We start from the raw sequence: 72089 nt of genomic DNA on the forward strand, positions 1-72089 counted from the left end.
CATCCTGAACAACTTTCCTGTGTGGAGTCATGCAAAATTCGCAAAACCTAGGGAATTACAACTTTTTGGCGCAAAAGTGACGTCATAATTTGACCAAAAATCGTCGATTACCGCCAAAGTAAAACATTGGCGTGGTTCAAATTTGCACCGGCACACTCGGGTGGGGTATCCGCAAGAAGTAATCACGCTAGTTCGGCTTTTCGGGGTGCCATGAAAATTAAAAAGGTTATTCCCCGTGCAGGGAACAGGGAAGAGCGGCCATCTTGTTTTACTAATAGTCAACTCTGGAAATCGCGTTTTGACGGTGCAAATCGACCAAGTTGAGCATCCTGAACAACTTTCCTGTGTGGAGTCATGCAAAATTCGCAAAACCTTGGGAATTACAACTTTTTGGTGCAAAAGTGACGTCATAATTTGACCAAAAATCGTCGATTACCGCCAAAGTAAAACATTGACGGGGTTCACATTTGCACCGGCACACTCGAGTGGGGTATCCGCAAGAAGTAATCACGCTAATTCGGCTTTTCGGGAGCTCGAAAATTAAAAAGTTTATTCCCCGGGCAGGGAAAAGGGAAGAGCGGCCATCTTGTTTTTCTAATAGTCAACTCTAGAAATCGCGTTTTGACGGTGCAAATCGACCAAGTTGAGCATCCTGAACAACTTTCCTGTGTGGAGTCATGCAAAATTCGCAAAACCTTGGGAATTACAACTTTTTGGTGCAAAAGTGACGTCATAATTTGACCAAAAATCGTCGATTACCGCCAAAGTAAAACATTGACGGGGTTCAAATTTGCACCGGCACACTCGAGTGGGGTATCCGCAAGAAGTAATCACGCTAATTCGGCTTTTCGGGAGCTCGAAAATTAAAAAGTTTATTCCCCGGGCAGGGAAAAGGGAAGAGCGGCCATCTTGTTTTTCTAATAGTCAACTCTGGAAATCCCGTTTTGACGGTGCAAATCGACCAAGTTGAGCATCCTGAACAACTTTCCTGTGTGGAGTCATGCAAAATTCGCAAAACCTTGGGAATTACAACTTTTTGGTGCAAAAGTGACGTCATAATTTGACCAAAAATCTTCGATTACCGCCAAAGTAAAACATTGACGGGGTTCAAATTTGCACCGGCACACTCGGGTGGGGTATCCGCAAGAAGTAATCACGCTAATTCGGTTTTTCGGGGTGCCACGAAAATTAAAAAGGTTATTCCCCGGGCAGGAAAAAGGGAAGAGCGGCCATCTTGTTTTTCTAATAGTCAACTCTGGAAATCGCGTTTTGACGGTGCAAATCGACCAAGTTGAGCATCCTGAACAACTTTCCTCTGTGGAGTCATGCAAAATTCGCAAAACCTTGGGAATTACAACTTTTTGGTGCAAAAGTGACGTCATAATTTGACCAAAAATCGTCGATTACCGCCAAAGTAAAACATTGACGGGGTTCAAATTTGCACCGGCACACTCGAGTGGGGTATCCGCAAGAAGTAATCACGCTAATTCGGCTTTTCGGGAGCTCGAAAATTAAAAAGTTTATTCCCCGGGCAGGGAAAAGGGAAGAGCGGCCATCTTGTTTTTCTAATAGTCAACTCTGAAAATCGCGTTTTGACGGTGCAAATCGACCAAGTTGAGCATCCTGAACAACTTTCCTGTGTGGAGTCAAGCAAAATTCGCAAAACCTTGGGAATTACAACTTTTTGGTGCAAAAGTGACGTCATAATTTGACCAAAAATCGTCGATTACCTCCAAAGTAAAACATTGACGGTGTTCAAATTTGCACCGGCACACTCGGGTGTGGTATCCGCAAGAAGTAATCACGCTAATTCGGCTTTTCGGGAGCTCGAAAATTAAAAAGTTTATTCCCCGGGCAGGGAAAAGGGAAGAGCGGCCATCTTGTTTTTCTAATAGTCAACTCTAGAAATCGCGTTTTGACGGTGCAAATCGACCAAGTTGAGCATCCTGAACAACTTTCCTGTGTGGAGTCATGCAAAATTCGCAAAACCTTGGGAATTACAACTTTTTGGTGCAAAAGTGACGTCATAATTTGACCAAAAATCGTCGATTACCGCCAAAGTAAAACATTGACGGGGTTCAAATTTGCACCGGCACACTCGAGTGGGGTATCCGCAAGAAGTAATCACGCTAATTCGGCTTTTCGGGAGCTCGAAAATTAAAAAGTTTATTCCCCGGGCAGGGAAAAGGGAAGAGCGGCCATCTTGTTTTTCTAATAGTCAACTCTGGAAATCCCGTTTTGACGGTGCAAATCGACCAAGTTGAGCATCCTGAACAACTTTCCTGTGTGGAGTCATGCAAAATTCGCAAAACCTTGGGAATTACAACTTTTTGGTGCAAAAGTGACGTCATAATTTGACCAAAAATCTTCGATTACCGCCAAAGTAAAACATTGACGGGGTTCAAATTTGCACCGGCACACTCGGGTGGGGTATCCGCAAGAAGTAATCACGCTAATTCGGTTTTTCGGGGTGCCACGAAAATTAAAAAGGTTATTCCCCGGGCAGGAAAAAGGGAAGAGCGGCCATCTTGTTTTTCTAATAGTCAACTCTGGAAATCGCGTTTTGACGGTGCAAATCGACCAAGTTGAGCATCCTGAACAACTTTCCTCTGTGGAGTCATGCAAAATTCGCAAAACCTTGGGAATTACAACTTTTTGGTGCAAAAGTGACGTCATAATTTGACCAAAAATCGTCGATTACCGCCAAAGTAAAACATTGACGGGGTTCAAATTTGCACCGGCACACTCGAGTGGGGTATCCGCAAGAAGTAATCACGCTAATTCGGCTTTTCGGGAGCTCGAAAATTAAAAAGTTTATTCCCCGGGCAGGGAAAAGGGAAGAGCGGCCATCTTGTTTTTCTAATAGTCAACTCTGAAAATCGCGTTTTGACGGTGCAAATCGACCAAGTTGAGCATCCTGAACAACTTTCCTGTGTGGAGTCAAGCAAAATTCGCAAAACCTTGGGAATTACAACTTTTTGGTGCAAAAGTGACGTCATAATTTGACCAAAAATCGTCGATTACCTCCAAAGTAAAACATTGACGGTGTTCAAATTTGCACCGGCACACTCGGGTGTGGTATCCGCAAGAAGTAATCACGCTAATTCGGCTTTTCGGGAGCTCGAAAATTAAAAAGTTTATTCCCCGGGCAGGGAAAAGGGAAGAGCGGCCATCTTGTTTTTCTAATAGTCAACTCTGGAAATCGCGTTTTGACGGTGCAAATCGACCAAGTTGAGCATCCTGAACAACTTTCCTGTGTGGAGTCATGCAAAATTCGCAAAACCTTGGGAATTACAACTTTTTGGTGCAAAAGTGACGTCATAATTTGACCAAAAATCGTCGATTACCGCCAAAGTAAAACATTGACGGGGTTCAAATTTGCACCGGCACACTCGAGTGGGGTATCCGCAAGAAGTAATCACGCTAATTCGGCTTTTCGGGAGCTCGAAAATTAAAAAGTTTATTCCCCGGGTAGGGAACAGGGAAGAGCGGCCATCTTGTTTTACTAATAGTCAACTCTGGAAATCGCGTTTTGACGGTGCAAATCGACCAAGCTGAGCATCCTGAACAACTTTCCAGTGTGGAGTCATGCAAAATTCGCAAAACCTTGGGAATTACAACTTTTTGGTGCAAAAGTGACGTCATAATTTGACCAAAAATCTTCGATTACCGCCAAAGTAAAACATTGACGGGGTTCAAATTTGCACCGGCACACTCGGGTGGGGTATCCGCAAGAAGTAATCACGCTAATTCAGTTTTTCGGGGTGCCACGAAAATTAAAAAGGTTATTCCCCGGGCAGGAAAAAGGGAAGAGCGGCCATCTTGTTTTTCTAATAGTCAACTCTGGAAATCGCGTTTTGACGGTGCAAATCGACCAAGTTGAGCATCCTGAACAACTTTCCTGTGTGGAGTCACACAAAATTCGCAAAACCTTGGGAATTACAACTTTTTGGTGCAAAAGTGACGTCATAATTTGACCAAAAATCGTCGATTACCGCCAAAGTAAAACATTGACGGGGTTCAAATTTGCACCGGCACACTCGAGTGGGGTATCCGCAAGAAGTAATCACGCTAATTCGGCTTTTCGGGAGCTCGAAAATTAAAAAGTTTATTCCCCGGGTAGGGAAAAGGGAAGAGCGGCCATCTTGTTTTTCTAATAGTCAACTCTGGAAATCGCGTTTTGACGGTGCAAATCGACCAAGTTGAGCATCCTGAACAACTTTCCTGTGTGGAGTCATGCAAAATTCGCAAAACCTAGGGAATTACAACTTTTTGGCGCAAAAGTAACGTCATAATTTGACCAAAAATCGTCGATTACCGCCAAAGTAAAACATTGGCGTGGTTCAAATTTGCACCGGCACACTCGGGTGGGGTATCCGCAAGAAGTAATCACGCTAGTTCGGCTTTTCGGGGTGCCATGAAAATTAAAAAGGTTATTCCCCGTGCAGGGAACAGGGAAGAGCGGCCATCTTGTTTTACTAATAGTCAACTCTGGAAATCGCGTTTTGACGGTGCAAATCGACCAAGTTGAGCATCCTGAACAACTTTCCTGTGTGGAGTCATGCAAAATTCGCAAAACCTTGGGAATTACAACTTTTTGGTGAAAAAGTGACGTCATAATTTGACCAAAAATCGTCGATTACCGCCAAAGTAAAACATTGACGGGGTTCAAATTTGCACCGGCACACTCGAGTGGGGTATCCGCAAGAAGTAATCACGCTAATTCGGCTTTTCGGGAGCTCGAAAATTAAAAAGTTTATTCCCCGGGCAGGGAACAGGGAAGAGCGGCCATCTTGTTTTACTAATAGTCAACTCTGGAAATCGCGTTTTGACGGTGCAAATCGACCAAGCTGAGCATCCTGAACAACTTTCCTGTGTGGAGTCATGCAAAATTCGCAAAACCTTGGGAATTACAACTTTTTGGTGCGAAAGTGACGTCATAATTTGACCAAAAATCTTCGATTACCGCCAAAGTAAAACATTGACGGGGTTCAAATTTGCACCGGCACACTCGAGTGGGGTATCCGCAAAAGTAATCACGCTAATTCGGCTTTTCGGGAGCTCGAAAATTAAAAAGTTTATTCACCGGGCAGGGAAAAGGGAAGATCGGCCATCTTGTTTTTTTAATAGTCAACTCTGGAAATCGCGTTTTGTCGGTGCAAATCGACCAAGTTGAGCATCCTGAACAACTTTCCTGTGTGGAGTCATGCAAAATTCGCAAAACCTTAGGAATTACAACTTTTTGGTGCAAAAGTGACGTCATAATTTGACCAAAAATCTTCGATTACCGCCAAAGTAAAACATTGACGGGGTTCAAATTTGCACTGGCACACTCGGGTGGGGTATCCGCAAGAAGTAATCACGCTAATTCAGTTTTTCGGGGTGCCACGAAAATTAAAAAGGTTATTCCCCGGGCAGGAAAAAGGGAAGAGCGGCCATCTTGTTTTTCTAATAGTCAACTCTGGAAATCGCGTTTTGACGGGTGCAAATCGACCAAGTTGAGCATCCTGAACAACTTTCCTGTGTGGAGTCACGCAAAATTCGCAAAACCTTGGGAATTACAACTTTTTGGTGCAAAAGTGACGTCATAATTTGACCAAAAATCGTCGATTACCGCCAAAGTAAAACATTGACGGGGTTCAAATTTGCAGGGCACACTCGAGTGGGGTATCCGCAAGAAGTAATCACGCTAATTCGGCTTTTCGGGGTGCCAAGAAAATTAAAAAGGTTATTCCCCGGGCAGGAAAAAGGGAAGAGCGGCCATCTTGTTTTTTTAATAGTCAACTCTGGAAATCGCGTTTTGACGGTGCAAATCGACCAAGTTGAGCATCCTGAACAACTTTCCTGTGTGGAGTCATGCAAAATTCGCAAAACCTTGGGAATTACAACTTTTTGGTGCAAAAGTGACTTCATAATTTGACCAAAAATCTTCGATTACCGCCAAAGTAAAACATTGACGGGGTTCAAATTTGCACCGGCACACTCGGGTGGGGTATCCGCAAGAAGTAATCACGCTAATTCGGTTTTTCGGGGTGCCACGAAAATTAAAAAGGTTATTCCCCGGGCAGGAAAAAGGGAAGAGCGGCCACCTATTTTTCCTAATAGTCAACTCTGGAAATCGCGTTTTGACGGTGCAAATCGACCAAGTTGAGCATCCTGAACAACTTTCCTGTGTGGAGTCATGCAAAATTCGCAAAACCTTGGGAATTACAACTTTTTGGTGCAAAAGTGACGTCATAATTTGACCAAAAATCTTCGATTACCGCCAAAGTAAAACATTGACGGGGTTCAAATTTGCACCGGCACACTCGGGTGGGGTATCCGCAAGAAGTAATCACGCTAATTCGGCTTTTCGGGAGCTCGAAAATTAAAAAGTTTATTCCCCGGGCAGGGAAAAGGGAAGAGCGGCCATCTTGTTTTTCTAATAGTCAACTCTAGAAATCGCGTTTTGACGGTGCAAATCGACCAAGTTGAGCATCCTGAACAACTTTCCTGTGTGGAGTCATGCAAAATTCGCAAAACCTTGGGAATTACAACTTTTTGGTGCAAAAGTGACGTCATAATTTGACCAAAAATCGTCGATTACCGCCAAAGTAAAACATTGACGGGGTTCAAATTTGCACCGGCACACTCGAGTGGGGTATCCGCAAGAAGTAATCACGCTAATTCGGCTTTTCGGGAGCTCGAAAATTAAAAAGTTTATTCCCCGGGCAGGGAAAAGGGAAGAGCGGCCATCTTGTTTTTCTAATAGTCAACTCTAGAAATCGCGTTTTGACGGTGCAAATCGACCAAGTTGAGCATCCTGAACAACTTTCCTGTGTGGAGTCATGCAAAATTCGCAAAACCTTGGGAATTACAACTTTTTGGTGCAAAAGTGACGTCATAATTTGACCAAAAATCGTCGATTACCGCCAAAGTAAAACATTGACGGGGTTCAAATTTGCACCGGCACACTCGAGTGGGGTATCCGCAAGAAGTAATCACGCTAATTCGGCTTTTCGGGAGCTCGAAAATTAAAAAGTTTATTCCCCGGGCAGGGAAAAGGGAAGAGCGGCCATCTTGTTTTTCTAATAGTCAACTCTAGAAATCGCGTTTTGACGGTGCAAATCGACCAAGTTGAGCATCCTGAACAACTTTCCTGTGTGGAGTCATGCAAAATTCGCAAAACCTTGGGAATTACAACTTTTTGGTGCAAAAGTGACGTCATCATTTGACCAAAAATCGTCGATTACCGCCAAAGTAAAACATTGACGGGGTTCAAATTTGCACCGGCACACTCGAGTGGGGTATCCGCAAGAAGTAATCACGCTAATTCGGCTTTTCGGGAGCTCGAAAATTAAAAAGTTTATTCCCCGGGCAGGGAAAAGGGAAGAGCGGCCATCTTGTTTTTCTAATAGTCAACTCTGGAAATCCCGTTTTGACGGTGCAAATCGACCAAGTTGAGCATCCTGAACAACTTTCCTGTGTGGAGTCATGCAAAATTCGCAAAACTTGGGAATTACAACTTTTTGGTGCAAAAGTGACGTCATAATTTGACCAAAAATCTTCGATTACCGCCAAAGTAAAACATTGACGGGGTTCAAATTTGCACCGTCACACTCGGGTGGGGTATCCGCAAGAAGTAATCACGCTAATTCGGTTTTTCGGGGTGCCACGAAAATTAAAAAGGTTATTCCCCGGGCAGGAAAAAGGGAAGAGCGGCCATCTTGTTTTTCTAATAGTCAACTCTGGAAATCGCGTTTTGACGGTGCAAATCGACCAAGTTGAGCATCCTGAACAACTTTCCTCAATGGAGTCATGCAAAATTCGCAAAACCTTGGGAATTACAACTTTTTGGTGCAAAAGTGACGTCATAATTTGACCAAAAATCGTCGATTACCGCCAAAGTAAAACATTGACGGGGTTCAAATTTGCACCGGCACACTCGAGTGGGGTATCCGCAAGAAGTAATCACGCTAATTCGGCTTTTCGGGAGCTCGAAAATTAAAAAGTTTATTCCCCGGGCAGGGAAAAGGGAAGAGCGGCCATCTTGTTTTTCTAATAGTCAATTCTGGAAATCGCGTTTTGACGGTGCAAATCGACCAAGTTGAGCATCCTGAACAACTTTCCTGTGTGGAGTCATGCAAAATTCGCAAATCCTTGGGAATTACAACTTTTTGGTGCAAAAGTGACGTCATAATTTGACCAAAAATCGTCGATTACCGCCAAAGTAAAACATTGACGGGGTTCAAATTTGCACCTGCACACTCGGGTGGGGTATCCGCAAGAAGTAATCACGCTAATTCGGTTTTTCGGGGTGCCACGAAAATTAAAAAGGTTATTCCCCGGGCAGGAAAAAGGGAAGAGCGGCCATCTTGTTTTTTTAATAGTCAACTCTGGAAATCGCGTTTTGACGGTGCAAATCGACCAAGTTGAGCATCCTGAACAACTTTCCTGTGTGGAGTCATGCAAAATTCGCAAAACCTTCGGAATTACAACTTTTTGGTGCAAAAGTGACGTCATAATTTGACCAAAAATCGTCGATTACCGCCAAAGTAAAACATTGACGGGGTTCAAATTCGCACCGGCACACTCGGGTGGGGTATCCGCAAGAAGTAATCACGCTAATTCGGTTTTTCGGGGTGCCACGAAAATTAAAAAGGTTATTCCCCGGGCAGGAAAAAGGGAAGAGCGGCCATCTTGTTTTTCTAATAGTCAACTCTGGAAATCGCGTTTTGACGGTGCAAATCGACCAAGTTGAGCATCCTGAACAACTTTCCTCAATGGAGTCATGCAAAATTCGCAAAACCTTGGGAATTACAACTTTTTGGTGCAAAAGTGACGTCATAATTTGACCAAAAATCGTCGATTACCGCCAAAGTAAAACATTGACGGGGTTCAAATTTGCACCGGCACACTCGAGTGGGGTATCCGCAAGAAGTAATCACGCTAATTCGGCTTTTCGGGAGCTCGAAAATTAAAAAGTTTATTCCCCGGGCAGGGAAAAGGGAAGAGCGGCCATCTTGTTTTTCTAATAGTCAATTCTGGAAATCGCGTTTTGACGGTGCAAATCGACCAAGTTGAGCATCCTGAACAACTTTCCTGTGTGGAGTCATGCAAAATTCGCAAATCCTTGGGAATTACAACTTTTTGGTGCAAAAGTGACGTCATAATTTGACCAAAAATCGTCGATTACCGCCAAAGTAAAACATTGACGGGGTTCAACTTTGCACCTGCACACTCGGGTGGGGTATCCGCAAGAAGTAATCACGCTAATTCGGTTTTTCGGGGTGCCACGAAAATTAAAAAGGTTATTCCCCGGGCAGGAAAAAGGGAAGAGCGGCCATCTTGTTTTTTTAATAGTCAACTCTGGAAATCGCGTTTTGACGGTGCAAATCGACCAAGTTGAGCATCCTGAACAACTTTCCTGTGTGGAGTCATGCAAAATTCGCAAAACCTTCGGAATTACAACTTTTTGGTGCAAAAGTGACGTCATAATTTGACCAAAAATCGTCGATTACCGCCAAAGTAAAACATTGACGGGGTTCAAATTCGCACCGGCACACTCGGGTGGGGTATCCGCAAGAAGTAATCACGCTAATTCGGTTTTTCGGGGTGCCACGAAAATTAAAAAGGTTATTCCCCGGGCAGGAAAAAGGGAAGAGCGGCCATCTTGTTTTTCTAATAGTCAACTCTGGAAATCGCGTTTTGACGGTGCAAATCGACCAAGTTGAGCATCCTGAACAACTTTCCTGTGTGGAGTCATGCAAAATTCGCAAAACCTTGGGAATTACAACTTTTTGGTGCAAAAGTGACGTCATAATTTGACCAAAAATCGTCGATTACCGCCAAAGTAAAACATTGACGGGGTTCAAATTTGCACCTGCACACTCGGGTGGGGTATCCGCAAGAAGTAATCACGCTAATTCGGTTTTTCGGGGTGCCACGAAAATTAAAAAGGTTATTCCCCGGGCAGGAAAAAGGGAAGAGCGGCCATCTTGTTTTTTTAATAGTCAACTCTGGAAATCGCGTTTTGACGGTGCAAATCGACCAAGTTGAGCATCCTGAACAGCTTTCCTGTGTGGAGTCATGCAAAATTCGCAAAACCTTGGGAATTACAACTTTTTGGTGCAAAAGTGACGTCATAATTTGACCAAAAATCTTCGATTACCGCCAAAGTAAAACATTGACGGGGTTCAAATTCGCACCGGCACACTCGGGTGGGGTATCCGCAAGAAGTAATCACGCTAATTCGGTTTTTCGGGGTGCCACGAAAATTAAAAAGGTTATTCCCCGGGCAGGAAAAAGGGAAGAGCGGCCATCTTGTTTTTCTAATAGTCAACTCTGGAAATCGCGTTTTGACGGTGCAAATCGACCAAGTTGAGCATCCTGAACAACTTTCCTGTGTGGAGTCATGCAAAATTCGCAAAACCTTGGGAATTACAACTTTTTGGTGCAAAAGTGACGTCATAATTTGACCAAAAATCGTCGATTACCGCCAAAGTAAAACTTTGGCGTGGTTCAAATTTGCACCGGCACTCTCGGGTGGGGTATCCGCAAGAAGTAATCACGCTAGTTCGGCTTTTCGGGGTGCCACGAAAATTAAAAAGGTTATTCCCCGGGCAGGAAAAAGGGAAGAGCGGCCATCTTGTTTTTCTAATAGTCAACTCTGGAAATCGCGTTTTGACGGTGCAAATCGACCAAGTTGAGCATCCTGAACAACTTTCCTGTGTGGAGTCATGCAAAATTCGCAAAACCTTCGGAATTACAACTTTTTGGTGCAAAAGTGACGTCATAATTTGACCAAAAATCGTCGATTACCGCCAAAGTAAAACATTGACGGGGTTCAAATTTGCACCGGCACACTCGAGTGGGGTATCCGCAAGAAGTAATCACGCTAATTCGGCTTTTCGGGAGCTCGAAAATTAAAAAGTTTATTCCCCGGGCAGGGAAAAGGGAAGAGCGGCCATCTTGTTTTTCTAATAGTCAACTCTGAAAATCGCGTTTTGACGGTGCAAATCGACCAAGTTGAGCATCCTGAACAACTTTCCTGTGTGGAGTCAAGCAAAATTCGCAAAACCTTGGGAATTACAACTTTTTGGTGCAAAAGTGACGTCATAATTTGACCAAAAATCGTCGATTACCTCCAAAGTAAAACATTGACGGGGTTCAAATTTGCACCGGCACACTCGGGTGGGGTATCCGCAAGAAGTAATCACGCTAATTCGGCTTTTCGGGAGCTCGAAAATTAAAAAGTTTATTCCCCGGGCAGGGAAAAGGGAAGAGCGGCCATCTTGTTTTTCTAATAGTCAACTCTGGAAATCGCGTTTTGACGGTGCAAATCGACCAAGTTGAGCATCCTGAACAACTTTCCTGTGTGGAGTCATGCAAAATTCGCAAAACCTTGGGAATTACAACTTTTTGGTGCAAAAGTGACGTCATAATTTGACCAAAAATCGTCGATTACCGCCAAAGTAAAACATTGACGGGGTTCAAATTTGCACCGGCACACTCGAGTGGGGTATCCGCAAGAAGTAATCACGCTAATTCGGCTTTTCGGGAGCTCGAAAATTAAAAAGTTTATTCCCCGGGCAGGAAAAAGGGAAGAGCGGCCATCTTGTTTTACTAATAGTCAACTCTGGAAATCGCGTTTTGACGGTGCAAATCGACCAAGCTGAGCATCCTGAACAACTTTCCAGTGTGGAGTCATGCAAAATTCGCAAAACCTTGGGAATTACAACTTTTTGGTGCAAAAGTGACGTCATAATTTGACCAAAAATCTTCGATTACCGCCAAAGTAAAACATTGACGGGGTTCAAATTTGCACCGGCACACTCGGGTTGGGTATCCGCAAGAAGTAATCACGCTAATTCAGTTTTTCGGGATGCCACGAAAATTAAAAAGGTTATTCCCCGGGCAGGAAAAAGGGAAGAGCGGCCATCTTGTTTTTCTAATAGTCAACTCTGGAAATCGCGTTTTGACGGTGCAAATCGACCAAGTTGAGCATCCTGAACAACTTTCCTGTGTGGAGTCACACAAAATTCGCAAAACCTTGGGAATTACAACTTTTTGGTGCAAAAGTGACGTCATAATTTGACCAAAAATCGTCGATTACCGCCAAAGTAAAACATTGACGGAGTTCAAATTTGCACCGGCACACTCGAGTGGGGTATCCGCAAGAAGTAATCACGCTAATTCGGCTTTTCGGGAGCTCGAAAATTAAAAAGTTTATTCCCCGGGTAGGGAAAAGGGAAGAGCGGCCATCTTGTTTTTCTAATAGTCAACTCTGGAAATCGCGTTTTGACGGTGCAAATCGACCAAGTTGAGCATCCTGAACAACTTTCCTGTGTGGAGTCATGCAAAATTCGCAAAACCTAGGGAATTACAACTTTTTGGTGCAAAAGTGACGTCATAATTTGACCAAAAATCGTCGATTACCGCCAAAGTAAAACATTGGCGTGGTTCAAATTTGCACCGGCACACTCGGGTGGGGTATCCGCAAGAAGTAATCACGCTCGTTCGGCTTTTCGGGGTGCCACGAAAATTAAAAAGGTTGTTCCCCGTGCAGGGAACAGGGAAGAGCGGCCATCTTGTTTTACTAATAGTCAACTCTGGAAATCGCGTTTTGACGGTGCAAATCGACCAAGTTGAGCATCCTGAACAACTTTCCTGTGTGGAGTCATGCAAAATTCGCAAAACCTTGGGAATTACAACTTTTTGGTGCAAAAGTGACGTCATAATTTGACCAAAAATCGTCGATTACCGCCAAAGTAAAACATTGACGGGGTTCAAATTTGCACCGGCACACTCGAGTGGGGTATCCGCAAGAAGTAATCACGCTAATTCGGCTTTTCGGGAGCTCGAAAATTAAAAAGTTTATTCCCCGGGCAGGGAACAGGGAAGAGCGGCCATCTTGTTTTACTATAGTCAACTCTGGAAATCGCGTTTTGACGGTGCAAATCGACCAAGCTGAGCATCCTGAACAACTTTCCAGTGTGGAGTCATGCAAAATTCGCAAAACCTTGGGAATTACAACTTTTTGGTGCAAAAGTGACGTCATAATTTGACCAAAAATCTTCGATTACCGCCAAAGTAAAACATTGACGGGGTTCAAATTTGCACCGGCACACTCGGGTGGGGTATCCGCAAGAAGTAATCACACTAATTCAGTTTTTCGGGGTGCCACGAAAATTAAAAAGGTTATTCCCCGGGCAGGAAAAAGGGAAGAGCGGCCATCTTGTTTTTCTAATAGTCAACTCTGGAAATCGCGTTTTGATGGTGCAAATCGACCAAGTTGAGCATCCTGAACAACTTTCCTGTGTGGAGTCACACAAAATTCGCAAAACCTTGGGAATTACAACTTTTTGGTGCAAAAGTGACGTCATAATTTGACCAAAAATCGTCGATTACCGCCAAAGTAAAACATTGACGTGGTTCAAATTTGCACCGGCACACTCGAGTGGGGTATCCGCAAGAAGTAATCACGCTAATTCGGCTTTTCGGGAGCTCGAAAATTAAAAAGTTTATTCCCCTTTAGGGAAAAGGGAAGAGCGGCCATCTTGTTTTTCTAATAGTCAACTCTGGAAATCGCGTTTTGACGGTGCAAATCGACCAAGTTGAGCATCCTGAACAACTTTCCTGTGTGGAGTCATGCAAAATTCGCAAAACCTAGGGAATTACAACTTTTTGGTGCAAAAGTGACGTCATAATTTGACCAAAAATCGTCGATTACCGCCAAAGTAAAACATTGGCGTGGTTCAAATTTGCACCGGCACACTCGGGTGGGGTATCCGCAAGAAGTAATCACGCTAGTTCGGCTTTTCGGGGTGCCACGAAAATTAAAAAGGTTATTCCCCGTGCAGGGAACAGGGAAGAGCGGCCATCTTGTTTTACTAATAGTCAACTCTGGAAATCGCGTTTTGACGGTGCAAATCGACCAAGTTGAGCATCCTGAACAACTTTCCTGTGTGGAGTCATGCAAAATTCGCAAAACCTTGGGAATTACAACTTTTTGGTGCAAAAGTGACGTCATAATTTGACCAAAAATCGTCGATTACCGCCAAAGTAAAACATTGACGGGGTTCAAATTTGCACCGGCACACTCGAGTGGGGTATCCTCAAGAAGTAATCACGCTAATTCGGCTTTTCGGGATCTCGAAAATTAAAAAGTTTATTCCCCGGGCAGGGAACAGGGAAGAGCGGCCATCTTGTTTTTCTAATAGTCAACTCTGGAAATCGCGTTTTGACGGTGCAAATCGACCAAGTTGAGCATCCTGAACAACTTTCCTGTGTGGAGTCACACAAAATTCGCAAAACCTTGGGAATTACAACTTTTTGGTGCAAAAGTGACGTCATAATTTGACCAAAAATCGTCGATTACCGCCAAAGTAAAACATTGACGGAGTTCAAATTTGCACCGGCACACTCGAGTGGAGTATCCGCAAGAAGTAATCACGCTAATTCGGCTTTTCGGGAGCTCGAAAATTAAAAAGTTTATTCCCCGGGTAGGGAAAAGGGAAGAGCGGCCATCTTGTTTTTCTAATAGTCAACTCTGGAAATCGCGTTTTGACGGTGCAAATCGACCAAGTTGAGCATCCTGAACAACTTTCCTGTGTGGAGTCATGCAAAATTCGCAAAACCTAGGGAATTACAACTTTTTGGTGCAAAAGTGACGTCATAATTTGACCAAAAATCGTCGATTACCGCCAAAGTAAAACATTGGCGTGGTTCAAATTTGCACCGGCACACTCGGGTGGGGTATCCGCAAGAAGTAATCACGCTCGTTCGGCTTTTCGGGGTGCCACGAAAATTAAAAAGGTTGTTCCCCGTGCAGGGAACAGGGAAGAGCGGCCATCTTGTTTTACTAATAGTCAACTCTGGAAATCGCGTTTTGACGGTGCAAATCGACCAAGTTGAGCATCCTGAACAACTTTCCTGTGTGGAGTCATGCAAAATTCGCAAAACCTTGGGAATTACAACTTTTTGGTGCAAAAGTGACGTCATAATTTGACCAAAAATCGTCGATTACCGCCAAAGTAAAACATTGACGGGGTTCAAATTTGCACCGGCACACTCGAGTGGGGTATCCGCAAGAAGTAATCACGCTAATTCGGCTTTTCGGGAGCTCGAAAATTAAAAAGTTTATTCCCCGGGCAGGGAACAGGGAAGAGCGGCCATCTTGTTTTACTAATAGTCAACTCTGGAAATCGCGTTTTGACGGTGCAAATCGACCAAGCTGAGCATCCTTAACAACTTTCCAGTGTGGAGTCATGCAAAATTCGCAAAACCTTGGGAATTACAACTTTTTGGTGCAAAAGTGACGTCATAATTTGACCAAAAATCTTCGATTACCGCCAAAGTAAAACATTGACGGGGTTCAAATTTGCACCGGCACACTCGGGTGGGGTATCCGCAAGAAGTAATCACACTAATTCAGTTTTTCGGGGTGCCACGAAAATTAAAAAGGTTATTCCCCGGGCAGGAAAAAGGGAAGAGCGGCCATCTTGTTTTTCTAATAGTCAACTCTGGAAATCGCGTTTTGATGGTGCAAATCGACCAAGTTGAGCATCCTGAACAACTTTCCTGTGTGGAGTCACACAAAATTCGCAAAACCTTGGGAATTACAACTTTTTGGTGCAAAAGTGACGTCATAATTTGACCAAAAATCGTCGATTACCGCCAAAGTAAAACATTGACGTGGTTCAAATTTGCACCGGCACACTCGAGTGGGGTATCCGCAAGAAGTAATCACGCTAATTCGGCTTTTCGGGAGCTCGAAAATTAAAAAGTTTATTCCCCGGGTAGGGAAAAGGGAAGAGCGGCCATCTTGTTTTTCTAATAGTCAACTCTGGAAATCGTGTTTTGACGGTGCAAATCGACCAAGTTGAGCATCCTGAACAACTTTCCTGTGTGGAGTCATGCAAAATTCGCAAAACCTAGGGAATTACAACTTTTTGGTGCAAAAGTGACGTCATAATTTGACCAAAAATCGTCGATTACCGCCAAAGTAAAACATTGGCGTGGTTCAAATTTGCACCGGCACACTCGGGTGGGGTATCCGCAAGAAGTAATCACGCTAGTTCGGCTTTTCGGGGTGCCACGAAAATTAAAAAGGTTATTCCCCGTGCAGGGAACAGGGAAGAGCGGCCATCTTGTTTTACTAATAGTCAACTCTGGAAATCGCGTTTTGACGGTGCAAATCGACCAAGTTGAGCATCCTGAACAACTTTCCTGTGTGGAGTCATGCAAAATTCGCAAAACCTTGGGAATTACAACTTTTTGGTGCAAAAGTGACGTCATAATTTGACCAAAAATCGTCGATTACCGCCAAAGTAAAACATTGACGGGGTTCAAATTTGCACCGGCACACTCGAGTGGGGTATCCGCAAGAAGTAATCACGCTAATTCGGCTTTTCGGGATCTCGAAAATTAAAAAGTTTATTCCCCGGGCAGGGAACAGGGAAGAGCGGCCATCTTGTTTTTCTAATAGTCAACTCTGGAAATCGCGTTTTGACGGTGCAAATCGACCAAGTTGAGCATCCTGAACAACTTTCCTGTGTGGAGTCACACAAAATTCGCAAAACCTTGGGAATTACAACTTTTTGGTGCAAAAGTGACGTCATAATTTGACCAAAAATCGTCGATTACCGCCAAAGTAAAACATTGACGGAGTTCAAATTTGCACCGGCACACTCGAGTGGAGTATCCGCAAGAAGTAATCACGCTAATTCGGCTTTTCGGGAGCTCGAAAATTAAAAAGTTTATTCCCCGGGTAGGGAAAAGGGAAGAGCGGCCATCTTGTTTTTCTAATAGTCAACTCTGGAAATCGCGTTTTGACGGTGCAAATCGACCAAGTTGAGCATCCTGAACAACTTTCCTGTGTGGAGTCATGCAAAATTCGCAAAACCTAGGGAATTACAACTTTTTGGTGCAAAAGTGACGTCATAATTTGACCAAAAATCGTCGATTACCGCCAAAGTAAAACATTGGCGTGGTTCAAATTTGCACCGGCACACTCGGGTGGGGTATCCGCAAGAAGTAATCACGCTAGTTCGGCTTTTCGGGGTGCCACGAAAATTAAAAAGGTTATTCCCCGTGCAGGGAACAGGGAAGAGCGGCCATCTTGTTTTACTAATAGTCAACTCTGGAAATCGCGTTTTGACGGTGCAAATCGACCAAGTTGAGCATCCTGAACAACTTTCCTGTGTGGAGTCATGCAAAATTCGCAAAACCTTGGGAATTACAACTTTTTGGTGCAAAAGTGACGTCATAATTTGACCAAAAATCGTCGATTACCGCCAAAGTAAAACATTGACGGGGTTCAAATTTGCACCGGCACACTCGAGTGGGGTATCCGCAAGAAGTAATCACGCTAATTCGGCTTTTCGGGGTGCCATGAAAATTAAAAAGGTTATTCCCCGGGCAGGGAAAAGGGAAGAGCGGCCATCTTGTTTTTCTAATAGTCAACTCTGGAAATCGCGTTTTGACGGTGCAAATCGACCAAGTTGAGCATCCTGAACAACTTTCCTGTGTGGAGTCAAGCAAAATTCGCAAAACCTTGGGAATTACAACTTTTTGGTGCAAAAGTGACGTCATAATTTGACCAAAAATCGTCGATTACCTCCAAAGTAAAACATTGACGGGGTTCAAATTTGCACCGGCACACTCGGGTGGGGTATCCGCAAGAAGTAATCACGCTAATTCGGCTTTTCGGGAGCTCGAAAATTAAAAAGTTTATTCCCCGGGTAGGGAAGAGCGGCCATCTTGTTTTTCTAATAGTCAACTCTGGAAATCGCGTTTTGACGGTGCAAATCGACCAAGTTGAGCATCCTGAACAACTTTCCTGTGTGGAGTCATGCAAAATTCGCAAAACCTTGGGAATTACAACTTTTTGGTGCAAAAGTGACGTCATAATTTGACCAAAAATCGTCGATTACCGCCAAAGTAAAACATTGACGGGGTTCAAATTTGCACCGGCACACTCGAGTGGGGTATCCGCAAGAAGTAATCACGCTAATTCGGCTTTTCGGGAGCTCGAAAATTAAAAAGTTTATTCCCCGGGCAGGGAACAGGGAAGAGCGGCCATCTTGTTTTACTAATAGTCAACTCTGGAAATCGCGTTTTGACGGTGCAAATCGACCAAGCTGAGCATCCTGAACAACTTTCCAGTGTGGAGTAATGCAAAATTCGCAAAACCTTGGGAATTACAACTTTTTGGTGCAAAAGTGACGTCATAGTTTGACCAAAAATCTTCGATTACCGCCAAAGTAAAACATTGACGGGGTTCAAATTTGCACCGGCACACTCGGGTGGGGTATCCGCAAGAAGTAATCACGCTAATTCAGTTTTTCGGGGTGCCACGAAAATTAAAAAGGTTATTCCCCGGGCAGGAAAAAGGGAAGAGCGGCCATCTTGTTTTTCTAATAGTCAACTCTGGAAATCGCGTTTTGACGGTGCAAATCGACCAAGTTGAGCATCCTGAACAACTTTCCTGTGTGGAGTCACACAAAATTCGCAAAACCTTGGGAATTACAACTTTTTGGTGCAAAAGTGACGTCATAATTTGACCAAAAATCGTCGATTACCGCCAAAGTAAAACATTGACGGGGTTCAAATTTGCACCGGCACACTCGAGTGGGGTATCCGCAAGAAGTAATCACGCTAATTCGGCTTTTCGGGAGCTCGAAAATTAAAAAGTTTATTCCCCGGGCAGGGAAAAGGGAAGAGCGGCCATCTTGTTTTACTAATAGTCAACTCTGGAAATCGCGTTTTGACGGTGCAAATCGACCAAGTTGAGCATCCTAAACAACTTTCCTGTGTGGAGTCATGCAAAATTCGCAAAACCTTGGGAATTACAACTTTTTGGTGCAAAAGTGACGTCATAATTTGACCAAAAATCGTCGATTACCGCCAAAGTAAAACATTGACGGGGTTCAAATTTGCACCGGCACACTCGAGTGGGGTATCCGCAAGAAGTAATCACGCTAACTCGGCTTTTCGGGAGCTCGAAAATTAAAAAGTTTATTCCCCGGGCAGGGAACAGGGAAGAGCGGCCATCTTGTTTTACTAATAGTCAACTCTGGAAATCGCGTTTTGACGGTGCAAATCGACCAAGCTGAGCATCCTGAACAACTTTCCTGTGTGGAGTCATGCAAAATTCGCAAAACCTTGGGAATTACAACTTTTTGGTGCAAAAGTGACGTCATAATTTGACCAAAAATCGTCGATTACCGCCAAAGTAAAACATTGACGGGGTTCAAATTTGCACCGGCACACTCGAGTGGGGTATCCGCAAAAGTAATCACGCTAATTCGGCTTTTCGGGAGCTCGAAAATTAAAAAGTTTATTCCCCGGGCAGGGAAAAGGGAAGATCGGCCATCTTGTTTTTCTAATAGTCAACTCTGGAAATCGCGTTTTGTCGGTGCAAATCGACCAAGTTGAGCATCCTGAACAACTTTCCTGTGTGGAGTCATGCAAAATTCGCAAAACCTTGGGAATTACAACTTTTTGGTGCAAAAGTGACGTCATAATTTGACCAAAAATCTTCGATTACCGCCAAAGTAAAACATTGACGGGGTTCAAATTTGCACTGGCACACTCGGGTGGGGTATCCGCAAGAAGTAATCACGCTAATTCGGCTTTTCGGGGTGCCACGAAAATTAAAAAGGTTATTCCCCGGGCAGGAAAAAGGGAAGAGCGGCCATCTTGTTTTTTTAATAGTCAACTCTGGAAATCGCGTTTTGACGGTGCAAATCGACCAAGTTGAGCATCCTGAACAACTTTCCTGTGTGGAGTCATGCAAAATTCGCAAAACCTTGGGAATTACAACTTTTTGGTGCAAAAGTGACGTCATAATTTGACCAAAAATCTTCGATTACCGCCAAAGTAAAACATTGACGGGGTTCAAATTTGCACCGGCACACTCGGGTGGGGTATCCGCAAGAAGTAATCACGCTAATTCGGCTTTTCGGGAGCTCGAAAATTAAAAAGTTTATTCCCCGGGCAGGGAAAAGGGAAGAGCGGCCATCTTGTTTTTCTAATAGCCAACTCTAGAAATCGCGTTTTGACGGTGCAAATCGACCAAGTTGAGCATCCTGAACAACTTTCCTGTGTGGAGTCATGCAAAATTCGCAAAACCTTGGGAATTACAACTTTTTGGTGCAAAAGTGACGTCATAATTTGACCAAAAATCGTCGATTACCGCCAAAGTAAAACATTGACGGGGTTCAAATTTGCACCGGCACACTCGAGTGGGGTATCCGCAAGAAGTAATCACGCTAATTCGGCTTTTCGGGAGCTCGAAAATTAAAAAGTTTATTCCCCGGGCAGGGAAAAGGGAAGAGCGGCCATCTTGTTTTTCTAATAGTCAACTCTAGAAATCGCGTTTTGACGGTGCAAATCGACCAAGTTGAGCATCCTGAACAACTTTCCTGTGTGGAGTCATGCAAAATTCGCAAAACCTTGGGAATTACAACTTTTTGGTGCAAAAGTGACGTCATAATTTGACCAAAAATCGTCGATTACCGCCAAAGTAAAACATTGACGGGGTTCAAATTTGCACCGGCACACTCGAGTGGGGTATCCGCAAGAAGTAATCACGCTAATTCGGCTTTTCGGGAGCTCGAAAATTAAAAAGTTTATTCCCCGGGCAGGGAAAAGGGAAGAGCGGCCATCTTGTTTTTCTAATAGTCAACTCTAGAAATCGCGTTTTGACGGTGCAAATCGACCAAGTTGAGCATCCTGAACAACTTTCCTGTGTGGAGTCATGCAAAATTCGCAAAACCTTGGGAATTACAACTTTTTGGTGCAAAAGTGACGTCATAATTTGACCAAAAATCGTCGATTACCGCCAAAGTAAAACATTGACGGGGTTCAAATTTGCACCGGCACACTCGAGTGGGGTATCCGCAAGAAGTAATCACGCTAATTCGGCTTTTCGGGAGCTCGAAAATTAAAAAGTTTATTCCCCGGGCAGGGAAAAGGGAAGAGCGGCCATCTTGTTTTTCTAATAGTCAACTCTAGAAATCGCGTTTTGACGGTGCAAATCGACCAAGTTGAGCATCCTGAACAACTTTTCTGTGTGGAGTCATACAAAATTCGCAAAACCTTGGGAATTACAACTTTTTGGTGCAAAAGTGACGTCATAATTTGACCAAAAATCGTCGATTACCGCCAAAGTAAAACATTGACGGGGTTCAAATTTGCACCGGCACACTCGAGTGGGGTATCCGCAAGAAGTAATCACGCTAATTCGGCTTTTCGGGAGCTCGAAAATTAAAAATTTTATTCCCCGAGCAGGGAAAAGGAAAGAGCGGCCATCTTGTTTTTCTAATAGTCAACTCTGGAAATCCCGTTTTGACGGTGCAAATCGACCAAGTTGAGCATCCTGAACAACTTTCCTGTGTGGAGTCATGCAAAATTCGCAATACTTGGGAATTACAACTTTTTGGTGCAAAAGTGACGTCATAATTTGACCAAAAATCGTCGATTACCGCCAAAGTAAAACATTGACGGGGTTCAAATTTGCACCGGCACACTCGAGTGGGGTATCCGCAAGAAGTAATCACGCTAATTCGGCTTTTCGGGAGCTCGAAAATTAAAAAGTTTATTCCCCGGGCAGGGAAAAGGGAAGAGCGGCCATCTTGTTTTTCTAATAGTCAACTCTAGAAATCGCGTTTTGACGGTGCAAATCGACCAAGTTGAGCATCCTGAACAACTTTCCTGTGTGGAGTCATGCAAAATTCGCAAAACCTTGGGAATTACAACTTTTTGGTGCAAAAGTGACGTCATAATTTGACCAAAAATCGTCGATTACCGCCAAAGTAAAACATTGACGGGGTTCAAATTTGCACCGGCACACTCGAGTGGGGTATCCGCAAGAAGTAATCACGCTAATTCGGCTTTTCGGGAGCTCGAAAATTAAAAAGTTTATTCCCCGGGCAGGGAAAAGGGAAGAGCGGCCATCTTGTTTTTCTAATAGTCAACTCTAGAAATCGCGTTTTGACGGTGCAAATCGACCAAGTTGAGCATCCTGAACAACTTTCCTGTGTGGAGTCATGCAAAATTCGCAAAACCTTGGGAATTACAACTTTTTGGTGCAAAAGTGACGTCATAATTTGACCAAAAATCGTCGATTACCGCCAAAGTAAAACATTGACGGGGTTCAAATTTGCACCGGCACACTCGAGTGGGGTATCCGCAAGAAGTAATCACGCTAATTCGGCTTTTCGGGAGCTCGAAAATTAAAAAGTTTATTCCCCGGGCAGGGAAAAGGGAAGAGCGGCCATCTTGTTTTTCTAATAGTCAACTCTAGAAATCGCGTTTTGACGGTGCAAATCGACCAAGTTGAGCATCCTGAACAACTTTTCTGTGTGGAGTCATACAAAATTCGCAAAACCTTGGGAATTACAACTTTTTGGTGCAAAAGTGACGTCATAATTTGACCAAAAATCGTCGATTACCGCCAAAGTAAAACATTGACGGGGTTCAAATTTGCACCGGCACACTCGAGTGGGGTATCCGCAAGAAGTAATCACGCTAATTCGGCTTTTCGGGAGCTCGAAAATTAAAAATTTTATTCCCCGAGCAGGGAAAAGGAAAGAGCGGCCATCTTGTTTTTCTAATAGTCAACTCTGGAAATCCCGTTTTGACGGTGCAAATCGACCAAGTTGAGCATCCTGAACAACTTTCCTGTGTGGAGTCATGCAAAATTCGCAATACTTGGGAATTACAACTTTTTGGTGCAAAAGTGACGTCATAATTTGACCAAAAATCGTCGATTACCGCCAAAGTAAAACATTGACGGGGTTCAAATTTGCACCGGCACACTCGAGTGGGGTATCCGCAAGAAGTAATCACGCTAATTCGGCTTTTCGGGGTGCCACGAAAATTAAAAAGGTTATTCCCCGGGCAGGAAAAAGGGAAGAGCGGCCATCTTGTTTTTTTAATAGTCAACTCTGGAAATCGCGTTTTGACGGTGCAAATCGACCAAGTTGAGCATCCTGAACAACTTTCCTGTGTGGAGTCATGCAAAATTCGCAAAACCTTGGGAATTACAACTTTTTGGTGCAAAAGTGACGTCATAATTTGACCAAAAATCTTCGATTACCGCCAAAGTAAAACATTGACGGGGTTCAAATTTGCACCGGCACACTTGGGTGGGGTATCCGCAAGAAGTAATCACGCTAATTCGGTTTTTCGGGGTGCCACGAAAATTAAAAAGGTTATTCCCCGGGCAGGAAAAAGGGAAGAGCGGCCATCTTGTTTTCCTAATAGTCAACTCTGGAAATCGCGTTTTGACGGTGAAAATCGACCAAGTTGAGCATCCTGAACAACTTTCCTGTGTGGAGTCATGCAAAATTCGCAAAACCTTGGGAATTACAACTTTTTGGTGCAAAAGTGACGTCATAATTTGACCAAAAATCTTCGATTACCGCCAAAGTAAAACATTGACGGGGTTCAAATTTGCACCGGCACACTCGGGTGGGGTATCCGCAAGAAGTAATCACGCTAATTCGGCTTTTCGGGAGCTCGAAAATTAAAAAGTTTATTCCCCGGGCAGGGAAAAGGGAAGAGCGGCCATCTTGTTTTTCTAATAGTCAACTCTAGAAATCGCGTTTTGACGGTGCAAATCGACCAAGTTGAGCATCCTGAACAACTTTCCTGTGTGGAGTCATGCAAAATTCGCAAAACCTTGGGAATTACAACTTTTTGGTGCAAAAGTGACGTCATAATTTGACCAAAAATCGTCGATTACCGCCAAAGTAAAACATTGACGGGGTTCAAATTTGCACCGGCACAGTCGAGTGGGGTATCCGCAAGAAGTAATCACGCTAATTCGGCTTTTCGGGAGCTCGAAAATTAAAAAGTTTATTCCCCGGGCAGGGAAAAGGGAAGAGCGGCCATCTTGTTTTTCTAATAGTCAACTCTAGAAATCGCGTTTTGACGGTGCAAATCGACCAAGTTGAGCATCCTGAACAACTTTCCTGTGTGGAGTCATGCAAAATTCGCAAAACCTTGGGAATTACAACTTTTTGGTGCAAAAGTGACGTCATAATTTGACCAAAAATCGTCGATTACCGCCAAAGTAAAACATTGACGGGGTTCAAATTTGCACCGGCACACTCGAGTGGGGTATCCGCAAGAAGTAATCACGCTAATTCGGCTTTTCGGGAGCTCGAAAATTAAAAAGTTTATTCCCCGGGCAGGGAAAAGGGAAGAGCGGCCATCTTGTTTTTCTAATAGTCAACTCTAGAAATCGCGTTTTGACGGTGCAAATCGACCAAGTTGAGCATCCTGAACAACTTTCCTGTGTGGAGTCATACAAAATTCGCAAAACCTTGGGAATTACAACTTTTTGGTGCAAAAGTGACGTCATAATTTGACCAAAAATCGTCGATTACCGCCAAAGTAAAACATTGACGGGGTTCAAATTTGCACCGGCACACTCGAGTGGGGTATCCGCAAGAAGTAATCACGCTAATTCGGCTTTTCGGGAGCTCGAAAATTAAAAATTTTATTCCCCGAGCAGGGAAAAGGGAAGAGCGGCCATCTTGTTTTTCTAATAGTCAACTCTGGAAATCCCGTTTTGACGGTGCAAATCGACCAAGTTGAGCATCCTGAACAACTTTCCTGTGTGGAGTCATGCAAAATTCGCAATACTTGGGAATTACAACTTTTTGGTGCAAAAGTGACGTCATAATTTGACCAAAAATCTTCGATTACCGCCAAAGTAAAACATTGACGGGGTTCAAATTTGCACCGGCACACTCGGGTGGGGTATCCGCAAGAAGTAATCACGCTAATTCGGCTTTTCGGGAGCTCGAAAATTAAAAAGTTTATTCCCCGGGCAGGGAAAAGGGAAGAGCGGCCATCTTGTTTTTCTAATAGTCAACTCTGGAAATCGCGTTTTGACGGTGCAAATCGACCAAGTTGAGCATCCTGAACAACTTTCCTGTGTGGAGTCATGCAAAATTCGCAAAACCTTGGGAATTACAACTTTTTGGTGCAAAAGTGACGTCATAATTTGACCAAAAATCGTCGATTACCGCCAAAGTAAAACATTGACGGGGTTCAAATTTGCACCGGCACACTCGAGTGGGGTATCCGCAAGAAGTAATCACGCTAATTCGGCTTTTCGGGAGCTCGAAAATTAAAAAGTTTATTCCCCGGGCAGGGAACAGGGAAGAGCGGCCATCTTGTTTTACTAATAGTCAACTCTGGAAATCGCGTTTTGACGGTGCAAATCGACCAAGCTGAGCATCCTGAACAACTTTCCTGTGTGGAGTCATGCAAAATTCGCAAAACCTTGGGAATTACAACTTTTTGGTGCAAAAGTGACGTCATAATTTGACCAAAAATCGTCGATTACCGCCAAAGTAAAACATTGACGGGGTTCAAATTTGCACCGGCACACTCGAGTGGGGTATCCGCAAAAGTAATCACGCTAATTCGGCTTTTCGGGAGCTCGAAAATTAAAAAGTTTATTCCCCGGGCAGGGAAAAGGGAAGATCGGCCATCTTGTTTTTCTAATAGTCAACTCTGGAAATCGCGTTTTGTCGATGCAAATCGACCAAGTTGAGCATCCTGAACAACTTTCCTGTGTGGAGTCATGCAAAATTCGCAAAACCTTGGGAATTACAACTTTTTGGTGCAAAAGTGACGTCATAATTTGACCAAAAATCTTCGATTACCGCCAAAGTAAAACATTGACGGGGTTCAAATTTGCACTGGCACACTCGGGTGGGGTATCCGCAAGAAGTAATCACGCTAATTCAGTTTTTCGGGGTGCCACGAAAATTAAAAAGGTTATTCCCCGGGCAGGAAAAAGGGAAGAGCGGCCATCTTGTTTTTCTAATAGTCAACTCTGGAAATCGCGTTTTGACGGTGCAAATCGACTAAGTTGAGCATCCTGAACAACTTTCCTGTGTGGAGTCATGCAAAATTCGCAAAACCTTGGGAATTACAACTTTTTGGTGCAAAAGTGACGTCATAATTTGACCAAAAATCTTCGATTACCGCCAAAGTAAAACATTGACGGGGTTCAAATTTGCACTGGCACACTCGGGTGGGGTATCCGCAAGAAGTAATCACGCTAATTCAGTTTTTCGGGGTGCCACGAAAATTAAAAAGGTTATTCCCCGGGCAGGAAAAAGGGAAGAGCGGCCATCTTGTTTTTCTAATAGTCAACTCTGGAAATCGCGTTTTGACGGTGCAAATCGACCAAGTTGAGCATCCTGAACAACTTTCCTGTGTGGAGTCACGCAAAATTCGCAAAACCTTGGGAATTACAACTTTTTGGTGCAAAAGTGACGTCATAATTTGACCAAAAATCGTCGATTACCGCCAAAGTAAAACATTGACGGGGTTCAAATTTGCACCGGCACACTCGAGTGGGGTATCCGCAAGAAGTAATCACGCTAATTCGGCTTTTCGGGGTGCCACGAAAATTAAAAAGGTTATTCCCCGGGCAGGAAAAAGGGAAGAGCGGCCATCTTGTTTTTTTAATAGTCAACTCTGGAAATCGCGTTTTGACGGTGCAAATCGACCAAGTTGAGCATCCTGAACAACTTTCCTGTGTGGAGTCATGCAAAATTCGCAAAACCTTGGGAATTACAACTTTTTGGTGCAAAAGTGACGTCATAATTTGACCAAAAATCTTCGATTACCGCCAAAGTAAAACATTGACGGGGTTCAAATTTGCACCGGCACACTCGGGTGGGGTATCCGCAAGAAGTAATCACGCTAATTCGGTTTTTCGGGGTGCCACGAAAATTAAAAAGGTTATTCCCCGGGCAGGAAAAAGGGAAGAGCGGCCATCTTGTTTTCCTAATAGTCAACTCTGGAAATCGCGTTTTGACGGTGCAAATCGACCAAGTTGAGCATCCTGAACAACTTTCCTGTGTGGAGTCATGCAAAATTCGCAAAACCTTGGGAATTACAACTTTTTGGTGCAAAAGTGACGTCATAATTTGACCAAAAATCTTCGATTACCGCCAAAGTAAAACATTGACGGGGTTCAAATTTGCACCGGCACACTCGGGTGGGGTATCCGCAAGAAGTAATCACGCTAATTCGGCTTTTCGGGAGCTCGAAAATTAAAAAGTTTATTCCCCGGGCAGGGAAAAGGGAAGAGCGGCCATCTTGTTTTTCTAATAGTCAACTCTAGAAATCGCGTTTTGACGGTGCAAATCGACCAAGTTGAGCATCCTGAACAACTTTCCTGTGTGGAGTCATGCAAAATTCGCAAAACCTTGGGAATTACAACTTTTTGGTGCAAAAGTGACGTCATAATTTGACCAAAAATCGTCGATTACCGCCAAAGTAAAACATTGACGGGGTTCAAATTTGCACCGGCACACTCGAGTGGGGTATCCGCAAGAAGTAATCACGCTAATTCGGCTTTTCGGGAGCTCGAAAATTAAAAAGTTTATTCCCCGGGCAGGGAAAAGGGAAGAGCGGCCATCTTGTTTTTCTAATAGTCAACTCTAGAAATCGCGTTTTGACGGTGCAAATCGACCAAGTTGAGCATCCTGAACAACTTTCCTGTGTGGAGTCATGCAAAATTCGCAAAACCTTGGGAATTACAACTTTTTGGTGCAAAAGTGACGTCATAATTTGACCAAAAATCGTCGATTACCGCCAAAGTAAAACATTGACGGGGTTCAAATTTGCACCGGCACACTCGAGTGGGGTATCCGCAAGAAGTAATCACGCTAATTCGGCTTTTCGGGAGCTCGAAAATTAAAAAGTTTATTCCCCGGGCAGGGAAAAGGGAAGAGCGGCCATCTTGTTTTTCTAATAGTCAACTCTAGAAATCGCGTTTTGACGGTGCAAATCGACCAAGTTGAGCATCCTGAACAACTTTCCTGTGTGGAGTCATACAAAATTCGCAAAACCTTGGGAATTACAACTTTTTGGTGCAAAAGTGACGTCATAATTTGACCAAAAATCGTCGATTACCGCCAAAGTAAAACATTGACGGGGTTCAAATTTGCACCGGCACACTCGAGTGGGGTATCCGCAAGAAGTAATCACGCTAATTCGGCTTTTCGGGAGCTCGAAAATTAAAAAGTTTATTCCCCGGGCAGGGAAAAGGGAAGAGCGGCCATCTTGTTTTTCTAATAGTCAACTCTGGAAATCCCGTTTTGACGGTGCAAATCGACCAAGTTGAGCATCCTGAACAACTTTCCTGTGTGGAGTCATGCAAAATTCGCAATACTTGGGAATTACAACTTTTTGGTGCAAAAGTGACGTCATAATTTGACCAAAAATCTTCGATTACCGCCAAAGTAAAACATTGACGGGGTTCAAATTTGCACCGGCACACTCGGGTGGGGTATCCGCAAGAAGTAATCACGCTAATTCGGCTTTTCGGGAGCTCGAAAATTAAAAAGTTTATTCCCCGGGGAGGGAAAAGGGAAGAGCGGCCATCTTGTTTTTCTAATAGTCAACTCTGGAAATCGCGTTTTGACGGTGCAAATCGACCAAGTTGAGCATCCTGAACAACTTTCCTGTGTGGAGTCATGCAAAATTCGCAAAACCTTGGGAATTACAACTTTTTGGTGCAAAAGTGACGTCATAATTTGACCAAAAATCGTCGATTACCGCCAAAGTAAAACATTGACGGGGTTCAAATTTGCACCGGCACACTCGAGTGGGGTATCCGCAAGAAGTAATCACGCTAATTCGGCTTTTCGGGAGCTCGAAAATTAAAAAGTTTATTCCCCGGGCAGGGAAAAGGGAAGAGCGGCCATCTTGTTTTTCTAATAGTCAATTCTGGAAATCGCGTTTTGACGGTGCAAATCGACCAAGTTGAGCATCCTGAACAACTTTCCTGTGTGGAGTCATGCAAAATTCGCAAAACCTTGGGAATTACAACTTTTTGGTGCAAAAGTGACGTCATAATTTGACCAAAAATCTTCGATTACCGCCGAAGTAAAACAATGACGGGGTTCAAATTTGCACCGGCACACTCGGGTGGGGTATCCGCAAGAAGTAATCACGCTAATTCGGTTTTTCGGGGTGCCACGAAAATTAAAAAGGTTATTCCCCGGGCAGGAAAAAGGGAAGAGAAGCCATCTTGTTTTTTTAATAGTCAACTCTGGAAATCGCGTTTTGACGGTGCAAATCGACCAAGTTGAGCATCCTGAACAACTTTCCTGTGTGGAGTCATGCAAAATTCGCAAAACCTTGGGAATTACAACTTTTTGGTGCAAAAGTGACGTCATAATTTGACCAAAAATCTTCGATTACCGCCAAAGTAAAACATTGACGGGGTTCAAATTTGCACCGGCACACTCGGGTGGGGTATCCGCAAGAAGTAATCACGCTAATTCGGTTTTTCGGGGTGCCACGAAAATTAAAAAGGTTATTCCCCGGGCAGGAAAAAGGGAAGAGCGGCCATCTTGTTTTTCTAATAGTCAACTCTGGAAATCGCGTTTTGACGGTGCAAATCGACCAAGTTGAGCATCCTGAACAACGTCCCTGTGTGGAGTCATGCAAAATTCGCAAAACCTTCGGAATTACAACTTTTTGGTGCAAAAGTGACGTCATAATTTGACCAAAAATCGTCGATTACCGCCAAAGTAAAACTTTGGCGTGGTTCAAATTTGCACCGGCACTCTCGGGTGGGGTATCCGCAAGAAGTAATCACGCTAGTTCGGCTTTTCGGGGTGCCACGAAAATTTAAAAGGTTATTCCCCGGGCAGGGAAAAGGGAAGATCGGCCATCTTGTTTTTCTAATAGTCAACTCTGGAAATCGCGTTTTGTCGGTGCAAATCGACCAAGTTGAGCATCCTGAACAACTTTCCTGTGTGGAGTCATGCAAAATTCGCAAAACCTTGGGAATTACAACTTTTTGGTGCAAAAGTGACGTCATAATTTGACCAAAAATCGTCGATTACCGCCAAAGTAAAACATTGACGGGGTTCAAATTTGCACCGGCACACTCGAGTGGGGTATCCGCAAGAAGTAATCACGCTAATTCGGCTTTTCGGGAGCTCGAAAACTAAAAATTTTATTCCCCGAGCAGGGAAAAGGGAAGAGCGGCCATCTTGTTTTTCTAATAGTCAACTCTGGAAATCCCGTTTTGACGGTGCAAATCGACCAAGTTGAGCATCCTGAACAACTTTCCTGTGTGGAGTCATGCAAAATTCGCAATACTTGGGAATTACAACTTTTTGGTGCAAAAGTGACGTCATAATTTGACCAAAAAACTTCGATTACCGCCAAAGTAAAACATTGACGGGGTTCAAATTTGCACCGGCACACTCGGGTGGGGTATCCGCAAGAAGTAATCACGCTAATTCGGCTTTTCGGGAGCTCGAAAATTAAAAAGTTTATTCCCCGGGCAGGGAAAAGGGAAGAGCGGCCATCTTGTTTTTCTAATAGTCAACTCTGGAAATCGCGTTTTGACGGTGCAAATCGACCAAGTTGAGCATCCTGAACAACTTTCCTGTGTGGAGTCATGCAAAATTCGCAAAACCTTGGGAATTACAACTTTTTGGTGCAAAAGTGACGTCATAATTTGACCAAAAATCGTCGATTACCGCCAAAGTAAAACATTGACGGGGTTCAAATTTGCACCGGCACACTCGAGTGGGGTATCCGCAAGAAGTAATCACGCTAATTCGGCTTTTCGGGAGCTCGAAAATTAAAAAGTTTATTCCCCGGGCAGGGAAAAGGGAAGAGCGGCCATCTTGTTTTTCTAATAGTCAATTCTGGAAATCGCGTTTTGACGGTGCAAATCGACCAAGTTGAGCATCCTGAACAACTTTCCTGTGTGGAGTCATGCAAAATTCGCAAAACCTTGGGAATTACAACTTTTTGGTGCAAAAGTGACGTCATAATTTGACCAAAAATCTTCGATTACCGCCAAAGTAAAACAATGACGGGGTTCAAATTTGCACCGGCACACTCGGGTGGGGTATCCGCAAGAAGTAATCACGCTAATTCGGTTTTTCGGGGTGCCACGAAAATTAAAAAGGTTATTCCCCGGGCAGGAAAAAGGGAAGAGCGGCCATCTTGTTTTTTTAATAGTCAACTCTGGAAATCGCGTTTTGACGGTGCAAATCGACCAAGTTGAGCATCCTGAACAACTTTCCTGTGTGGAGTCATGCAAAATTCGCAAAACCTTGGGAATTACAACTTTTTGGTGCAAAAGTGACGTCATAATTTGACCAAAAATCTTCGATTACCGCCAAAGTAAAACATTGACGGGGTTCAAATTTGCACCGGCACACTCGGGTGGGGTATCCGCAAGAAGTAATCACGCTAATTCGGTTTTTCGGGGTGCCACGAAAATTAAAAAGGTTATTCCCCGGGCAGGAAAAAGGGAAGAGCGGCCATCTTGTTTTTCTAATAGTCAACTCTGGAAATCGCGTTTTGACGGTGCAAATCGACCAAGTTGAGCATCCTGAACAACGTCCCTGTGTGGAGTCATGCAAAATTCGCAAAACCTTCGGAATTACAACTTTTTGGTGCAAAAGTGACGTCATAATTGGACCAAAAATCGTCGATTACCTCCAAAGTAAAACATTGACGGGGTTCAAATTTGCACCGGCACACTCGGGTGGGGTATCCGCAAGAAGTAATCACGCTAATTCGGCTTTTCGGGAGCTCGAAAATTAAAAAGGTTATTCCCCGGGCAGGGAAAAGGGAAGAGCGGCCATCTTGTTTTTCTAATAGTCAACTCTGGAAATCGCGTTTTGACGGTGCAAATCGACCAAGTTGAGCATTCTGAACAACTTTCCTGTGTGGAGTCATGCAAAATTCGCAAAACCTTGGGAATTACAACTTTTTGGTGCAAAAGTGACGTCATAATTTGACCAAAAATCGTCGATTACCGCCAAAGTAAAACATTGACGGGGTTCAAATTTGTACCGGCATACTCGAGTGGGGTATCCGCAAGAAGTAATCACGCTAATTCGGCTTTTCGGGAGCTCGAAAATTAAAAAGTTTATTCCCCGGGCAGGGAACAGGGAAGAGCGGCCATCTTGTTTTACTAATAGTCAACTCTGGAAATCGCGTTTTGACGGTGCAAATCGACCAAGCTGAGCATCCTGAACAACTTTCCAGTGTGGAGTCATGCAAAATTCGCAAAACCTTGGGAATTACAACTTTTTGGTGCAAAAGTGACGTCATAATTTGACCAAAAATCTTCGATTACCGCCAAAGTAAAACATTGACGGGGTTCAAATTTGCACCGGCACACTCGGGTGGGGTATCCGCAAGAAGTAATCACGCTAATTCAGTTTTTCGGGGTGCCACGAAAATTAAAAAGGTTATTCCCCGGGCAGGAAAAAGGGAAGAGCTGCCATCTTGTTTTTCTAATAGTCAACTCTGGAAATCGCGTTTTGACGGTGCAAATCGACCAAGTTGAGCATCCTGAACAACTTTCCTGTGTGGAGTCACGCAAAATTCGCAAAATCTTGGGAATTACAACTTTTTGGTGCAAAAGTGACGTCATAATTTGACCAAAAATCGTCGATTGCCGCCAAAGTAAAACATTGACGGGGTTCAAATTTGCACCGGCACACTCGAGTGGGGTATCCGCAAGAAGTAATCACGCTAATTCGGCTTTTCGGGGTGCCACGAAAATTAAAAAGGTTATTCCCCGGGCAGGAAAAAGGGAAGAGCGGCCATCTTGTTTTTTTAATAGTCAACTCTGGAAATCGCGTTTTGACGGTGCAAATCGACCAAGTTGAGCATCCTGAACAACTTTCCTGTGTGGAGTCATGCAAAATTCGCAAAACCTTGGGAATTACAACTTTTTGGTGCAAAAGTGACGTCATAATTTGACCAAAAATCTTCGATTACCGCCAAAGTAAAACATTGACGGGGTTCAAATTTGCACCGGCACACTCGGGTGGGGTATCCGCAAGAAGTAATCACGCTAATTCGGTTTTTCGGGGTGCCACGAAAATTAAAAAGGTTATTCCCCGGGCAGGAAAAAGGGAAGAGCGGCCATCTTGTTTTCCTAATAGTCAACTCTGGAAATCGCGTTTTGACGGTGCAAATCGACCAAGTTGAGCATCCTGAACAACTTTCCTGTGTGGAGTCATGCAAAATTCGCAAAACCTTGGGAATTACAACTTTTTGGTGCAAAAGTGACGTCATAATTTGACCAAAAATCTTCGATTACCGCCAAAGTAAAACATTGACGGGGTTCAAATTTGCACCGGCACACTCGGGTGGGGTATCCGCAAGAAGTAATCACGCTAATTCGGCTTTTCGGGAGCTCGAAAATTAAAAAGTTTATTCCCCGGGCAGGAAAAAGGGAAGAGCGGCCATCTTGTTTTTCTAATAGTCAACTCTAGAAATCGCGTTTTGACGGTGCAAATCGACCAAGTTGAGCATCCTGAACAACTTTCCTGTGTGGAGTCATGCAAAATTCGCAAAACCTTGGGAATTACAACTTTTTGGTGCAAAAGTGACGTCATAATTTGACCAAAAATCGTCGATTACCGCCAAAGTAAAACATTGACGGGGTTCAAATTTGCACCGGCACACTCGAGTGGGGTATCCGCAAGAAGTAATCACGCTAATTCGGCTTTTCGGGAGCTCGAAAATTAAAAAGTTTATTCCCCGGGCAGGGAAAAGGGAAGAGCGGCCATCTTGTTTTTCTAATAGTCAACTCTAGAAATCGCGTTTTGACGGTGCAAATCGACCAAGTTGAGCATCCTGAACAACTTTCCTGTGTGGAGTCATGCAAAATTCGCAAAACCTTGGGAATTACAACTTTTTGGTGCAAAAGTGACGTCATAATTTGACCAAAAATCGTCGATTACCGCCAAAGTAAAACATTGACGGGGTTCAAATTTGCACCGGCACACTCGAGTGGGGTATCCGCAAGAAGTAATCACGCTAATTCGGCTTTTCGGGAGCTCGAAAATTAAAAAGTTTATTCCCCGGGCAGGGAAAAGGGAAGAGCGGCCATCTTGTTTTTCTAATAGTCAACTCTAGAAATCGCGTTTTGACGGTGCAAATCGACCAAGTTGAGCATCCTGAACAACTTTCCTGTGTGGAGTCATGCAAAATTCGCAAAACCTTGGGAATTACAACTTTTTGGTGCAAAAGTGACGTCATCATTTGACCAAAAATCGTCGATTACCGCCAAAGTAAAACATTGACGGGGTTCAAATTTGCACCGGCACACTCGAGTGGGGTATCCGCAAGAAGTAATCACGCTAATTCGGCTTTTCGGGAGCTCGAAAATTAAAAAGTTTATTCCCCGGGCAGGGAAAAGGGAAGAGCGGCCATCTTGTTTTACTAATAGTCAACTCTGGAAATCCCGTTTTGACGGTGCAAATCGACCAAGTTGAGCATCCTGAACAACTTTCCTGTGTGGAGTCATGCAAAATTCGCAAAACTTGGGAATTACAACTTTTTGGTGCAAAAGTGACGTCATAATTTGACCAAAAATCTTCGATTACCGCCAAAGTAAAACATTGACGGGGTTCAAATTTGCACCGGCACACTCGGGTGGGGTATCCGCAAGAAGTAATCACGCTAATTCGGTTTTTCGGGGTGCCACGAAAATTAAAAAGGTTATTCCCCGGGCAGGAAAAAGGGAAGAGCGGCCATCTTGTTTTTCTAATAGTCAACTCTGGAGATCGCGTTTTGACGGTGCAAATCGACCAAGTTGAGCATCCTGAACAACTTTCCTCTGTGGAGTCATGCAAAATTCGCAAAACCTTGGGAATTACAACTTTTTGGTGCAAAAGTGACGTCATAATTTGACCAAAAATCGTCGATTACCGCCAAAGTAAAACATTGACGGGGTTCAAATTTGCACCGGCACACTCGAGTGGGGTATCCGCAAGAAGTAATCACGCTAATTCGGCTTTTCGGGAGCTCGAAAATTAAAAAGTTTATTCCCCGGGCAGGGAAAAGGGAAGAGCGGCCATCTTGTTTTTCTAATAGTCAATTCTGGAAATCGCGTTTTGACGGTGCAAATCGACCAAGTTGAGCATCCTGAACAACTTTCCTGTGTGGAGTCATGCAAAATTCGCAAAACCTTGGGAATTACAACTTTTTGGTGCAAAAGTGACGTCATAATTTGACCAAAAATCGTCGATTACCGCCAAAGTAAAACATTGACGGGGTTCAAATTTGCACCGGCACACTCGAGTGGGGTATCCGCAAGAAGTAATCACGCTAATTCGGTTTTTCGGGGTGCCACGAAAATTAAAAAGGTTATTCCCCGGGCAGGAAAAAGGGAAGAGCGGCCATCTTGTTTTTCTAATAGTCAATTCTGGAAATCGCGTTTTGACGGTGAAAATCGACCAAGCTGAGCATCCTGAACAACTTTCCAGTGTGGAGTCATGCAAAATTCGCAAAACCTTGGGAATTACAACTTTTTGGTGCAAAAGTGACGTCATAATTTGACCAAAAATCGTCGATTACCGCCAAAGTAAAACATTGACGGGGTTCAAATTTGCACCGGCACACTCGGGTGGGGTATCCGCAAGAAGTAATCACGCTAATTCGGTTTTTCGGGGTGCCACGAAAATTAAAAAGGTTATTCCCCGGGCAGGAAAAAGGGAAGAGCGGCCATCTTGTTTTTCTAATAGTCAACTCTGGAAATCGCGTTTTGACGGTGCAAATCGACCAAGTTGAGCGTCCTGAACAACGTCCCTGTGTGGAGTCATGCAAAATTCGCAAAACCTTCGGAATTACAACTTTTTGGTGCAAAAGTGACGTCATAATTTGACCAAAAATCGTCGATTACCGCCAAAGTAAAACTTTGGCGTGGTTCAAATTTGCACCGGCACTCTCGGGTGGGGTATCCGCAAGAAGTAATCACGCTAGTTCGGCTTTTCGGGGTGCCACGAAAATTAAAAAGGTTATTCCCCGGGCAGGAAAAAGGGAAGAGCGGCCATCTTGTTTTTCTAATAGTCAACTCTGGAAATCGCGTTTTGACGGTGCAAATCGACCAAGTTGAGCATCCTGAACAACTTTCCTGTGTGGAGTCATGCAAAATTCGCAAAACCTTGGGAATTACAACTTTTTGGTGCAAAAGTGACGTCATAATTTGACCAAAAATCGTCGATTACCGCCAAAGTAAAACATTGACGGGGTTCAAATTTGCACCGGCACACTCGGGTGGGGTATCCGCAAGAAGTAATCACGCTAATTCGGTTTTTCGGGGTGCCACGAAAATTAAAAAGGTTATTCCCCGGGCAGGAAAAAGGGAAGAGCGGCCATCTTGTTTTTCTAATAGTCAACTCTGGAAATCGCGTTTTGACGGTGCAAATCGACCAAGTTGAGCGTCCTGAACAACGTCCCTGTGTGGAGTCATGCAAAATTCGCAAAACCTTCGGAATTACAACTTTTTGGTGCAAAAGTGACGTCATAATTTGACCAAAAATCGTCGATTACCGCCAAAGTAAAACTTTGGCGTGGTTCAAATTTGCACCGGCACTCTCGGGTGGGGTATCCGCAAGAAGTAATCACGCTAGTTCGGCTTTTCGGGGTGCCACGAAAATTAAAAAGGTTATTCCCCGGGCAGGAAAAAGGGAAGAGCGGCCATCTTGTTTTTCTAATAGTCAACTCTGGAAATCGCGTTTTGACGGTGCAAATCGACCAAGTTGAGCGTCCTGAACAACGTCCCTGTGTGGAGTCATGCAAAATTCGCAAAACCTTCGGAATTACAACTTTTTGGTGCAAAAGTGACGTCATAATTTGACCAAAAATCGTCGATTACCGCCAAAGTAAAACTTTGGCGTGGTTCAAATTTGCACCGGCACTCTCGGGTGGGGTATCCGCAAGAAGTAATCACGCTAGTTCGGCTTTTCGGGGTGCCACGAAAATTAAAAAGGTTATTCCCCGGGCAGGAAAAAGGGAAGAGCGGCCATCTTGTTTTTCTAATAGTCAACTCTGGAAATCGCGTTTTGACGGTGCAAATCGACCAAGTTGAGCATCCTGAACAACTTTCCTGTGTGGAGTCATGCAAAATTCGCAAAACCTTGGGAATTACAACTTTTTGGTGCAAAAGTGACGTCATAATTTGACCAAAAATCGTCGATTACCGCCAAAGTAAAACATTGACGGGGTTCAAATTTGCACCGGCACACTCGGGTGGGGTATCCGCAAGAAGTAATCACGCTAATTCGGCTTTTCGGGGTGCCACGAAAATTAAAAAGGTTATTCCCCGGGCAGGAAAAAGGGAAGAGCGGCCATCTTGTTTTTCTAATAGTCAACTCTGGAAATCGCGTTTTGACGGTGCAAATCGACCAAGTTGAGCGTCCTGAACAACGTCCCTGTGTGGAGTCATGCAAAATTCGCAAAACCTTCGGAATTACAACTTTTTGGTGCAAAAGTGACGTCATAATTTGACCAAAAATCGTCGATTACCGCCAAAGTAAAACTTTGGCGTGGTTCAAATTTGCACCGGCACTCTCGGGTGGGGTATCCGCAAGAAGTAATCACGCTAGTTCGGCTTTTCGGGGTGCCACGAAAATTAAAAAGGTTATTCCCCGGGCAGGAAAAAGGGAAGAGCGGCCATCTTGTTTTTCTAATAGTCAACTCTGGAAATCGCGTTTTGACGGTGCAAATCGACCAAGTTGAGCATCCTGAACAACTTTCCTGTGTGGAGTCATGCAAAATTCGCAAAACCTTGGGAATTACAACTTTTTGGTGCAAAAGTGACGTCATCATTTGACCAAAAATCGTCGATTACCGCCAAAGTAAAACATTGACGGGGTTCAAATTTGCACCGGCACACTCGAGTGGGGTATCCGCAAGAAGTAATCACGCTAATTCGGCTTTTCGGGAGCACGAAAATTAAAAAGTTTATTCCCCGGGCAGGGAAAAGGGAAGAGCGGCCATCTTGTTTTTCTAATAGTCAATTCTGGAAATCGCGTTTTGACGGTGCAAATCGACCAAGTTGAGCATCCTGAACAACTTTCCTGTGTGGAGTCATGCAAAATTCGCAAAACCTTGGGAATTACAACTTTTTGGTGCAAAAGTGACGTCATAATTTGACCAAAAATCGTCGATTACCGCCAAAGTAAAACATTGACGGGGTTCAAATTTGCACCGGCACACTCGAGTGGGGTATCCGCAAGAAGTAATCACGCTAATTCGGCTTTTCGGGAGCTCGAAAATTAAAAAGTTTATTCCCCGGGCAGGGAAAAGGGAAGAGCGGCCATCTTGTTTTTCTAATAGTCAACTCTAGAAATCGCGTTTTGACGGTGCAAATCGACCAAGTTGAGCATCCTGAACAACTTTCCTGTGTGGAGTCATGCAAAATTCGCAAAACCTTGGGAATTACAACTTTTTGGTGCAAAAGTGACGTCATCATTTGACCAAAAATCGTCGATTACCGCCAAAGTAAAACATTGACGGGGTTCAAATTTGCACCGGCACACTCGAGTGGGGTATCCGCAAGAAGTAATCACGCTAATTCGGCTTTTCGGGAGCTCGAAAATTAAAAAGTTTATTCCCCGGGCAGGGAAAAGGGAAGAGCGGCCATCTTGTTTTTCTAATAGTCAACTCTAGAAATCGCGTTTTGACGGTGCAAATCGACCAAGTTGAGCATCCTGAACAACTTTCCTGTGTGGAGTCATGCAAAATTCGCAAAACCTTGGGAATTACAACTTTTTGGTGCAAAAGTGACGTCATCATTTGACCAAAAATCGTCGATTACCGCCAAAGTAAAACATTGACGGGGTTCAAATTTGCACCGGCACACTCGAGTGGGGTATCCGCAAGAAGTAATCACGCTAATTCGGCTTTTCGGGAGCTCGAAAATTAAAAAGTTTATTCCCCGGGCAGGGAAAAGGGAAGAGCGGCCATCTTGTTTTTCTAATAGTCAACTCTGGAAATCCCGTTTTGACGGTGCAAATCGACCAAGTTGAGCATCCTGAACAACTTTCCTGTGTGGAGTCATGCAAAATTCGCAAAACTTGGGAATTACAACTTTTTGGTGCAAAAGTGACGTCATAATTTGACCAAAAATCTTCGATTACCGCCAAAGTAAAACATTGACGGGGTTCAAATTTGCACCGGCACACTCGGGTGGGGTATCCGCAAGAAGTAATCACGCTAATTCGGTTTTTCGGGGTGCCACGAAAATTAAAAAGGTTATTCCCCGGGCAGGAAAAAGGGAAGAGCGGCCATCTTGTTTTTCTAATAGTCAACTCTGGAAATCGCGTTTTGACGGTGCAAATCGACCAAGTTGAGCATCCTGAACAACTTTCCTCTGTGGAGTCATGCAAAATTCGCAAAACCTTGGGAATTACAACTTTTTGGTGCAAAAGTGACGTCATAATTTGACCAAAAATCGTCGATTACCGCCAAAGTAAAACATTGACGGGGTTCAAATTTGCACCGGCACACTCGAGTGGGGTATCCGCAAGAAGTAATCACGCTAATTCGGCTTTTCGGGAGCTCGAAAATTAAAAAGTTTATTCCCCGGGCAGGGAAAAGGGAAGAGCGGCCATCTTGTTTTTCTAATAGTCAATTCTGGAAATCGCGTTTTGACGGTGCAAATCGACCAAGTTGAGCATCCTGAACAACTTTCCTGTGTGGAGTCATGCAAAATTCGCAAAACCTTGGGAATTACAACTTTTTGGTGCAAAAGTGACGTCATAATTTGACCAAAAATCGTCGATTACCGCCAAAGTAAAACATTGACGGGGTTCAAATTTGCACCGGCACACTCGAGTGGGGTATCCGCAAGAAGTAATCACGCTAATTCGGTTTTTCGGGGTGCCACGAAAATTAAAAAGGTTATTCCCCGGGCAGGAAAAAGGGAAGAGCGGCCATCTTGTTTTTCTAATAGTCAATTCTGGAAATCGCGTTTTGACGGTGAAAATCGACCAAGCTGAGCATCCTGAACAACTTTCCAGTGTAGAGTCATGCAAAATTCGCAAAACCTTGGGAATTACAACTTTTTGGTGCAAAAGTGACGTCATAATTTGACCAAAAATCGTCGATTACCGCCAAAGTAAAACATTGACGGGGTTCAAATTTGCACCGGCACACTCGGGTGGGGTATCCGCAAGAAGTAATCACGCTAATTCGGTTTTTCGGGGTGCCACGAAAATTAAAAAGGTTATTCCCCGGGCAGGAAAAAGGGAAGAGCGGCCATCTTGTTTTTCTAATAGTCAACTCTGGAAATCGCGTTTTGACGGTGCAAATCGACCAAGTTGAGCGTCCTGAACAACGTCCCTGTGTGGAGTCATGCAAAATTCGCAAAACCTTCGGAATTACAACTTTTTGGTGCAAAAGTGACGTCATAATTTGACCAAAAATCGTCGATTACCGCCAAAGTAAAACTTTGGCGTGGTTCAAATTTGCACCGGCACTCTCGGGTGGGGTATCCGCAAGAAGTAATCACGCTAGTTCGGCTTTTCGGGTGCCACAAAAATTAAAAAGGTTATTCCCCGGGCAGGAAAAAGGGAAGAGCGGCCATCTTGTTTTTCTAATAGTCAACTCTGGAAATCGCGTTTTGACGGTGCAAATCGACCAAGTTGAGCATCCTGAACAACTTTCCTGTGTGGAGTCATGCAAAATTCGCAAAACCTTGGGAATTACAACTTTTTGGTGCAAAAGTGACGTCATAATTTGACCAAAAATCGTCGATTACCGCCAAAGTAAAACATTGACGGGGTTCAAATTTGCACCGGCACACTCGGGTGGGGTATCCGCAAGAAGTAATCACGCTAATTCGGTTTTTCGGGGTGCCACGAAAATTAAAAAGGTTATTCCCCGGGCAGGAAAAAGGGAAGAGCGGCCATCTTGTTTTTCTAATAGTCAACTCTGGAAATCCCGTTTTGACGGTGAAAATCGACCAAGCTGAGCATCCTGAACAACTTTCCAGTGTAGAGTCATGCAAAATTCGCAAAACCTTGGGAATTACAACTTTTTGGTGCAAAAGTGACGTCATAATTTGACCAAAAATCGTCGATTACCGCCAAAGTAAAACATTGACGGGGTTCAAATTTGCACCGGCACACTCGGGTGGGGTATCCGCAAGAAGTAATCACGCTAATTCGGTTTTTCGGGGTGCCACGAAAATTAAAAAGGTTATTCCCCGGGCAGGAAAAAGGGAAGAGCGGCCATCTTGTTTTTCTAATAGTCAACTCTGGAAATCGCGTTTTGACGGTGCAAATCGACCAAGTTGAGCGTCCTGAACAACGTCCCTGTGTGGAGTCATGCAAAATTCGCAAAACCTTCGGAATTACAACTTTTTGGTGCAAAAGTGACGTCATAATTTGACCAAAAATCGTCGATTACCGCCAAAGTAAAACTTTGGCGTGGTTCAAATTTGCACCGGCACTCTCGGGTGGGGTATCCGCAAGAAGTAATCACGCTAGTTCGGCTTTTCGGGTGCCACAAAAATTAAAAAGGTTATTCCCCGGGCAGGAAAAAGGGAAGAGCGGCCATCTTGTTTTTCTAATAGTCAACTCTGGAAATCGCGTTTTGACGGTGCAAATCGACCAAGTTGAGCATCCTGAACAACTTTCCTGTGTGGAGTCATGCAAAATTCGCAAAACCTTGGGAATTACAACTTTTTGGTGCAAAAGTGACGTCATAATTTGACCAAAAATCGTCGATTACCGCCAAAGTAAAACATTGACGGGGTTCAAATTTGCACCGGCACACTCGGGTGGGGTATCCGCAAGAAGTAATCACGCTAATTCGGTTTTTCGGGGTGCCACGAAAATTAAAAAGGTTATTCCCCGGGCAGGAAAAAGGGAAGAGCGGCCATCTTGTTTTTCTAATAGTCAACTCTGGAAATCCCGTTTTGACGGTGCAAATCGACCAAGTTGAGCGTCCTGAACAACGTCCCTGTGTGGAGTCATGCAAAATTCGCAAAACCTTCGGAATTACAACTTTTTGGTGCAAAAGTGACGTCATAATTTGACCAAAAATCGTCGATTACCGCCAAAGTAAAACTTTGGCGTGGTTCAAATTTGCACCGGCACTCTCGGGTGGGGTATCCGCAAGAAGTAATCACGCTAGTTCGGCTTTTCGGGGTGCCACGAAAATTAAAAAGGTTATTCCCCGGGCAGGAAAAAGGGAAGAGCGGCCATCTTGTTTTTCTAATAGTCAACTCTGGAAATCGCGTTTTGACGGTGCAAATCGACCAAGTTGAGCATCCTGAACAACTTTCCTGTGTGGAGTCATGCAAAATTCGCAAAACCTTGGGAATTACAACTTTTTGGTGCAAAAGTGACGTCATAATTTGACCAAAAATCGTCGATTACCGCCAAAGTAAAACATTGACGGGGTTCAAATTTGCACCGGCACACTCGGGTGGGGTATCCGCAAGAAGTAATCACGCTAATTCGGTTTTTCGGGGTGCCACGAAAATTAAAAAGGTTATTCCCCGGGCAGGAAAAAGGGAAGAGCGGCCATCTTGTTTTTCTAATAGTCAACTCTGGAAATCGCGTTTTGACGGTGCAAATCGACCAAGTTGAGCGTCCTGAACAACGTCCCTGTGTGGAGTCATGCAAAATTCGCAAAACCTTCGGAATTACAACTTTTTGGTGCAAAAGTGACGTCATAATTTGACCAAAAATCGTCGATTACCGCCAAAGTAAAACTTTGGCGTGGTTCAAATTTGCACCGGCACTCTCGGGTGGGGTATCCGCAAGAAGTAATCACGCTAGTTCGGCTTTTCGGGGTGCCACGAAAATTAAAAAGGTTATTCCCCGGGCAGGAAAAAGGGAAGAGCGGCCATCTTGTTTTTCTAATAGTCAACTCTGGAAATCGCGTTTTGACGGTGCAAATCGACCAAGTTGAGCATCCTGAACAACTTTCCTGTGTGGAGTCATGCAAAATTCGCAAAACCTTGGGAATTACAACTTTTTGGTGCAAAAGTGACGTCATAATTTGACCAAAAATCGTCGATTACCGCCAAAGTAAAACATTGACGGGGTTCAAATTTGCACCGGCACACTCGAGTGGGGTATCCGCAAGAAGTAATCACGCTAATTCGGCTTTTCGGGAGCACGAAAATTAAAAAGTTTATTCCCCGGGCAGGGAAAAGGGAAGAGCGGCCATCTTGTTTTTCTAATAGTCAATTCTGGAAATCGCGTTTTGACGGTGCAAATCGACCAAGTTGAGCATCCTGAACAACTTTCCTGTGTGGAGTCATGCAAAATTCGCAAAACCTTGGGAATTACAACTTTTTGGTGCAAAAGTGACGTCATAATTTGACCAAAAATCGTCGATTACCGCCAAAGTAAAACATTGACGGGGTTCAAATTTGCACCGGCACACTCGAGTGGGGTATCCGCAAGAAGTAATCACGCTAATTCGGCTTTTCGGGAGCTCGAAAATTAAAAAGTTTATTCCCCGGGCAGGGAAAAGGGAAGAGCGGCCATCTTGTTTTTCTAATAGTCAACTCTAGAAATCGCGTTTTGACGGTGCAAATCGACCAAGTTGAGCATCCTGAACAACTTTCCTGTGTGGAGTCATGCAAAATTCGCAAAACCTTGGGAATTACAACTTTTTGGTGCAAAAGTGACGTCATCATTTGACCAAAAATCGTCGATTACCGCCAAAGTAAAACATTGACGGGGTTCAAATTTGCACCGGCACACTCGAGTGGGGTATCCGCAAGAAGTAATCACGCTAATTCGGCTTTTCGGGAGCTCGAAAATTAAAAAGTTTATTCCCCGGGCAGGGAAAAGGGAAGAGCGGCCATCTTGTTTTTCTAATAGTCAACTCTGGAAATCCCGTTTTGACGGTGCAAATCGACCAAGTTGAGCATCCTGAACAACTTTCCTGTGTGGAGTCATGCAAAATTCGCAAAACTTGGGAATTACAACTTTTTGGTGCAAAAGTGACGTCATAATTTGACCAAAAATCTTCGATTACCGCCAAAGTAAAACATTGACGGGGTTCAAATTTGCACCGGCACACTCGGGTGGGGTATCCGCAAGAAGTAATCACGCTAATTCGGTTTTTCGGGGTGCCACGAAAATTAAAAAGGTTATTCCCCGGGCAGGAAAAAGGGAAGAGCGGCCATCTTGTTTTTCTAATAGTCAACTCTGGAGATCGCGTTTTGACGGTGCAAATCGACCAAGTTGAGCATCCTGAACAACTTTCCTCTGTGGAGTCATGCAAAATTCGCAAAACCTTGGGAATTACAACTTTTTGGTGCAAAAGTGACGTCATAATTTGACCAAAAATCGTCGATTACCGCCAAAGTAAAACATTGACGGGGTTCAAATTTGCACCGGCACACTCGAGTGGGGTATCCGCAAGAAGTAATCACGCTAATTCGGCTTTTCGGGAGCTCGAAAATTAAAAAGTTTATTCCCCGGGCAGGGAAAAGGGAAGAGCGGCCATCTTGTTTTTCTAATAGTCAATTCTGGAAATCGCGTTTTGACGGTGCAAATCGACCAAGTTGAGCATCCTGAACAACTTTCCTGTGTGGAGTCATGCAAAATTCGCAAAACCTTGGGAATTACAACTTTTTGGTGCAAAAGTGACGTCATAATTTGACCAAACATCGTCGATTACCGCCAAAGTAAAACATTGACGGGGTTCAAATTTGCACCGGTACACTCGAGTGGGGTATCCGCAAGAAGTAATCACGCTAATTCGGTTTTTCGGGGTGCCACGAAAATTAAAAAGGTTATTCCCCGGGCAGGAAAAAGGGAAGAGCGGCCATCTTGTTTTTCTAATAGTCAATTCTGGAAATCGCGTTTTGACGGTGAAAATCGACCAAGCTGAGCATCCTGAACAACTTTCCAGTGTAGAGTCATGCAAAATTCGCAAAACCTTGGGAATTACAACTTTTTGGTGCAAAAGTGACGTCATAATTTGACCAAAAATCGTCGATTACCGCCAAAGTAAAACATTGACGGGGTTCAAATTTGCACCGGCACACTCGGGTGGGGTATCCGCAAGAAGTAATCACGCTAATTCGGTTTTTCGGGGTGCCACGAAAATTAAAAAGGTTATTCCCCGGGCAGGAAAAAGGGAAGAGCGGCCATCTTGTTTTTCTAATAGTCAACTCTGGAAATCGCGTTTTGACGGTGCAAATCGACCAAGTTGAGCGTCCTGAACAACGTCCCTGTGTGGAGTCATGCAAAATTCGCAAAACCTTCGGAATTACAACTTTTTGGTGCAAAAGTGACGTCATAATTTGACCAAAAATCGTCGATTACCGCCAAAGTAAAACTTTGGCGTGGTTCAAATTTGCACCGGCACTCTCGGGTGGGGTATCCGCAAGAAGTAATCACGCTAGTTCGGCTTTTCGGGTGCCACAAAAATTAAAAAGGTTATTCCCCGGGCAGGAAAAAGGGAAGAGCGGCCATCTTGTTTTTCTAATAGTCAACTCTGGAAATCGCGTTTTGACGGTGCAAATCGACCAAGTTGAGCATCCTGAACAACTTTCCTGTGTGGAGTCATGCAAAATTCGCAAAACCTTGGGAATTACAACTTTTTGGTGCAAAAGTGACGTCATAATTTGACCAAAAATCGTCGATTACCGCCAAAGTAAAACATTGACGGGGTTCAAATTTGCACCGGCACACTCGGGTGGGGTATCCGCAAGAAGTAATCACGCTAATTCGGTTTTTCGGGGTGCCACGAAAATTAAAAAGGTTATTCCCCGGGCAGGAAAAAGGGAAGAGCGGCCATCTTGTTTTTCTAATAGTCAACTCTGGAAATCGCGTTTTGACGGTGCAAATCGACCAAGTTGAGCGTCCTGAACAACGTCCCTGTGTGGAGTCATGCAAAATTCGCAAAACCTTCGGAATTACAACTTTTTGGTGCAAAAGTGACGTCATAATTTGACCAAAAATCGTCGATTACCGCCAAAGTAAAACTTTGGCGTGGTTCAAATTTGCACCGGCACTCTCGGGTGGGGTATCCGCAAGAAGTAATCACGCTAGTTCGGCTTTTCGGGGTGCCACGAAAATTAAAAAGGTTATTCCCCGGGCAGGAAAAAGGGAAGAGCGGCCATCTTGTTTTTCTAATAGTCAACTCTGGAAATCGCGTTTTGACGGTGCAAATCGACCAAGTTGAGCATCCTGAACAACTTTCCTGTGTGGAGTCATGCAAAATTCGCAAAACCTTGGGAATTACAACTTTTTGGTGCAAAAGTGACGTCATAATTTGACCAAAAATCGTCGATTACCGCCAAAGTAAAACATTGACGGGGTTCAAATTTGCACCGGCACACTCGGGTGGGGTATCCGCAAGAAGTAATCACGCTAATTCGGTTTTTCGGGGTGCCACGAAAATTAAAAAGGTTATTCCCCGGGCAGGAAAAAGGGAAGAGCGGCCATCTTGTTTTTCTAATAGTCAACTCTGGAAATCGCGTTTTGACGGTGCAAATCGACCAAGTTGAGCATCCTGAACAACGTCCCTGTGTGGAGTCATGCAAAATTCGCAAAACCTTCGGAATTACAACTTTTTGGTGCAAAAGTGACGTCATAATTTGACCAAAAATCGTCGATTACCGCCAAAGTAAAACATTGACGGGGTTCAAATTTGCACCGGCACACTCGGGTGGGGTATCCGCAAGAAGTAATCACGCTAATTCGGTTTTTCGGGGTGCCACGAAAATTAAAAAGGTTATTCCCCGGGCAGGAAAAAGGGAAGAGCGGCCATCTTGTTTTTCTAATAGTCAACTCTGGAAATCGCGTTTTGACGGTGCAAATCGACCAAGTTGAGCGTCCTGAACAACGTCCCTGTGTGGAGTCATGCAAAATTCGCAAAACCTTCGGAATTACAACTTTTTGGTGCAAAAGTGACGTCATAATTTGACCAAAAATCGTCGATTACCGCCAAAGTAAAACTTTGGCGTGGTTCAAATTTGCACCGGCACTCTCGGGTGGGGTATCCGCAAGAAGTAATCACGCTAGTTCGGCTTTTCGGGGTGCCACGAAAATTAAAAAGGTTATTCCCCGGGCAGGAAAAAGGGAAGAGCGGCCATCTTGTTTTTCTAATAGTCAACTCTGGAAATCGCGTTTTGACGGTGCAAATCGACCAAGTTGAGCATCCTGAACAACTTTCCTGTGTGGAGTCATGCAAAATTCGCAAAACCTTGGGAATTACAACTTTTTGGTGCAAAAGTGACGTCATAATTTGACCAAAAATCGTCGATTACCGCCAAAGTAAAACATTGACGGGGTTCAAATTTGCACCGGCACACTCGGGTGGGGTATCCGCAAGAAGTAATCACGCTAATTCGGTTTTTCGGGGTGCCACGAAAATTAAAAAGGTTATTCCCCGGGCAGGAAAAAGGGAAGAGCGGCCATCTTGTTTTTCTAATAGTCAACTCTGGAAATCGCGTTTTGACGGTGCAAATCGACCAAGTTGAGCATCCTGAACAACGTCCCTGTGTGGAGTCATGCAAAATTCGCAAAACCTTCGGAATTACAACTTTTTGGTGCAAAAGTGACGTCATAATTTGACCAAAAATCGTCGATTACCGCCAAAGTAAAACTTTGGCGTGGTTCAAATTTGCACCGGCACTCTCGGGTGGGGTATCCGCAAGAAGTAATCACGCTAGTTCGGCTTTTCGGGGTGCCACGAAAATTAAAAAGGTTATTCCCCGGGCAGGAAAAAGGGAAGAGCGGCCATCTTGTTTTTCTAATAGTCAACTCTGGAAATCGCGTTTTGACGGTGCAAATCGACCAAGTTGAGCATCCTGAACAACTTTCCTGTGTGGAGTCATGCAAAATTCGCAAAACCTTGGGAATTACAACTTTTTGGTGCAAAAGTGACGTCATAATTTGACCAAAAATCGTCGATTACCGCCAAAGTAAAACATTGACGGGGTTCAAATTTGCACCGGCACACTCGAGTGGGGTATCCGCAAGAAGTAATCACGCTAATTCGGCTTTTCGGGAGCACGAAAATTAAAAAGTTTATTCCCCGGGCAGGGAAAAGGGAAGAGCGGCCATCTTGTTTTTCTAATAGTCAATTCTGGAAATCGCGTTTTGACGGTGCAAATCGACCAAGTTGAGCATCCTGAACAACTTTCCTGTGTGGAGTCATGCAAAATTCGCAAAACCTTGGGAATTACAACTTTTTGGTGCAAAAGTGACGTCATAATTTGACCAAAAATCGTCGATTACCTCCAAAGTAAAACATTGACGGGGTTCAAATTTGCACCGGCACACTCGGGTGGGGTATCCGCAAGAAGTAATCACGCTAATTCGGCTTTTCGGGAGCTCGAAAATTAAAAAGTTTATTCCCCGGGCAGGGAAAAGGGAAGAGCGGCCATCTTGTTTTTCTAATAGTCAACTCTGGAAATCGCGTTTTGACGGTGCAAATCGACCAAGTTGAGCATTCTGAACAACTTTCCTGTGTGGAGTCATGCAAAATTCGCAAAACCTTGGGAATTACAACTTTTTGGTGCAAAAGTGACGTCATAATTTGACCAAAAATCGTCGATTACCGCCAAAGTAAAACATTGACGGGGTTCAAATTTGCACCGGCATACTCGAGTGGGGTATCCGCAAGAAGTAATCACGCTAATTCGGCTTTTCGGGAGCTCGAAAATTAAAAAGGTTATTCCCCGTGCAGGGAACAGGGAAGAGCGGCCATCTTGTTTTACTAATAGTCAACTCTGGAAATCGCGTTTTGACGGTGCAAATCGACCAAGTTGAGCATCCTGAACAACTTTCCTGTGTGGAGTCATGCAAAATTCGCAAAACCTTGGGAATTACAACTTTTTGGTGAAAAAGTGACGTCATAATTTGACCAAAAATCGTCGATTACCGCCAAAGTAAAACATTGGCGTGGTTCAAATTTGCACCGGCACACTCGAGTGGGGTATCCGCAAGAAGTAATCACGCTAATTCGGCTTTTCGGGAGCTCGAAAATTAAAAAGTTTATTCCCCGGGCAGGGAACAGGGAAGAGCGGCCATCTTGTTTTATTAATAGTCAACTCTGGAAATCGCGTTTTGACGGTGCAAATCGACCAAGCTGAGCATCCTGAACAACTTTCCTGTGTGGAGTCATGCAAAATTCGCAAAACCTTGGGAATTACAACTTTTTGGTGCGAAAGTGACGTCATAATTTGACCAAAAATCTTCGATTACCGCCAAAGTAAAACATTGACGGGGTTCAAATTTGCACCGGCACACTCGAGTGGGGTATCCGCAAAAGTAATCACGCTAATTCGGCTTTTCGGGAGCTCGAAAATTAAAAAGTTTATTCACCGGGCAGGGAAAAGGGAAGATCGGCCATCTTGTTTTTCTAATAGTCAACTCTGGAAATCGCGTTTTGTCGGTGCAAATCGACCAAGTTGAGCATCCTGAACAACTTTCCTGTGTGGAGTCATGCAAAATTCGCAAAACCTTGGGAATTACAACTTTTTGGTGCAAAAGTGACGTCATAATTTGACCAAAAATCGTCGATTACCGCCAAAGTAAAACATTGACGGGGTTCAAATTTCCACCGGCACACTCGAGTGGGGTATCCGCAAGAAGTAATCACGCTAATTCGGCTTTTCGGGGTGCCAAGAAAATTAAAAAGGTTATTCCCCGGGCAGGAAAAAGGGAAGAGCGGCCATCTTGTTTTTTTAATAGTCAACTCTGGAAATCGCGTTTTGACGGTGCAAATCGACCAAGTTGAGCATCCTGAACAACTTTCCTGTGTGGAGTCATGTAAAATTCGCAAAACCTTGGGAATTACAACTTTTTGGTGCAAAAGTGACGTCATAATTTGACCAAAAATCTTCGATTACCGCCAAAGTAAAACATTGACGGGGTTCAAATTTGCACCGGCACACTCGGGTGGGGTATCCGCAAGAAGTAATCACGCTAATTCGGTTTTTCGGGGTGCCACGAAAATTAAAAAGGTTATTCCCCGGGCAGGAAAAAGGGAAGAGCGGCCATCTTGTTTTCCTAATAGTCAACTCTAGAAATCGCGTTTTGACGGTGCAAATCGACCAAGTTGAGCATCCTGAACAACTTTCCTGTGTGGAGTCATGCAAAATTCGCAAAACCTTGGGAATTACAACTTTTTGGTGCAAAAGTGACGTCATCATTTGACCAAAAATCGTCGATTACCGCCAAAGTAAAACATTGACGGGGTTCAAATTTGCACCGGCACACTCGAGTGGGGTATCCGCAAGAAGTAATCACGCTAATTCGGCTTTTCGGGAGCTCGAAAATTAAAAAGTTTATTCCCCGGGCAGGGAAAAGGGAAGAGCGGCCATCTTGTTTTTCTAATAGTCAACTCTAGAAATCGCGTTTTGACGGTGCAAATCGACCAAGTTGAGCATCCTGAACAACTTTCCTGTGTGGAGTCATGCAAAATTCGCAAAACCTTGGGAATTACAACTTTTTGGTGCAAAAGTGACGTCATAATTTGACCAAAAATCGTCGATTACCGCCAAAGTAAAACATTGACGGGGTTCAAATTTGCACCGGCACACTCGAGTGGGGCATCCGCAAGAAGTAATCACGCTAATTCGGCTTTTCGGGAGCTCGAAAATTAAAAAGTTTATTCCCCGGGCAGGGAAAAGGGAAGAGCGGCCATCTTGTTTTTCTAATAGTCAACTCTAGAAATCGCGTTTTGACGGTGCAAATCGACCAAGTTGAGCATCCTGAACAACTTTCCTGTGTGGAGTCATGCAAAATTCGCAAAACCTTGGGAATTACAACTTTTTGGTGCAAAAGTGACGTCATCATTTGACCAAAAATCGTCGATTACCGCCAAAGTAAAACATTGACGGGGTTCAAATTTGCACCGGCACACTCGAGTGGGGTATCCGCAAGAAGTAATCACGCTAATTCGGCTTTTCGGGAGCTCGAAAATTAAAAAGTTTATTCCCCGGGCAGGGAAAAGGGAAGAGCGGCCATCTTGTTTTTCTAATAGTCAACTCTGGAAATCGCGTTTTGACGGTGCAAATCGACCAAGTTGAGCATCCTGAACAACTTTCCTGTGTGGAGTCATGCAAAATTCGCAAAACTTGGGAATTACAACTTTTTGGTGCAAAAGTGACGTCATAATTTGACCAAAAATCTTCGATTACCGCCAAAGTAAAACATTGACGGGGTTCAAATTTGCACCGGCACACTCGGGTGGGGTATCCGCAAGAAGTAATCACGCTAATTCGGTTTTTCGGGGTGCCACGAAAATTAAAAAGGTTATTCCCCGGGCAGGAAAAAGGGAAGAGCGGCCATCTTGTTTTTCTAATAGTCAACTCTGGAAATCGCGTTTTGACGGTGCAAATCGACCAAGTTGAGCATCCTGAACAACTTTCCTCTGTGGAGTCATGCAAAATTCGCAAAACCTTGGGAATTACAACTTTTTGGTGCAAAAGTGACGTCATAATTTGACCAAAAATCGTCGATTACCGCCAAAGTAAAACATTGACGGGGTTCAAATTTGCACCGGCACACTCGAGTGGGGTATCCGCAAGAAGTAATCACGCTAATTCGGCTATTCGGGAGCTCGAAAATTAAAAAGTTTATTCCCCAGGCAGGGAAAAGGGAAGAGCGGCCATCTTGTTTTTCTAATAGTCAATTCTGGAAATCGCGTTTTGACGGTGCAAATCGACCAAGTTGAGCATCCTGAACAACTTTCCTGTGTGGAGTCATGCAAAATTCGCAAAACCTTGGGAATTACAACTTTTTGGTGCAAAAGTGACGTCATAATTTGACCAAAAATCGTCGATTACCGCCAAAGTAAAACATTGACGGGGTTCAAATTTGCACCGGCACACTCGGGTGGGGTATCCGCAAGAAGTAATCACGCTAATTCGGTTTTTCGGGGTGCCACGAAAATTAAAAAGGTTATTCCCCGGGCAGGAAAAAGGGAAGAGCGGCCATCTTGTTTTTTTAATAGTCAACTCTGGAAATCGCGTTTTGACGGTGCAAATCGACCAAGTTGAGCATCCTGAACAACTTTCCTGTGTGGAGTCATGCAAAATTCGCAAAACCTTGGGAATTACAACTTTTTGGTGCAAAAGTGACGTCATAATTTGACCAAAAATCGTCGATTACCGCCAAAGTAAAACATTGACGGGGTTCAAATTTGCACCGGCACACTCGGGTGGGGTATCCGCAAGAAGTAATCACGCTAATTCGGTTTTTCGGGGTGCCACGAAAATTAAAAAGGTTATTCCCCGGGCAGGAAAAAGGGAAGAGCGGCCATCTTGTTTTTCTATTAGTCAACTCTGGAAATCGCGTTTTGACGGTGCAAATCGACCAAGTTGAGCGTCCTGAACAACGTCCCTGTGTGGAGTCATGCAAAATTCGCAAAACCTTGGGAATTACAACTTTTTGGTGCAAAAGTGACGTCATAATTTGACCAAAAATCGTCGATTACCTCCAAAGTAAAACATTGACGGGGTTCAAATTTGCACCGGCACACTCGGGTGGGGTATCCGCAAGAAGTAATCACGCTAATTCGGCTTTTCGGGAGCTCGAAAATTAAAAAGTTTATTCCCCGGGCAGGGAAAAGGGAAGAGCGGCCATCTTGTTTTTCTAATAGTCAACTCTGGAAATCGCGTTTTGACGGTGCAAATCGACCAAGTTGAGCATCCTGAACAACTTTCCTGTGTGGAGTCATGCAAAATTCGCAAAACCTTGGGAATTACAACTGTTTGGTGCAAAAGTGACGTCATAATTTGACCAAAAATCGTCGATTACCGCCAAAGTAAAACATTGACGGGGTTCAAATTTGCACCGGCACACTCGAGTGGGGTATCCGCAAGAAGTAATTACGCTAATTCGGCTTTTCGGGAGCTCGAAAATTAAAAAGTTTATTCCCCGGGCAGGGAACAGGGAAGAGCGGCCATCTTGTTTTACTAATAGTCAACTCTGGAAATCGCGTTTTGACGGTGCAAATCGACCAAGCTGAGCATCCTGAACAACTTTCCAGTGTGGAGTCATGCAAAATTCGCAAAACCTTGGGAATTACAACTTTTTGGTGCAAAAGTGACGTCATAATTTGACCAAAAATCTTCGATTACCGCCAAAGTAAAACATTGACGGGGTTCAAATTTGCACCGGCACACTCGGGTGGGGTATCCGCAAGAAGTAATCACGCTAATTCAGTTTTTCGGGGTGCCACGAAAATTAAAAAGGTTATTCCCCGGGCAGGAAAAAGGGAAGAGCGGCCATCTTGTTTTTCTAATAGTCAACTCTGGAAATCGCGTTTTGACGGTGCAAATCGACCAAGTTGAGCATCCTGAACAACTTTCCTGTGTGGAGTCACACAAAATTCGCAAAACCTTGGGAATTACAACTTTTTGGTGCAAAAGTGACGTCATAATTTGACCAAAAATCGTCGATTACCGCCAAAGTAAAACATTGACGGAGTTCAAATTTGCACCGGCACACTCGAGTGGGGTATCCGCAAGAAGTAATCACGCTAATTCGGCTTTTCGGGAGCTCGAAAATTAAAAAGTTTATTCCCCGGGCAGGGAACAGGGAAGAGCGGCCATCTTGTTTTACTAATAGTCAACTCTGGAAATCGCGTTTTGACGGTGCAAATCGACCAAGCTGAGCATCCTGAACAACTTTCCAGTGTGGAGTCATGCAAAATTCGCAAAACCTTGGGAATTACAACTTTTTGGTGCAAAAGTGACGTCATAATTTGACCAAAAATCTTCGATTACCGCCAAAGTAAAACATTGACGGGGTTCAAATTTGCACCGGCACACTCGGGTGGGGTATCCGCAAGAAGTAATCACGCTAATTCAGTTTTTCGGGGTGCCACGAAAATTAAAAAGGTTATTCCCCGGGCAGGAAAAAGGGAAGAGCGGCCATCTTGTTTTTCTAATAGTCAACTCTGGAAATCGCGTTTTGACGGTGCAAATCGACCAAGTTGAGCATCCTGAACAACTTTCCTGTGTGGAGTCACACAAAATTCGCAAAACCTTGGGAATTACAACTTTTTGGTGCAAAAGTGACGTCATAATTTGACCAAAAATCGTCGATTACCGCCAAAGTAAAACATTGACGGGGTTCAAATTTGCACCGGCACACTCGAGTGGGGTATCCGCAAGAAGTAATCACGCTAATTCGGCTTTTCGGGAGCTCGAAAATTAAATAGTTTATTCCCCGGGTAGGGAAAAGGGAAGAGCGGCCATCTTGTTTTTCTAATAGTCAACTCTGGAAATCGCGTTTTGACGGTGCAAATCGACCAAGTTGAGCATCCTGAACAACTTTCCTGTGTGGAGTCATGCAAAACTCGCAAAACCTAGGGAATTACAACTTTTTGGTGCAAAAGTGACGTCATAATTTGACAAAAAATCGTCGATTACCGCCAAAGTAAAACATTGGCGTGGTTCAAATTTGCACCGGCACACTCGGGTGGGGTATCCGCAAGAAGTAATCACGCTAGTTCGGCTTTTCGGGGTGCCACGAAAATTAAAAAGGTTATTCCCCGGGCAGGGAACAGGGAAGAGCGGCCATCTTGTTTTACTAATAGTCAACTCTGGAAATCGCGTTTTGACGGTGCAAATCGACCAAGTTGAGCATCCTGAACAACGTCCCTGTGTGGAGTCATGCAAAATTCGCAAAACCTTGGGAATTACAACTTTTTGGTGCAAAAGTGACGTCATAATTTGACCAAAAATCGTCGATTACCGCCAAAGTAAAACATTGACGGGGTTCAAATTTGCACCGGCACACTCGGGTGGGGTATCCGCAAGAAGTAATCACGCTAATTCGGTTTTTCGGGGTGCCACGAAAATTAAAAAGGTTATTCCCCGGGCAGGAAAAAGGGAAGAGCGGCCATCTTGTTTTTCTATTAGTCAACTCTGGAAATCGCGTTTTGACGGTGCAAATCGACCAAGTTGAGCGTCCTGAACAACGTCCCTGTGTGGAGTCATGCAAAATTCGCAAAACCTTCGGAATTACAACTTTTTGGTGCAAAAGTGACGTCATAATTTGACCAAAAATCGTCGATTACCGCCAAAGTAAAACTTTGGCGTGGTTCAAATTTGCACCGGCACTCTCGGGTGGGGTATCCGCAAGAAGTAATCACGCTAGTTCGGCTTTTCGGGGTGCCACGAAAATTAAAAAGGTTATTCCCCGGGCAGGAAAAAGGGAAGAGCGGCCATCTTGTTTTTCTAATAGTCAACTCTGGAAATCGCGTTTTGACGGTGCAAATCGACCAAGTTGAGCATCCTGAACAACTTTCCTGTGTGGAGTCATGCAAAATTCGCAAAACCTTGGGAATTACAACTTTTTGGTGCAAAAGTGACGTCATAATTTGACCAAAAATCGTCGATTACCGCCAAAGTAAAACATTGACGGGGTTCAAATTTGCACCGGCACACTCGAGTGGGGTATCCGCAAGAAGTAATCACGCTAATTCGGCTTTTCGGGAGCTCGAAAATTAAAAAGTTTATTCCCCGGGCAGGGAAAAGGGAAGAGCGGCCATCTTGTTTTTCTAATAGTCAACTCTGAAAATCGCGTTTTGACGGTGCAAATCGACCAAGTTGAGCATCCTGAACAACTTTCCTGTGTGGAGTCAAGCAAAATTCGCAAAACCTTGGGAATTACAACTTTTTGGTGCAAAAGTGACGTCATAATTTGACCAAAAATCGTCGATTACCTCCAAAGTAAAACATTGACGGGGTTCAAATTTGCACCGGCACACTCGGGTGGGGTATCCGCAAGAAGTAATCACGCTAATTCGGCTTTTCGGGAGCTCGAAAATTAAAAAGTTTATTCCCCGGGCAGGGAAAAGGGAAGAGCGGCCATCTTGTTTTTCTAATAGTCAACTCTGGAAATCGCGTTTTGACGGTGCAAATCGACCAAGTTGAGCATCCTGAACAACTTTCCTGTGTGGAGTCATGCAAAATTCGCAAAACCTTGGGAATTACAACTTTTTGGTGCAAAAGTGACGTCATAATTTGACCAAAAATCGTCGATTACCGCCAAAGTAAAACATTGACGGGGTTCAAATTTGCACCGGCACACTCGAGTGGGGTATCCGCAAGAAGTAATTACGCTAATTCGGCTTTTCGGGAGCTCGAAAATTAAAAAGTTTATTCCCCGGGCAGGGAACAGGGAAGAGCGGCCATCTTGTTTTACTAATAGTCAACTCTGGAAATCGCGTTTTGACGGTGCAAATCGACCAAGCTGAGCATCCTGAACAACTTTCCAGTGTGGAGTCATGCAAAATTCGCAAAACCTTGGGAATTACAACTTTTTGGTGCAAAAGTGACGTCATAATTTGACCAAAAATCTTCGATTACCGCCAAAGTAAAACATTGACGGGGTTCAAATTTGCACCGGCACACTCGGGTGGGGTATCCGCAAGAAGTAATCACGCTAACTCAGTTTTTCGGGGTGCCACGAAAATTAAAAAGGTTATTCCCCGGGCAGGAAAAAGGGAAGAGCGGCCATCTTGTTTTTCTAATAGTCAACTCTGGAAATCGCGTTTTGACGGTGCAAATCGACCAAGTTGAGCATCCTGAACAACTTTCCTGTGTGGAGTCACACAAAATTCGCAAAACCTTGGGAATTACAACTTTTTGGTGCAAAAGTGACGTCATAATTTGACCAAAAATCGTCGATTACCGCCAAAGTAAAACATTGACGGAGTTCAAATTTGCACCGGCACACTCGGGTGGGGTATCCGCAAGAAGTAATCACGCTAGTTCGGCTTTTCGGGGTGCCACGAAAATTAAAAAGGTTATTCCCCGTGCAGGGAACAGGGAAGAGCGGCCATCTTGTTTTACTAATAGTCAACTCTGGAAATCGCGTTTTGACGGTGCAAATCGACCAAGTTGAGCATCCTGAACAACTTTCCTGTGTGGAGTCATGCAAAATTCGCAAAACCTTGGGAATTACAACTTTTTGGTGCAAAAGTGACGTCATAATTTGACCAAAAATCGTCGATTACCGCCAAAGTAAAACATTGACGGGGTTCAAATTTGCACCGGCACACTCGAGTGGGGTATCCGCAAGAAGTAATCACGCTAATTCGGCTTTTCGGGAGCTCGAAAATTAAAAAGTTTATTCCCCGGGCAGGGAAAAGGGAAGAGCGGCCATCTTGTTTTTCTAATAGTTAACTCTGAAAATCGCGTTTTGACGGTGCAAATCGACCAAGTTGAGCATCCTGAACAACTTTCCTGTGTGGAGTCAAGCAAAATTCGCAAAACCTTGGGAATTAAAACTTTTTGGTGCAAAAGTGACGTCATAATTTGACCAAAAATCGTCGATTACCTCCAAAGTAAAACATTGACGGGGTTCAAATTTGCACCGGCACACTCGGGTGGGGTATCCGCAAGAAGTAATCACGCTAATTCGGCTTTTCGGGAGCTCGAAAATTAAAAAGTTTATTCCCCGGGCAGGGAAAAGGGAAGAGCGGCCATCTTGTTTTTCTAATAGTCAACTCTGGAAATCGCGTTTTGACGGTGCAAATCGACCAAGTTGAGCATCCTGAACAACTTTCCTGTGTGGAGTCATGCAAAATTCGCAAAACCTTGGGAATTACAACTTTTTGGTGCAAAAGTGACGTCATAATTTGACCAAAAATCGTCGATTACCGCCAAAGTAAAACATTGACGGGGTTCAAATTTGCACCGGCACACTCGAGTGGGGTATCCGCAAGAAGTAATCACGCTAATTCGGCTTTTCGGGAGCTCGAAAATTAAAAAGTTTATTCCCCGGGCAGGGAACAGGGAAGAGCCGCCATCTTGTTTTACTAATAGTCAACTCTGGAAATCGCGTTTTGACGGTGCAAATCGACCAAGCTGAGCATCCTGAACAACTTTCCAGTGTGGAGTCATGCAAAATTCGCAAAACCTTGGGAATTACAACTTTTTGGTGCAAAAGTGACGTCATAATTTGACCAAAAATCTTCGATTACCGCCAAAGTAAAACATTGACGGGGTTCAAATTTGCACCGGCACACTCGGGTGGGGTATCCGCAAGAAGTAATCACGCTAATTCAGTTTTTCGGGGTGCCACGAAAATTAAAAAGGTTATTCCCCGGGCAGGAAAAAGGGAAGAGCGGCCATCTTGTTTTTCTAATAGTCAACTCTGGAAATCGCGTTTTGACGGTGCAAATCGACCAAGTTGAGCATCCTGAACAACTTTCCTGTGTGGAGTCACACAAAATTCGCAAAACCTTGGGAATTACAACTTTTTGGTGCAAAAGTGACGTCATAATTTGACCAAAAATCGTCGATTACCGCCAAAGTAAAACATTGACGGGGTTCAAATTTGCACCGGCACACTCGAGTGGGGTATCCGCAAGAAGTAATCACGCTAATTCGGCTTTTCGGGAGCTCGAAAATTAAAAAGTTTATTCCCCGGGTAGGGAAAAGGGAAGAGCGGCCATCTTGTTTTTCTAATAGTCAACTCTGGAAATCGCGTTTTGACGGTGCAAATCGACCAAGTTGAGCGTCCTGAACAACTTTCCTGTGTGGAGTCATGCAAAATTCGCAAAACCTAGGGAATTACAACTTTTTGGTGCAAAAGTGACGTCATAATTTGACCAAAAATCGTCGATTACCGCCAAAGTAAAACATTGGCGTGGTTCAAATTTGCACCGGCACACTCGGGTGGGGTATCCGCAAGAAGTAATCACGCTAGTTCGGCTTTTCGGGGTGCCACGAAAATTAAAAAGGTTATTCCCCGGGCAGGGAACAGGGAAGAGCGGCCATCTTGTTTTACTAATAGTCAACTCTGGAAATCGCGTTTTGACGGTGCAAATCGACCAAGTTGAGCATCCTGAACAACTTTCCTGTGTGGAGTCATGCAAAATTCGCAAAACCTTGGGAATTACAACTTTTTGGTGCAAAAGTGACGTCATAATTTGACCAAAAATCGTCGATTACCGCCAAAGTAAAACATTGACGGGGTTCAAATTTGCACCGGCACACTCGAGTGGGGTATCCGCAAGAAGTAATCACGCTAATTCGGCTTTTCGGGAGCTCGAAAATTAAAAAGTTTATTCCCCGGGCAGGGAAAAGGGAAGAGCGGCCATCTTGTTTTTCTAATAGTTAACTCTGAAAATCGCGTTTTGACGGTGCAAATCGACCAAGTTGAGCATCCTGAACAACTTTCCTGTGTGGAGTCAAGCAAAATTCGCAAAACCTTGGGAATTAAAACTTTTTGGTGCAAAAGTGACGTCATAATTTGACCAAAAATCGTCGATTACCTCCAAAGTAAAACATTGACGGGGTTCAAATTTGCACCGGCACACTCGGGTGGGGTATCCGCAAGAAGTAATCACGCTAATTCGGCTTTTCGGGAGCTCGAAAATTAAAAAGTTTATTCCCCGGGCAGGGAAAAGGGAAGAGCGGCCATCTTGTTTTTCTAATAGTCAACTCTGGAAATCGCGTTTTGACGGTGCAAATCGACCAAGTTGAGCATCCTGAACAACTTTCCTGTGTGGAGTCATGCAAAATTCGCAAAACCTTGGGAATTACAACTTTTTGGTGCAAAAGTGACGTCATAATTTGACCAAAAATCGTCGATTACCGCCAAAGTAAAACATTGACGGGGTTCAAATTTGCACCGGCACACTCGAGTGGGGTATCCGCAAGAAGTAATCACGCTAATTCGGCTTTTCGGGAGCTCGAAAATTAAAAAGTTTATTCCCCGGGCAGGGAACAGGGAAGAGCCGCCATCTTGTTTTACTAATAGTCAACTCTGGAAATCGCGTTTTGACGGTGCAAATCGACCAAGCTGAGCATCCTGAACAACTTTCCAGTGTGGAGTCATGCAAAATTCGCAAAACCTTGGGAATTACAACTTTTTGGTGCAAAAGTGACGTCATAATTTGACCAAAAATCTTCGATTACCGCCAAAGTAAAACATTGACGGGGTTCAAATTTGCACCGGCACACTCGGGTGGGGTATCCGCAAGAAGTAATCACGCTAATTCAGTTTTTCGGGGTGCCACGAAAATTAAAAAGGTTATTCCCCGGGCAGGAAAAAGGGAAGAGCGGCCATCTTGTTTTTCTAATAGTCAACTCTGGAAATCGCGTTTTGACGGTGCAAATCGACCAAGTTGAGCATCCTGAACAACTTTCCTGTGTGGAGTCACACAAAATTCGCAAAACCTTGGGAATTACAACTTTTTGGTGCAAAAGTGACGTCATAATTTGACCAAAAATCGTCGATTACCGCCAAAGTAAAACATTGACGGGGTTCAAATTTGCACCGGCACACTCGAGTGGGGTATCCGCAAGAAGTAATCACGCTAATTCGGCTTTTCGGGAGCTCGAAAATTAAAAAGTTTATTCCCCGGGTAGGGAAAAGGGAAGAGCGGCCATCTTGTTTTTCTAATAGTCAACTCTGGAAATCGCGTTTTGACGGTGCAAATCGACCAAGTTGAGCATCCTGAACAACTTTCCTGTGTGGAGTCATGCAAAATTCGCAAAACCTAGGGAATTACAACTTTTTGGTGCAAAAGTGACGTCATAATTTGACCAAAAATCGTCGATTACCGCCAAAGTAAAACATTGGCGTGGTTCAAATTTGCACCGGCACACTCGGGTGGGGTATCCGCAAGAAGTAATCACGCTAGTTCGGCTTTTCGGGGTGCCACGAAAATTAAAAAGGTTATTCCCCGGGCAGGGAACAGGGAAGAGCGGCCATCTTGTTTTACTAATAGTCAACTCTGGAAATCGCGTTTTGACGGTGCAAATCGACCAAGTTGAGCATCCTGAACAACTTTCCTGTGTGGAGTCATGCAAAATTCGCAAAACCTTGGGAATTACAACTTTTTGGTGCAAAAGTGACGTCATAATTTGACCAAAAATCGTCGATTACCGCCAAAGTAAAACATTGACGGGGTTCAAATTTGCACCGGCACACTCGAGTGGGGTATCCGCAAGAAGTAATCACGCTAATTCGGCTTTTCGGGAGCTCGAAAATTAAAAAGTTTATTCCCCGGGCAGGGAACAGGGAAGAGCGGCCATCTTGTTTTTCTAATAGTCAACTCTGGAAATCGCGTTTTGACGGTGCAAATCGACCAAGTTGAGCATCCTGAACAACTTTCCTGTGTGGAGTCACACAAAATTCGCAAAACCTTGGGAATTACAACTTTTTGGTGCAAAAGTGACGTCATAATTTGACCAAAAATCGTCGATTACCGCCAAAGTAAAACATTGGCGTGGTTCAAATTTGCACCGGCACACTCGGGTGGGGTATCCGCAAGAAGTAATCACGCTAGTTCGGCTTTTCGGGGTGCCACGAAAATTAAAAAGGTTATTCCCCGTGCAGGGAACAGGGAAGAGCGGCCATCTTGTTTTACTAATAGTCAACTCTGGAAATCGCGTTTTGACGGTGCAAATCGACCAAGTTGAGCATCCTGAACAACTTTCCTGTGTGGAGTCATGCAAAATTCGCAAAACCTTGGGAATTACAACTTTTTGGTGCAAAAGTGACGTCATAATTTGACCAAAAATCGTCGATTACCGCCAAAGTAAAACATTGGCGTGGTTCAAATTTGCACCGGCACACTCGGGTGGGGTATCCGCAAGAAGTAATCACGCTAGTTCGGCTTTTCGGGGTGCCACGAAAATTAAAAAGGTTATTCCCCGGGCAGGGAACAGGGAAGAGCGGCCATCTTGTTTTACTAATAGTCAACTCTGGAAATCGCGTTTTGACGGTGCAAATCGACCAAGTTGAGCATCCTGAACAACTTTCCTGTGTGGAGTCATGCAAAATTCGCAAAACCTTGGGAATTACAACTTTTTGGTGCAAAAGTGACGTCATAATTTGACCAAAAATCGTCGATTACCGCCAAAGTAAAACATTGACGGGGTTCAAATTTGCACCGGCACACTCGAGTGGGGTATCCGCAAGAAGTAATCACGCTAATTCGGCTTTTCGGGAGCTCGAAAATTAAAAAGTTTATTCCCCGGGCAGGGAACAGGGAAGAGCGGCCATCTTGTTTTTCTAATAGTCAACTCTGGAAATCGCGTTTTGACGGTGCAAATCGACCAAGTTGAGCATCCTGAACAACTTTCCTGTGTGGAGTCACACAAAATTCGCAAAACCTTGGGAATTACAACTTTTTGGTGCAAAAGTGACGTCATAATTTGACCAAAAATCGTCGATTACCGCCAAAGTAAAACATTGACGGAGTTCAAATTTGCACCGGCACACTCGAGTGGGGTATCCGCAAGAAGTAATCACGCTAATTCGGCTTTTCGGGAGCTCGAAAATTAAAAAGTTTATTCCCCGGGTAGGGAAAAGGGAAGAGCGGCCATCTTGTTTTTCTAATAGTCAACTCTGGAAATCGCGTTTTGACGGTGCAAATCGACCAAGTTGAGCATCCTGAACAACTTTCCTGTGTGGAGTCATGCAAAATTCGCAAAACCTAGGGAATTACAACTTTTTGGTGCAAAAGTGACGTCATAATTTGACCAAAAATCGTCGATTACCGCCAAAGTAAAACATTGGCGTGGTTCAAATTTGCACCGGCACACTCGGGTGGGGTATCCGCAAGAAGTAATCACGCTAGTTCGGCTTTTCGGGGTGCCACGAAAATTAAAAAGGTTATTCCCCGTGCAGGGAACAGGGAAGAGCGGCCATCTTGTTTTACTAATAGTCAACTCTGGAAATCGCGTTTTGACGGTGCAAATCGACCAAGTTGAGCATCCTGAACAACTTTCCAGTGTGGAGTCATGCAAAATTCGCAAAACCTTGGGAATTACAACTTTTTGGTGCAAAAGTGACGTCATAATTTGACCAAAAATCTTCGATTACCGCCAAAGTAAAACATTGACGGGGTTCAAATTTGCACCGGCACACTCGGGTGGGGTATCCGCAAGAAGTAATCACGCTAATTCAGTTTTTCGGGGTGCCACGAAAATTAAAAAGGTTATTCCCCGGGCAGGAAAAAGGGAAGAGCGGCCATCTTGTTTTTCTAATAGTCAACTCTGGAAATCGCGTTTTGACGGTGCAAATCGACCAAGTTGAGCATCCTGAACAACTTTCCTGTGTGGAGTCACACAAAATTCGCAAAACCTTGGGAATTACAACTTTTTGGTGCAAAAGTGACGTCATAATTTGACCAAAAATCGTCGATTACCGCCAAAGTAAAACATTGACGGGGTTCAAATTTGCACCGGCACACTCGAGTGGGGTATCCGCAAGAAGTAATCACGCTAATTCGGCTTTTCGGGAGCTCGAAAATTAAAAAGTTTATTCCCCGGGTAGGGAAAAGGGAAGAGCGGCCATCTTGTTTTTCTAATAGTCAACTCTGGAAATCGCGTTTTGACGGTGCAAATCGACCAAGTTGAGCATCCTGAACAACTTTCCTGTGTGGAGTCATGCAAAATTCGCAAAACCTAGGGAATTACAACTTTTTGGTGCAAAAGTGACGTCATAATTTGACCAAAAATCGTCGATTACCGCCAAAGTAAAACATTGGCGTGGTTCAAATTTGCACCGGCACACTCGGGTGGGGTATCCGCAAGAAGTAATCACGCTAGTTCGGCTTTTCGGGAGCTCGAAAATTAAAAAGTTTATTCCCCGGGCAGGGAAAAGAGAAGAGCGGCCATCTTGTTTTTCTAATAGTCAACTCTAGAAATCGCGTTTTGACGGTGCAAATCGACCAAGTTGAGCATCCTGAACAACTTTCCTGTGTGGAGTCATGCAAAATTCGCAAAACCTTGGGAATTACAACTTTTTGGTGCAAAAGTGACGTCATAATTTGACCAAAAATCGTCGATTACCGCCAAAGTAAAACATTGACGGGGTTCAAATTTGCACCGGCACACTCGAGTGGGGTATCCGCAAGAAGTAATCACGCTAATTCTGCTTTTCGGGAGCTCGAAAATTAAAAAGTTTATTCCCCGGGCAGGGAAAAGGGAAGAGCGGCCATCTTGTTTTTCTAATAGTCAACTCTAGAAATCGCGTTTTGACGGTGCAAATCGACCAAGTTGAGCATCCTGAACAACTTTCCTGTGTGGAGTCATGCAAAATTCGCAAAACCTTGGGAATTACAACTTTTTGGTGCAAAAGTGACGTCATCATTTGACCAAAAATCGTCGATTACCGCCAAAGTAAAACATTGACGGGGTTCAAATTTGCACCGGCACACTCGAGTGGGGTATCCGCAAGAAGTAATCACGCTAATTCGGCTTTTCGGGAGCTCGAAAATTAAAAAGTTTATTCCCCGGGCAGGGAAAAGGGAAGAGCGGCCATCTTGTTTTTCTAATAGTCAACTCTGGAAATCCCATTTTGACGGTGCAAATCGACCAAGTTGAGCATCCTGAACAACTTTCCTGTGTGGAGTCATGCAAAATTCGCAAAACCTTGGGAATTACAACTTTTTGGTGCAAAAGTGACGTCATAATTTGACCAAAAATCTTCGATTACCGCCAAAGTAAAACATTGACGGGGTTCAAATTTGCACCGGCACACTCGGGTGGGGTATCCGCAAGAAGTAATCACGCTAATTCGGTTTTTCGGGGTGCCACGAAAATTAAAAAGGTTATTCCCCGGGCAGGAAAAAGGGAAGAGCGGCCATCTTGTTTTTTTAATAGTCAACTCTGGAAATCGCGTTTTGACGGTGCAAATCGACCAAGTTGAGCATCCTGAACAACTTTCCTCTGTGGAGTCATGCAAAATTCGCAAAACCTTGGGAATTACAACTTTTTGGTGCAAAAGTGACGTCATAATTTGACCAAAAATCGTCGATTACCGCCAAAGTAAAACATTGACGGGGTTCAAATTTGCACCGGCACACTCGAGTGGGGTATCCGCAAGAAGTAATCACGCTAATTCGGCTTTTCGGGAGCTCGAAAATTAAAAAGTTTATTCACCGGGCAGGGAAAAGGGAAGAGCGTCCATCTTGTTTTTCTAATAGTCAACTCTGGAAATCGCGTTTTGACGGTGCAAATCGACCAAGTTGAGCATCCTGAACAACTTTCCTGTGTGGAGTCATGCAAAATTCGCAAAACCTTGGGAATTACAACTTTTTGGTGCAAAAGTGACGTCATCATTTGACCAAAAATCGTCGATTACCGCCAAAGTAAAACATTGACGGGGTTCAAATTTGCACCGGCACACTCGGGTGGGGTATCCGCAAGAAGTAATCACGCTAATTCGGTTTTTCGGGGTGCCACGAAAATTAAAAAGGTTATTCCCCGGGCAGGAAAAAGGGAAGAGCGTCCATCTTGTTTTTCTAATAGTCAACTCTGGAAATCGCGTTTTGACGGTGCAAATCGACCAAGTTGAGCATCCTGAACAACTTTCCTGTGTGGAGTCATGCAAAATTCGCAAAACCTTGGGAATTACAACTTTTTGGTGCAAAAGTGACGTCATCATTTGACCAAAAATCGTCGATTACCGCCAAAGTAAAACATTGACGGGGTTCAAATTTGCACCGGCACACTCGGGTGGGGTATCCGCAAGAAGTAATCACGCTAATTCGGTTTTTCGGGGTGCCACGAAAATTAAAAAGGTTATTCCCCGGGCAGGAAAAAGGGAAGAGCGGCCATCTTGTTTTTTTAATAGTCAACTCTGGAAATCGCGTTTTGACGGTGCAAATCGACCAAGTTGAGCATCCTGAACAACTTTCCTGTGTGGAGTCATGCAAAATTCGCAAAACCTTGGGAATTACAACTTTTTGGTGCAAAAGTGACGTCATAATTTGACCAAAAATCGTCGATTACCGCCAAAGTAAAACATTGACGGGGTTCAAATTTGCACCGGCACACTCGGGTGGGGTATCCGCAAGAAGTAATCACGCTAATTCGGTTTTTCGGGGTGCCACGAAAATTAAAAAGGTTATTCCCCGGGCAGGAAAAAGGGAAGAGCGGCCATCTTGTTTTTCAAATAGTCAACTCTGGAAATCGCGTTTTGACGGTGCAAATCGACCAAGTTGAGCGTCCTGAACAACGTCCCTGTGTGGAGTCATGCAAAATTCGCAAAACCTTCGGAATTACAACTTTTTGGTTCAAAAGTGACGTCATAGTTTGACCAAAAATCGTCGATTACCGCCAAAGTAAAACTTTGGCGTGGTTCAAATTTGCACCGGCACTCTCGTGTGGGGTATCCGCAAGAAGTAATCACGCTAGTTCGGCTTTTCGGGGTGCCACGAAAATTAAAAAGGTTATTCCCCGGGCAGGAAAAAGGGAAGAGCGGCCATCTTGTTTTTCTAATAGTCAACTCTGGAAATCGCGTTTTGACGGTGCAAATCGACCAAGTTGAGCATCCTGAACAACTTTCCTGTGTGGAGTCATGCAAAATTCGCAAAACCTTGGGAATTACAACTTTTTGGTGCAAAAGTGACGTCATCATTTGACCAAAAATCGTCGATTACCGCCAAAGTAAAACATTGACGGGGTTCAAATTTGCACCGGCACACTCGGGTGGGGTATCCGCAAGAAGTAATCACGCTAATTCGGCTTTTCGGGAGCTCGAAAATTAAAAAGTTTATTCCCCGGGCAGGGAAAAGGGAAGAGCGGCCATCTTGTTTTTCTAATAGTCAACTCTGGAAATCGCGTTTTGACGGTGCAAATCGACCAAGTTGAGCATCCTGAACAACTTTCCTGTGTGGAGTCATGCAAAATTCGCAAAACCTTGGGAATTACAACTTTTTGGTGCAAAAGTGACGTCATAATTTGACCAAAAATCGTCGATTACCGCCAAAGTAAAACATTGACGGGGTTCAAATTTGCACCGGCACACTCGAGTGGGGTATCCGCAAGAAGTAATCACGCTAGTTCGGCTTTTCGGGAGCTCGAAAATTAAAAAGTTTATTCCCCGGGCAGGGAAAAGGGAAGAGCGGCCATCTTGTTTTTCTAATAGTCAACTCTAGAAATCGCGTTTTGACGGTGCAAATCGACCAAGTTGAGCATCCTGAACAACTTTCCTGTGTGGAGTCATGCAAAATTCGCAAAACCTTGGGAATTACAACTTTTTGGTGCAAAAGTGACGTCATCATTTGACCAAAAATCGTCGATTACCGCCAAAGTAAAACATTGACGGGGTTCAAATTTGCACCGGCACACTCGAGTGGGGTATCCGCAAGAAGTAATCACGCTAATTCGGCTTTTCGGGAGCTCGAAAATTAAAAAGTTTATTCCCCGGGCAGGGAAAAGGGAAGAGCGGCCATCTTGTTTTTCTAATAGTCAACTCTAGAAATCGCGTTTTGACGGTGCAAATCGACCAAGTTGAGCATCCTGAACAACTTTCCTGTGTGGAGTCATGCAAAATTCGCAAAACCTTGGGAATTACAACTTTTTGGTGCAAAAGTGACGTCATCATTTGACCAAAAATCGTCGATTACCGCCAAAGTAAAACATTGACGGGGTTCAAATTTGCACCGGCACACTCGAGTGGGGTATCCGCAAGAAGTAATCACGCTAATTCGGCTTTTCGGGAGCTCGAAAATTAAAAAGTTTATTCCCCGGGCAGGGAAAAGGGAAGAGCGGCCATCTTGTTTTTCTAATAGTCAACTCTGGAAATCCCGTTTTGACGGTGCAAATCGACCAAGTTGAGCATCCTGAACAACTTTCCTGTGTGGAGTCATGCAAAATTCGCAAAACCTTGGGAATTACAACTTTTTGGTGCAAAAGTGACGTCATAATTTGACCAAAAATCGTCGATTACCGCCAAAGTAAAACATTGACGGGGTTCAAATTTGCACCGGCACACTCGGGTGGGGTATCCGCAAGAAGTAATCACGCTAATTCGGCTTTTCGGGGTGCCACGAAAATTAAAAAGGTTATTCCCCGGGCAGGAAAAAGGGAAGAGCGGCCATCTTGTTTTTTTAATAGTCAACTCTGGAAATCGCGTTTTGACGGTGCAAATCGACCAAGTTGAGCATCCTGAACAACTTTCCTCTGTGGAGTCATGCAAAATTCGCAAAACCTTGGGAATTACAACTTTTTGGTGCAAAAGTGACGTCATAATTTGACCAAAAATCGTCGATTACCGCCAAAGTAAAACATTGACGGGGTTCAAATTTGCACCGGCACACTCGAGTGGGGTATCCGCAAGAAGTAATCACGCTAATTCGGCTTTTCGGGAGCTCGAAAATTAAAAAGTTTATTCACCGGGCAGAAAAAGGGAAGAGCGTCCATCTTGTTTTTCTAATAGTCAACTCTGGAAATCGCGTTTTGACGGTGCAAATCGACCAAGTTGAGCATCCTGAACAACTTTCCTGTGTGGAGTCATGCAAAATTCGCAAAACCTTGGGAATTACAACTTTTTGGTGCAAAAGTGACGTCATCATTTGACCAAAAATCGTCGATTACCGCCAAAGTAAAACATTGACGGGGTTCAAATTTGCACCGGCACACTCGGGTGGGGTATCCGCAAGAAGTAATCACGCTAATTCGGTTTTTCGGGGTGCCACGAAAATTAAAAAGGTTATTCCCCGGGCAGGAAAAAGGGAAGAGCGGCCATCTTGTTTTTTTAATAGTCAACTCTGGAAATCGCGTTTTGACGGTGCAAATCGACCAAGTTGAGCATCCTGAACAACTTTCCTGTGTGGAGTCATGCAAAATTCGCAAAACCTTGGGAATTACAACTTTTTGGTGCAAAAGTGACGTCATAATTTGACCAAAAATCGTCGATTACCGCCAAAGTAAAACATTGACGGGGTTCAAATTTGCACCGGCACACTCGGGTGGGGTATCCGCAAGAAGTAATCACGCTAATTCGGTTTTTCGGGGTGCCACGAAAATTAAAAAGGTTATTCCCCGGGCAGGAAAAAGGGAAGAGCGGCCATCTTGTTTTTCAAATAGTCAACTCTGGAAATCGCGTTTTGACGGTGCAAATCGACCAAGTTGAGCGTCCTGAACAACGTCCCTGTGTGGAGTCATGCAAAATTCGCAAAACCTTCGGAATTACAACTTTTTGGTGCAAAAGTGACGTCATAATTTGACCAAAAATCGTCGATTACCGCCAAAGTAAAACTTTGGCGTGGTTCAAATTTGCACCGGCACTCTCGTGTGGGGTATCCGCAAGAAGTAATCACGCTAGTTCGGCTTTTCGGGGTGCCACGAAAATTAAAAAGGTTATTCCCCGGGCAGGGAAAAGGGAAGAGCGGCCATCTTGTTTTTCTAATAGTCAACTCTGGAAATCGCGTTTTGACGGTGCAAATCGACCAAGTTGAGCATCCTGAACAACTTTCCTGTGTGGAGTCATGCAAAATTCGCAAAACCTTGGGAATTACAACTTTTTGGTGCAAAAGTGACGTCATAATTTGACCAAAAATCGTCGATTACCGCCAAAGTAAAACATTGACGGGGTTCAAATTTGCACCGGCACACTCGAGTGGGGTATCCGCAAGAAGTAATCACGCTAATTCGGCTTTTCGGGAGCTCGAAAATTAAAAAGTTTATTCCCCGGGCAGGGAAAAGGGAAGAGCGGCCATCTTGTTTTTCTAATAGTCAACTCTGAAAATCGCGTTTTGACGGTGCAAATCGACCAAGTTGAGCATCCTGAACAACTTTCCTGTGTGGAGTCAAGCAAAATTCGCAAAACCTTGGGAATTACAACTTTTTGGTGCAAAAGTGACGTCATAATTTGACCAAAAATCGTCGATTACCTCCAAAGTAAAACATTGACGGGGTTCAAATTTGCACCGGCACACTCGGGTGGGGTATCCGCAAGAAGTAATCACGCTAATTCGGTATTTCGGGAGCTCGAAAATTAAAAAGTTTATTCCCCGGGCAGGGAAAAGGGAAGAGCGGCCATCTTGTTTTTCTAATAGTCAACTCTGGAAATCGCGTTTTGACGGTGCAAATCGACCAAGTTGAGCATCCTGAACAACTTTCCTGTGTGGAGTCATGCAAAATTCTCAAAACCTTGGGAATTACAACTTTTTGGTGCAAAAGTGACGTCATAATTTGACCAAAAATCGTCGATTACCGCCAAAGTAAAACATTGACGGGGTTCAAATTTGCACCGGCACACTCGAGTGGGGTATCCGCAAGAAGTAATCACGCTAATTCGGCTTTTCGGGAGCTCGAAAATTAAAAAGTTTATTCCCCGGGTAGGGAAAAGGGAAGAGCGGCCATCTTGTTTTTCTAATAGTCAACTCTGGAAATCGCGTTTTGACGGTGCAAATCGACCAAGTTGAGCATCCTGAACAACTTTCCAGTGTGGAGTCATGCAAAATTCGCAAAACCTAGGGAATTACAACTTTTTGGTGCAAAAGTGACGTCATAATTTGACCAAAAATCGTCGATTACCGCCAAAGTAAAACATTGGCGTGGTTCAAATTTGCACCGGCACACTCGGGTGGGGTATCCGCAAGAAGTAATCACGCTAGTTCGGCTTTTCGGGGTGCCACGAAAATTAAAAAGGTTATTCCCCGTGCAGGGAACAGGGAAGAGCGGCCATCTTGTTTTACTAATAGTCAACTCTGGAAATCGCGTTTTGACGGTGCAAATCGACCAAGTTGAGCATCCTGAACAACTTTCCTGTGTGGAGTCATGCAAAATTCGCAAAACCTTGGGAATTACAACTTTTTGGTGCAAAAGTGACGTCATAATTTGACCAAAAATCGTCGATTACCGCCAAAGTAAAACATTGACGGGGTTCAAATTTGCACCGGCACACTCGAGTGGGGTATCCGCAAGAAGTAATCACGCTAATTCGGCTTTTCGGGAGCTCGAAAATTAAAAAGTTTATTCCCCGGGCAGGGAACAGGGAAGAGCGGCCATCTTGTTTTACTAATAGTCAACTCTGGAAATCGCGTTTTGACGGTGCAAATCGACCAAGCTGAGCATCCTGAACAACTTTCCTGTGTGGAGTCATGCAAAATTCGCAAAACCTTGGGAATTACAACTTTTTGGTGCAAAAGTGACGTCATAATTTGACCAAAAATCTTCGATTACCGCCAAAGTAAAACATTGACGGGGTTCAAATTTGCACCGGCACACTCGAGTGGGGTATCCGCAAAAGTAATCACGCTAATTCGGCTTTTCGGGAGCTCGAAAATTAAAAAGTTTATTCCCCGGGCAGGGAAAAGGGAAGATCGGCCATCTTGTTTTTCTAATAGTCAACTCTGGAAATCGCGTTTTGTCGGTGCAAATCGACCAAGTTGAGCATCCTGAACAACTTTCCTGTGTGGAGTCATGCAAAATTCGCAAAACCTAGGGAATTACAACTTTTTGGTGCAAAAGTGACGTCATATATTGACCAAAAATCGTCGATTACCGCCAAAGTAAAACATTGGCGTGGTTCAAATTTGCACCGGCACACTCGAGTGGGGTATCCGCAAGAAGTAATCACGCTAGTTCGGCTTTTCGGGGTGCCACGAAAATTAAAAAGGATATTCCCCGGGCAGGAAAAAGGGAAGAGCGGCCATCTTGTTTTTCTAATAGTCAACTCTGGAAATCGCGTTTTGACGGTGCAAATCGACCAAGTTGAGCATCCTGAACAACTTTCCTGTGTGGAGTCATGCAAAATTCGCAAAACCTTGGGAATTACAACTTTTTGGTGCAAAAGTGACGTCATAATTTGACCAAAAATCGTCGATTACCGCCAAAGTAAAACATTGGCGTGGTTCAAATTTGCACCGGCACACTCGGGTGGGGTATCCGCAAGAAGTAATCACGCTAGTTCGGCTTTTCGGGGTGCCACGAAAATTAAAAAGGTTATTCCCCGTGCAGGGAACAGGGAAGAGCGGCCATCTTGTTTTACTAATAGTCAACTCTGGAAATCGCGTTTTGACGGTGCAAATCGACCAAGTTGAGCATCCTGAACAACTTTCCTGTGTGGAGTCATGCAAAATTCGCAAAACCTTGGGAATTACAACTTTTTGGTGCAAAAGTGACGTCATAATTTGACCAAAAATCGTCGATTACCGCCAAAGTAAAACATTGACGGGGTTCAAATTTGCACCGGCACACTCGAGTGGGGTATCCGCAAGAAGTAATCACGCTAATTCGGCTTTTCGGGAGCTCGAAAATTAAAAAGTTTATTCCCCGGGCAGGGAACAGGGAAGAGCGGCCATCTTGTTTTACTAATAGTCAACTCTGGAAATCGCGTTTTGACGGTGCAAATCGACCAAGCTGAGCATCCTGAACAACTTTCCTGTGTGGAGTCATGCAAAATTCGCAAAACCTTGGGAATTACAACTTTTTGGTGCAAAAGTGACGTCATAATTTGACCAAAAATCTTCGATTACCGCCAAAGTAAAACATTGACGGGGTTCAAATTTGCACCGGCACACTCGAGTGGGGTATCCGCAAAAGTAATCACGCTAATTCGGCTTTTCGG

The sequence above is a fragment of the Asterias amurensis genome, chromosome 8, assembly GCF_032118995.1.
Source record: "Asterias amurensis chromosome 8, ASM3211899v1".
Classification (NCBI taxonomy): Eukaryota; Metazoa; Echinodermata; class Asteroidea; order Forcipulatida; family Asteriidae; genus Asterias; species Asterias amurensis.